Source organism: Adiantum capillus-veneris, chromosome 3, assembly GCF_014529385.1.
Source record: "Adiantum capillus-veneris isolate H3 chromosome 3, ASM1452938v2, whole genome shotgun sequence".
NCBI lineage: Eukaryota > Viridiplantae > Streptophyta > Polypodiopsida > Polypodiales > Pteridaceae > Adiantum > Adiantum capillus-veneris.
The window spans coordinates 37,478,213-37,550,301 of record NC_140933.1 but is presented as its reverse complement, the minus strand read 5'-3'; the positions used below and the strand labels follow the sequence as shown (position 1 = coordinate 37,550,301).

General features: G+C 43.3%; 1 protein-coding gene and 3 pseudogenes across 4 annotated transcripts; 3 read left to right on the top strand and 1 right to left on the bottom strand.

The window, feature by feature from the left end:
* The first annotated feature begins 11,047 nt into the window (after positions 1-11,047).
* Positions 11,048-11,570, top strand: LOC147460769 (dammaradiene synthase-like; annotated as a pseudogene).
* Positions 11,571-11,892: 322 nt separating this feature from the next.
* On the top strand, positions 11,893-12,615 carry LOC147460768 (dammaradiene synthase pseudogene; annotated as a pseudogene).
* A 22,186-nt stretch (positions 12,616-34,801) lies between these two features.
* Positions 34,802-38,380, bottom strand: LOC147460767 (uncharacterized; annotated as a pseudogene).
* A 1,996-nt stretch (positions 38,381-40,376) lies between these two features.
* On the top strand, positions 40,377-63,840 carry LOC147460766 (putative methyltransferase PMT4). 4 transcript variants are annotated; one of them, XM_086508472.1, is made up of 11 exons: positions 40,377-41,051; positions 41,617-41,877; positions 41,959-42,465; positions 42,549-42,675; positions 42,881-43,121; positions 43,271-43,493; positions 59,609-59,745; positions 61,651-61,746; positions 62,137-62,440; positions 62,884-63,016; positions 63,097-63,840. In XM_086508472.1, exons 2-11 carry the CDS (start codon positions 41,630-41,632, stop codon positions 63,244-63,246), a joined length of 2,166 nt encoding a protein of 721 aa, XP_086364598.1. In that variant the 5' UTR covers positions 40,377-41,051; positions 41,617-41,629; the 3' UTR covers positions 63,247-63,840. The 4 variants fall into 4 exon arrangements, with proteins under 4 accessions (XP_086364598.1, XP_086364597.1, XP_086364596.1 ...); XM_086508471.1 differs by having other exon boundaries at positions 40,377-40,955; positions 41,617-42,465; XM_086508470.1 differs by having other exon boundaries at positions 41,617-42,465.
* Positions 63,841-72,089: the final 8,249 nt, after the last annotated feature.

Sequence of the window (72,089 nt, the reverse complement as noted above, 5' to 3'; positions counted from 1 at the left end):
ATCGCACCTTATGTATTGACCTTTCATGTGGAGAAGCAACTAAGCATGATAATCTCAGCCAAAGGAAAGAGAAGTTATCACTATGTATGGATTTCAAACGGGCACCAATGTACATTGAAATGGTTGAGCAAAAATTATGGATGACAAAGATTCTATGTGATGCACCATTGGAAACTAAATGGGAAGCTTTCAAGAAAGCTATTTGTTCTTGTGCGGAAGAATGCTTTGCCATAAAGCATCTCCATGGTATCAACAAAGATAGATCACGCAAAAGGTGGTTTGATAAAGAATGTCAAGATGCTCGAAAGTCCTTGATAAAGCTTGATGCAACTATGGACAAAGACAACTATCAAAGTCATTTGCATACATACAAGGCATTGATTCAAAAGAAGAGAAGAAGATGGGAAGTAAAGCAACAAGAATTTCAAATCCAAGAAACTTGAGAGGCAAGCGGGTTGAGAATTTTGGTAACTTGAGTCTAGTGGATATGTACACACATTCTAGGCAATTATATGAGCAAGAAAATACTGAAAAAATGTCATTTTATGGTTCACTCCCATGTATGCTGTCTTTTTTTACTATTGAGGATGTATGCGGTGGGCTAGAAAAGTTGGCCACTCGCAAAGCGAGAGATCTTCAAGGTATCAAGCCGGAGATGATCAAATGGACGGGATATTTTACCCATGAGTGGATGTGTGATATGTTCAACCTTGCACTTCAACATGGTATGCCTTATGATTGGAGTACTAATTGGGTTAAGCCTTTGCATAAAGGAGGGGATGTAAAGAATGTAAGCAACTACCGGACTATAATGATTGGGTCTCTTATGGCAAAGTTGTTTAGGTGCATAATGGAGATGAAATTGAGTGATTGGGCTGAAGAGAATGACAAGCGTGCAAAGGGACAAGCGGGTTTTCGTCGATGCCATAGCACTATTGATCATCTTGTCACTCTTCGTGTTCTCATGAAGGAAAGTCGGTTGAAAGGCAAGCGATTGTATTGTTGTTTTGTGGACTTTAAGAAAGCCTTTGATATGATTCCACGTAACAATTTGTGGAGAAGGATGGAAGAACTCCAAGTGCCAAGTGAGTTTAAGCTTGCGGTTTCTCAAATCTATGAGAAGGTGATTTGTCAATTGCGCATGGGAAGAGAAATTTCAGAAATTTTTGTAAGCACTATTGGGGTTAAACAAGGATGTCCATTGTCACCAACTCTCTTTGGTCTATGCATCGATCAATTGGAACAAATGGTACTTGACTTTATGCAAGAAGAAGGCATTGAAGAGGTCACTATTTGCAATGCGGTAGTCATGATTTTGTTGTATGCGGATGATGTAGTGCTTCTAGCACACACTTTAGAAGATGCACAAAAGCTTATGATTGTCCTTGAGAAATTTTGCTTGCATAGTGGGCTGATTGTAAATGAATCCAAAACAAAGGTTATGCTTGTGAAAACCAACCATAAGGAGAAGCCATGCATTGTGTACAGCAACGAGACACTTGAAGTTGTTGAGAGCTTTAAGTACCTTGGCCTTGAGGTTCCATCCAATCACAAGTGGCATGAATGTGCTATGTGTCGTTTGGAAGAGGGAAAGAGAGCATATTATGCATTTGAGAACATGTGTAATGCGGGAAACATCAAGTGTTGGGTTCTCAAGAAGTATCTTTTTGATGCATTGGTGACACTGGTTCTTCTTTATGGAGTTGAAGTGTGGGGCGGGAGCATCTCAAAGTCTACTTGGAAAGAGTTTGAGAATGTCCAAAAGCGTTTTCTTACAAACTTTCTCCAAGTTAAGACACAAACACCATATATGCTCCTACTTCTTGAGTCGGGATCTCTTCCAATTGAGGTTATGGGCATGGAAAGGGTTGTGGAGTACATGATAAAGATGCGTCAAAACCCCTCACATCGACTTCCTACAATTGCATGGGAAGCAAGCAAAAAAGTTCAAAAGACGCATAAAAGCAAGATCTTGAGCACGGGATGGATGCAAGACATAAAGAAGTGGTTTGGGAGATGGGATGCATTACACTTGCTACATGATGCTTCAATTGACTCTCAAGTGAATGAAGCTTTTCTACAACGCCAATGTATTACGGCTTGGGAGAAATCCGGTGGGTCACGCTTCATACATTACACCACCTATATTGCCCCCAACTACAAAACCATGTTCTTCGCTGAGAGAGGAAACCGTACTCACACTTACATGCTTGAGCCTATTCCCTTGTCCGCGATACACACTATCGCAGCAATTCGGCTTAGCTCCCATTTCCTTCGATGCGAGATAGGGCGTTGGGGCAATGGAGAAGAGTCAAATCGATTGTGCACATTATGCTCACTGCAAGTTCGAGAGTTTGAGTACCACACACTACTAGAGTGCTCAGCTTTTGATCACATCCGAACTTGCTTCTCTCACATTTTCAGCCATAACTTAGACCTACACGCTTTCCTCTCCCAGCCAAAGTGTGGGCTCTCCATTGCGACTCTCATCACTACAATTTTGGAGCATCGAGAGTCACTCATCAGCCATACACATACTACATCACATGTAACTTTGGTCCCATAGGTCATATTTGACCTCCGAGGACGATAATAAAATCTATCTATCTATCTCTCTCTCTCTCTCTCTCTCTCTCTCTCTCTCTCTCTCTCTCTCTCTCTCTCTCTCTACATCCATAGGAAGGGCCACACACCCGTAAAATCTAATTTGAATGTTAGAACACCCACAACAATTGGAGGAAAAAACTTAGGTTTAGTATAATCCCATCTATTTTTTTGAGAGTTATCTCTAATTACGGATGGCTTTTATTAAGCAAGAGGAAGCGGCTTGCCGAGAAGAAGAACTTGATAGAAATATAATGTACTTGCAAAAATGTTCATGTATGTTTTGGATCATAGTGTGCATATGTTTTATTGGTTGGAGACCCCTGTGCAAAGGATATGCCAATGTTTGCATGTATACTTTTTGAGTTAACTCAAATCGAGTCCTTGAGAGCTTTTTTTTTTAATAACAAAAAAAGTACAAAGGTTAGAGAACATAAATTAAGGTTTAGAGGATCTACAAAGTGCATAGAAGTTTGGTGCAAAAACCTTCAAATATAGTAAATTTGCCTCTAAAACGTTTGAAAAAATGTATGGTATAGCCAAATGCTTGAAAAATCCTCAATTTAGTGTAATCCCACTTGTAGATTTTGAAATTTATCTCTAAATTATAGATTTAAAAGTGAGGAAACCTACAAAGTATAGAGAAATTGAGTGTAAAATCCTTTAAATATAATCAAGTTTCCCCTAAAATTTCTCGTATGCAAGTTTTCTTCGTTTTTAAGAGAAAGCACTATGCCTCAAGTTGATTTAGTGTAAACCCCCCTTACAATTTTTTTGAGATTTGCATCAAAACTTTTAATTTTCCTTTAAACGCTCGAGAAAACCTAGGTTTAATGCAATCCCACTTACAAATTTTGAGATTCATCTTTGAATTCCAATTCAACCCAAAGGCAAAAGCACTAACAAAGCTCAAAGAAATCTAGCATAAAAACCTTCAAAATAGCCAAGAATTGTCGGAGTTTCCTCCCATCATCCACATTTGCCATTTGTTGAGGTCTACTCCTACCTTCGGCTTGCACATCTTCTGCCTTGGATTTTTTGGATTGAACTTTTCAAATTTTGTCAATTCTCAATTTCGTAGATGTCGATGTCGATTTTTTATTTTTGATTCTTGATTGTGGATTTTGTCGATTGTCGCTTTGTCGATTGCTAATTATTAAACCAATGCTTATTCTCTTTCCCCTCTCTCTCTAGTGCTGGTGTGAGAGCTCTCTCTCTCTCTCTCTCTCTCTCTCTCTCTCTCTCTCTCTCTCTCTCGCTCTCTCTCATAGACACACACACACACACACACTGACACAGGCTGTAGTGAATGATGCTCTCCCTCTCACTCAGTTACACATGCTCTCTCTCTCTCTCTCTCTCTCTCTCTCTCTCTCTCTCTCTCTCTCTCACACACACACACACACACACATAATAGTGCGTGCAGGACATCCATAACAAAATGTTGAACTCCATATCGTTGAATTGTCGAGCTCAATGTACTTCATTAATGCAATGCAAATGTGGAAAGCCTTCGTGCAATGTGCCAACACCTCAGGGAATGGCACATCGACTTTGTCTCTTAAATTCACACACACAGAGAATGGGTCTCTCTCTCTCTCTCTCTCTCTCTCTCTCTCTCTCACACACACACACATACACAAGATCGATGTCAAAGGTCATCTACGACATAGAAGGTCCGTGCAAACCTCCGAAGGGAAGTTCATTGAGCAACACATGGAGAAATATTCTTTATGGCCTTCAAAAATGTAAAGCAAAGCCACCCTTCAAATGAGTTTCAAAAATGAAAGTAGTTAGTGGTCAGCTTTAAAGTTGAGGGCTGGAGCCAAATGGCCTCCCCCAAAAACTATAGGCTTAAGTATCATAAATTTAGATCGAGTACTAAGGTCTTTTCATTTTCTACCATCTAGTACTTACCTTTTACTTTTGCATTTTCAATTAAATGTTTTTGTTGCTTTCTAAAAGAAACCTTAGTGTTATGTTGGGATAGGAGACTTTCATTGTTTTAGATACATGATGGAGACTTGCTTTAAATGTTTATTTCACTTTCATTTCATATCCTTACATGTCTTGACTTTTTTTGCATTCTATGATTTTAGAATGTTAAAGTGAAACTTCACTTGCATAATTTTAATAAATTCTATGGACACACACACATACACATATATATTAATGAGTTTTTTTAATTTCACATTTCATTTCATAACCTCACATGGCTTGACTTTTCTTACATTCTATAACTTAATTCTAGTCAATATTGATGAAAGTCTTTTTTATTAAGCAACCATCGACTGAATTTCCTTCCCACAAAGAAGCAAACCGAAAATACTATCATAAATTTAAAATTTGTTGGATTTTTAAACTATTTTCTCACATATTTCACCAGTTTTTCTTTCCTTTACCATGGTTTGCAACCAGGTAGTCTTCATTTTCAATCGGCTCAAGACTAAGCTGAGGCAATCCTTTCCTGAACACTTATTCTACTTAAACTCAACCTAATGATTTTATCACATTCTAATTATTTTAGAAAGCCACCGTGATTCTTTCACTTGTTTTAAAGGTTCTCTTTGAAATGAAACAGAATGTGACACATGGAGGGTCTCTCCTTCCTTGAAAATTTTAAGTTGCTTCATATATAGTATAGAAGGCTCTCAAAAGGAATTTTTTTAAAGACATGGCACTTTATTCATGGCCTTAAAACAAGACATGTAAGTGTCCTATTTTGGTACCAAACTAATGCTTGGCCTTACTATTGTTGGGAGAAATAATTTTGTGAGCTTCTACTTTAAAGATTTTGGAAAAAATTAGAGCTTCCTTTATTTTAGGCTCCTTAATGATACCCTATGTCTACTCACTCATACTCTTATGTATATAGATACCCTATGCCTACTCACTCATACTCTTATATATATAGATAGTTCTACAGTTATTTACCCTATCGAGACCCTATCCAAGTTTTCTCTAGGTTATTGATTTTAATTTCGTTAAAGTGTTGCTAGTTACAAAATTTCAATTCATTATCTCTTTCACAAGAATTACAAGATAAAACATTATGTATATTTTCTTCTCTCATATCTTATAGGAAGGCCTCATGATTTTTTCTCTTGTTTAACTTTGAAGAGAAGGTCACCATGATTTTTCGTGGTATGTGGGTTATCATGGTATTTATTCCTTCCTTTAAGTAAAAGTGATTATTAAATCTCAATTCCAAGCCATCTTAGAATTTCATTTCTTATTTATAAAACTAGAGCTTGTTGGTATGTATTGCTTCACTGATCTTAAATCAATGTTTCTTTCATTAATGTCAAACCTTAACTTGAGAAAACCAAAGCTAATCATTTGACCTTTTCTCATCTCTCTCTCTCTCTCTCTCTCTCTCTATATATATATATATATATATATATATATATATATATATATATATATACACACACACACTCTTACATGGGTGTCCTCTTGTGTAGATACCTTGCACGCCTACATGAAGGTCTACCATTTCACATGAATTTTTCATGATTCAAGAGCTGATTTGGAATGCTCACAGTACAGATATAGTCGATGCAAAGGTGGAAACATTGACTTATTACTCACAGATGCATAAAGGCTCGCTATCTTTAAAAAATCATGGGTTTTTATCTATGGATTGACATTTCTATTTCACGCTCTCTCTTTTCTCTTTTTGCCCGCATGCACCTCTTGGGGCTATTCTTTGCTCGAAGGCCCCTTTGAGTCTCCTCTATGCTCGCTCGCCCTTATAAGGAGTTGTATTCAATAACACGTTACACACACATCTGCATTCTATTCATTGGAGCTTGTCACAACCTTAATATCAAGGGTGTTGGACACTAGGATTGTAGCTATCATCACACAACACGCTAGCTTTGAGTAGTGATGGCTATGGGAAAGTCATCCTTATATTCACTAATGCCAATTGTCTACTCGCTTTTTGCTTGGCTGCAGATACTTGGTGTGGTCGAGCTGTAGATTGTGCACATACAAGGTTCAAAAAATGGCTCATTTGTAGTAATCATGTCTCACTTGATCCCTCTTTACAGCAAGGCATGGAAGGTCTTCTCTCTCTCTCTCTCTCTCTCTCTCTCTCTCTCTCTCTCTCTCTCTCTCTCTCTCTCAGCAATCTTGGCCATCTCGCCTACTCAAAATGTCAAGGCTAGATGGCCTGAATAGCTTGCTCTCTCTCCTCTTAGCTACAACCACATTCCTTGTTCAAGCGTGGCTCTCTCAATCAATTGATGCAAAATCCTATTGGACATGCTCTATCCAATGCTAAAAATTTGCACTGAAGTGCTTGCTTACACAAACCTCTTTGAAACCTGTAGCTTTGGGAAATTTTATGCTTGTTCAAGATTTATGAGGACAATTTGCCTTAAGATTGCTATCAAAAACCTCGTCAATATGAGCATTATACTACATACAACTGCTCATAGGTAGGTGCCCATGCACCTACTTCAAATTTGATCATATTTGATTTTGCACGATAATCAAGATTTCTTGAACTACTTCATAACAATTTTTTTGTCTTGAATGGGATATGGATCTCAGATATGCTTGGAAAGATGTACAACTAGATGGTATTTTATATATTCACCTCAATGTTTTTGACTATCTAGTTTTATTTTTGTCAAGAAAATTGAATGATGTTGCGCATGAAAATTGTACTAGATATGGGTGTCTCATCTATTGGATTGAAAATCTAAAAACATATGCTATCAAGGATGATCCACTTTGGGTGATGAAAGTTTTAAGATACTAGTTTTTAAGCACCTCCCCATGTGGGCCCTCTAGGGTGTCAAAAAGAAAAGATACTAGTTAAAGAGTTGGTCTTTTGATACATACACAAATAAACTACTCTAGGTAAATTATGTGTAGAAAATCCTCTATAAAAACACGTATATAAAGGGTCTTACAGAGGATAGTGAGGATAGTTCTTTTGAAAAACCTCTAATGGTATCGACAAATAGCAGGTCAAATCCTAACATGATTTCATATATTTCACAATTCATAAGTTTAGGTGAATAGACTTTTTTAATCATCAAAGACATTAACACATAGAATTACCTAGTGCCTTGGGGTAAAAAGTCATAACCCTCATAGTGAGGGTCTCATAAGACAAGACATTGACTAGATTTTTGAAAATTTACTCCTCATACATACAAAATGTTATTCAAATTTGGGCAACATTGGTTGTATCCAACCAATGATATTCACATCACAAGATATTCTATTTGAGATGGTAAGCAATCTCTTGCTTACCTACTTTCCCTCTAAGAAATATCTTGCTCAGAGGCAAAATAGGCTCTATTGTGGAAAGCATAAACTGCTTGGTTTACACAATTCATAAGATTCAAAAGATTGGTTTTTTTTTAATCATAGAAAAACTACTAGTGAATCGGTTCAGTTTCAAGCAATGTTGGGTCATTTGCTTTTGGTTTTTTAATATAATTGAAGATAAGGCATAGTACAAAGTTAACATTAAGCCCTCTTGTAAGCATTAACTTTTGTGACATTGCATACATTGCTTTACTTCGATGGATATCATTAGATTCCAGTGTAGGCTATTGTCTGTTATCTAAAAATAATCCTTAGGGTGAGTCAGAAGCTAAATCTACAGGTGTGATATGTATAACAACTAGATCTAATGTCAATACCTGCAAAATACATTAACATAGCCAATTCTAATGGGATTTTTTTGTATGTATGCAAATAATAGCTTGATCTGTCTCCTTGTAAGTGTATTGGAGGCTCTTCCCAAGAGATGGACAAATTTACATACGATAGCAAGAAAAGTGACCCTTATGAAAAAGTACATAGATGCACTAATGAATTTATTAGAGAAGTTTCAAGATGTATTTCTTGATGATTTCTTGGATGGCTTGATGCCATCTCAGGAAGTAGACCATGGCATCATGTTCAAAACCTATAAGCAAACTTGCTTATAGATTAAGCCACTCTGAAGCACAAGAGTTGAAAAAATAGCTAACAAAATACTTGAACAAAGGCTTTATTAGGCCTAGTTTGAGTCTGTGGGCATCACCTATTCTTTTGGTAAAGAAGAAGGGTGGATATATGCATAGATTATAGAGCTCTTAATTAGATAATGATTAAGAACAAATACTCAATGCTGCATATGGATGAGTTGTTTGATTAACTCTTTGGGTCAAAGTATTTTTTCAAAATTGACATGAGATTTTGCTATCATCGGGTATGAATTAGATTGTAAGATGTTGTGAAGAGAGCTTTTCGGACCCGTTGTGGGTAGTGGACAACAAAATACATCTATACTTACGAAAATTCATAGTATTTTTCATAGATGATATATTAATCTATAGTAAATCTAAAACAGAACACTTAAAACATTTGCATCTAGTGCTCCAACTATTGAGAAAACATAAATTATTTATGAAGGAAAGCAAATGTCATTTCTTTGAGACCAAGATTCGTTATTTAGGTCACATTATATCCGCAAAGGGAACAAGATGGAACCTAAGAAAGTGGAAGCTATTTTGAGGTTGCCAACACCAAAGAATCTTGAAGAACTACATATTTTTCTTGGTATATTGCGGTTTTGTCAATAGTACGTAAAAGGCTACGTGAAGATCGCAGTCCTGTTGATAGACCGTTTGACGTCAAAAAGCAAGAATATAAGTTGGGGGGTTGGGGGGGGGAGCTTAAGGTGGCCATAACAGGTGCACCTATTTTGAGTATAATGGATTAGAATGAACCATTTTTCTCTGAGATAGATGCAAGTAATGAGGTCATTGGAGTTGTGCTTATGCAAAGGAGACACCCAATTACATTTAAAAGTAAAAAAGTTAGATCATGCCGAGTGTAACTACTCGACCTATGAGCAAGAGTTACTGGCTATTATACACGTGCTTAAAAAGTGGAGACATTATATATATGGTGCCACTTTTGAGGTCAGGTTGGACCATAAAAGTGTGAAATGGCTTTCAAGTTAAAATTAATTGAAGGGTAGAGAGGCTCAGTGGGAGGAGATCCTATATGAATTTGACATTCAAATACGCTACCAAAGAGTTAATTATAACATAGTGACAAATACACTTAGTTGCATGCCACAAATTAATGAATTAAGATTCACAATCTGAGCACGATCCATCCTCTACACATATCTAGCGTGTTTTATGTGATCACACTACTTCACAGACACAATCACCTCCCTCATCGGCACGTCATGCTAGTATGGAGAGACAAGCGGTAGGTGCGATGAGTAGGGAAGCGAGAGTTAGTATGAAGAGATTAACCGAGACTTTTGGGTATAGTTTGAGGCCAGAGAGCTCTGACATAGACTCTTCATCCCTTTTGAGGGCTACGTCTTCAAAGGGGGGTGAAAAAACTTTGTTGAGGAACGAAGTATGCTAACTACTCCATTGACGACCGGTACTTACTTTACAAGGGTAGAGTGTGTATACCAACTATTGGTGACTTTCAGCCCTGCATTCTTAAAGAAAGTCACGATAGTCCTAGTGCCAATCATCCTGGGATTCAAAAGACCTATGCACTAGTTAAATGACAAAACTATTGGTTAGTTTGTTTAAGGACGCCCAGACTTACGTGTTGAAATGCAATAAGTGTCACGTCAATAAACATGAGTGTCTCGAGGGTTGGGGAATACTCCATCCTTTGGAGATTCCTTGAGGAAATGGGAAAGCATTTCCATGGATTTTATTGATTTACCCAAGACTAGTCGAGGGAATGGCCTAATATGGGTGGTAGTGGACATGTTAACCAAAATGGAAAGCTTATTGCCACGAATAAAACGGTTAAAACACCAAAGTTGGAAAAACTCCTTATTAAGCATCTCTACAAGCTATATGCCCACAGATATAGTGTCAAATAGAGATGGAAAGTTCAATAGTCATTTTGGGAGGGAGGTCTTCAAATATATGGGTACTACTCTTATGTGTACAACAGATCATTCACAATTTGATGGTCAAACCAAAAGGGTTAACCAAATTGTAGAGGACAAGTTGCATTCTTACGTAAGTAAGAAGCAATCAAACGGAGAAGAGTCTTTACTTCATTAGCGTAGAAGGCAAATACAAAACTCTGGCCTCTCAGTAATCCACGTGGCAACGTTTTTGGCCTACCACTAGCGGGCCTTTCTACAGTCTCTTTTTTCTGCGAATGACATGGCCAAAAACCAGCGAAAGTTACGCCCTGAGCAGCGGATGCGCTTTCCTATATTCCAAGCTATTGCTAATTGCGGTGCCGATTCCTTCTGCGCACAGCCTCACAGCGGCCTACTTGTACATTTTCTCAAGCCCGTGCAATCTCAACGAAAGGGCATAAGCCAAGAGCAAGCGCAGATGCTGAACATGAGGAACACCGGAAGCCGAAGAGAGAGCTTTACAGCAACAAGCTACAAGCGGGGCCTGCACCTTGCTTCGATTTATAATGCAGGAATATGTTCTCATTCAGCGCAACAAAACTCTGGTAAGATCTTGTGGCATCAGTGAAAGCAAGATCTTGATAATCTATATGCTTTGCAGGCTAGCTAATTGATCAGAGTGGAGTGCCTTACTGAATCTTGATTAGCTGTGGCCAGGATGGACCCCTACTGTCAAGAGTACTTCAAGGAAAGCAAGATCTTGACAATCTATATGTGTAATTTTCTTGCGGCATCAGTGAAAGCAAGATCTTGATAATCTATATGCTTTGCAGGCTAGCTAATTGATCAGAGTGGAGTGCCTTACTGAATCTTGATTAGCTGTGGCCAGGATGGAGCCCTACTGTCAAGAGTACTTCAAGGAGGAGTATGATATGTGGAACACCGAACCCATCTCACTCTATGATGGCATCCAGCGAAGCCAGGAGTTCTTGCTTTCCTTGCAGTCCCCCAAGGATACTGGTGGGGAGAGCTTGAAGCCAATACAACCATCACCTCACAGACCATCATCCTCTACAAGATGTTTGGCATCGACCACTGAAAGCCCGTGCAGAAAATGGGTCAACTACCTTAAGCTGTGATGGTGTGATCATGGTGGGTGGGAGTTGTACTATGGAGATGAAGGCCATCTCAGTGCCACTATAGAAGCCTACATAACATTGTCTCTTCTCCATGTCCCAGAAACAGATCTTGTTCTTCTGAAAGCTTATACATACATCATCAGTCGAGGAGGTATCTTTCAAGCCCGGATCTTCACCAAGATTTTGCTAGCTCTAATAGGTATCTATGATTGGAAAGGCATTCCTTCTCTGCCTCCATGGGTTGTGCTCTTCCCTGGCTAGTTTCCCTTCAACTTATACAACATGGCGTGCTGGGTGCACGAGTGATTAGTGTCTTTGATGATCATTTGCGACAAAAAGCCTGTGTTTAAGCTGAAGCGAGAGATGTCCTTTGATGAGCTTTATGCTAAGGGGAGGAAGAATGTGCGCTTTGGCTTTACTTTTAGGGGGAGTTGTACTGATAAGCTCTTTGTAGGGATAGAATATACTTTCGAGGTGATGGAGAAGATGGGACTCGTACCATTCCGGTGATGGGGTTTGAAGGAAGCAGAGAGGTGGGTGCCAAAGAGGCAAGAGGATTCTGAAGAGTTTCTTGGTTACTATCCTCCCATGTTTTATGCGATGGTTTGCATGAAGATATGGGGCTATGATGTGACACACCCCGTACTCTACAGAGCTCTCTCTGGTTTGGTGATGTTCTCAATAGAAAGGAAAGAACATTGTGTGGTTCAATCTGTCGTATCACCTGTCTGGGATACAACTCTTTTGGTAAGAGCTCTTGTCGAGTTCGGGCTTCTGCCAGACCATCCAGCCTTTTGCAAGGCTGGAGAGTGGCTCCTAGAAAAGCAAATCACCAAACACATAGACTGGTCCTACAAAAGCAAAGCACGCTATTTGCCGCCGGGTAGGTGGGCATTCCAATTCTTCAAGCTAAATAAGGAAGAGGTTAAAAACGGGGCTATTGCATGTGCTGTGGACTGGATTAACACCATGCAAAGCAAAATTGGTAGGGAGCCTATGACATAGACAATGATAAGAGCTGGTTGAACTCTGTGCCCTTTGCGGATTTGAAAGTCATGAATGATCCACCCACTACAGATGTGACTGCAAGGGTGATGGAATTGGTGGGGAGGCTGATGGAAAGCGAGCAGGCTGAGGCGCTGGCACAGCGGATGCCGCTTGAGGTGCTGGCGAGAGGATTGGCGTATCTACGGAACGAGCAGGAGGAGGATGGGTGTTGGTGGGGGAGGTGGGGGGTGAACTACATATACAGGATATGGGTGGTGCTAATGGCGATGGCATTGACAGTGCCGACGATGCATGGGGAGGAGATAAGGAGGGGGGCAAAGTGACTGGTGAAGATGCAGAACAAGAAGGGGAAGGAAGTAAAGTTGAGTAGTATGGTAAGGGCGGAAGCTTGTAAGGGTCACTGAATTGGACGATGTGCCATGGGCCAATCATTTTATCAATTAAACAAAACACAGACTCATGCTTTCGAGATTGGGCATATCCTGCCACCCATTGATGCCATCCATGAGTCTACATCTTGAACAACAATGACCTCATCTAATGCTTTTGTCAAAATCTCTGACTAAATTTCTTCAGAGGATATGCCACCAGAGTTCTCATGGGATAGCGAAGGCCTCTTTCCAATTGTCCCAATGCAATCACTTACGCTTGCACATTGAAGGTGTGTAGTCTTATGGAAGACGTTGACATGGATGAGAGAATTAATGATGAGATTACTAGTCATAGGCTGTTGCAAAAAATTATCGTGCTTCCTGTGATCTGGAGTGTGGACGTAAGATTTGTCCTACAGGGGCAGGGCCAGAAAGCTCTAATTTGTTTTCAACAAATGCGAAGCGAGGGCCTCTCTCCAAATGCAATCACCTATGCACGCATCTTAAAGGCATGTGGCTCTACGCAAGATGCCCAACGTCATTGATGCAAGGAAGTGCATCAACGAGAGACATTCAATTCCGCGGTAAGCATTATCGTTTTTTTATTTTTGACACTGAGAACGCAGTTAATGAATGCACTGAAAATTGCACGCTGCCGTGGGAATGGCACGTTCCTGCGTATTATAAAAATTGGGGAGGACTGTGCAAACTCCCCCATGTAAGGAGACTTGCATGTTTTCTTTTTTTTTGAAACATGAAAATGGAACAACAAACAATTAATAACATTGACATCTTGTTATTGACATCTTGTATGATCAGGAACAATGAGCTTGACAAAATTCTAACCCTCCTTGTGGTTTTTTGCGAGATACCCCTTTGAAGCACTACGAACGGTATCCCATTTTTGCAAAGAACGCCTCTGAACCACAATGATCGGTATCGCAAACACTCTCAGGTAAAAAAAAGTTAACATGCTTTGATGAAATCTCTCTCCGTGCTTCATTTTCTCTAGGAAAAAAAATAATCAAACACCCTTTGATGAACTCTCTCTCTCTCTCTCTCTCTCTCTCTCTCTCTCTCTCCTTTTCCTTCATTTTGAAGTCTCTCCTCCCATTTAATAAATATCTTAGACATAAATTAATAGCATGAAATTAACAAAAAAAAAATCATTTGAAAAGTGCTAAAATGGCATATACAGTTTCCAATATTTTTGCTTAATCTTAATTCGATATAAACGCAGCTAACGGAGCACTCTAGTTACCCATTTTGGCATTTGCTTATAATAGTTCCAAACATGCAGCGACTAGATTCACACCAATAATGTTGATGTATGGTTTCCAACCAAGATCTCCTATGGCTATAGGCCTAGAAAAGGAGGATTTTCTTGAAGATGTGAATTATATAGGCAAAGCAGCAAAGGAAATACTAATGAAGGACAAAGAAAGTTACTTTTGCAAAAGGTGAATTTGTATTCCTAAAGGTTCCTCCAATGTCAGAAACCATGATAACAAGAAAGTGTGACAAAACTTTCTCCTATATATTGTGGTCCCTTTAAATTTATTGTTAAAAATACTGTGGACATAGCATATAAACTTGAGTTATCAAAGAATTCTCAAGTTCACCCTTTTTTCCACGTTAGTAAACTGAAGAACCTTTGCATTTGCCATCTACCATCGAATGCTACAAAAGACTAACAAACAATATCCCATACAAGAAGCTTCTAGAACTTTTGGATGTCCCCCCTTTGCATTTAATGAAAATGAGCAAAAGCTTCTTGGTCGTCCCCTTGTCGTGGCATTGCATATCTAGAGAGGACTTCGGTATCATTCTTTGCCTAGTGTAATGTTACCAGCAGGTATTCTCCTTTGGCTTGTGTGATGTACCAACATGCATTTGGCCGCCATCCACCAAGTGTGAATGATTGCATTGCATCTTGGTGATGACATTGCCTTTGAATAGATACCCTCTTGGGTCATCCACTAAAAGCATTGGATTTGTATCTGGATGATCACGTTGCCTTTGAACAAACACCCTCTTGGTGCATCCATTGAAAATACACCTTATCTTCCATCATTAAGTATTTTGGCATGTTCTCCTAAAAGTGCAGTTCAAGAATTTACATTTCAAGGGAAGCCCTCGCTTTGCATTCACTAGAAACAGCCAAGAGCTTCCTGGCACTATGCCCTTGTTGGGCATATCCTATAGAATCATGTGATTGCATCCCGAGTAGAATGCAGAACTCGTTGTGCTTTTCAAAAGTGCAAAACCCACAATTGACATAGATGTTGACTAGAACAATAAGTTTTCTTCAATGGTCACCTCTGCTATCGCTCGCATCACGAGTTTGCTTGGCCATGTGAGCATCTTACTTAAATTTAGAATGCAAGCATAGGTAACTACATTTTGAAAGATGTCATTTCTCCACATTTGTTGGAAATGGAACAGAGATTCTTGATTGCGTAGTGCCACATGCCTTCAAAATACAAGTAAAGGTGGTCATCAAGCTCTCACCTAACAACAAAGCCTTTTGGCCCTACTGGTTATGGACATATCTCATGTAAAAATCTATGCATTCCAGAGCTTTCTTAACCAGACCTTACTTATCCTTTTGAAAGTGAAATTTAAAATACTGCTCACTTCACACTCACTATGAATAGTTTAAATCCTTTTGGCACTGCTCTTGGAGACCTTGTTGGGCAAAAATGTTTCCAAAAGCATTGCCAACACGATTCTTTTATTCAATGGTCCCAAACCAACAATCCCTTCTTGAATTGTCTTGTCTAAGTCAATATTTTGGACAATTGAGGCATTCCTTCAAAATGCATGCATAGGTGCTCCCCCACAAATTAAGCTCTTGCTTGGAATTTGTTGAAAACATCCAAACCTCGTCTAGTCAATTTTTTTGTTGCACGTATTCTTGTACAATCAACACATCACGAAGCTTGCTTTACCAGCTTTGTTGGGTATGTTCGATGCAAGAGACAAAGTCTTAAGTGAAATTCTCCCATCACATCCGCTAGAAATAGGGTGGAGTTTTCCCTAGCATTGTTTCTCTCAGGTATATCTTCCAATGATGCAACACAATTGCCCATCTCGTACAAAATGCCCACTCAAAGCTCATTGTGGTTTCAAAAGTTGTTGTATAGTGCATTGTAAATGTTGACCAAAGGCATTGTGGTTTCAAAAGTTGTTGTATAGTGCATGTAAATGTTGACCAAAGGCATTGCCAGTAAGTATTTTGAGAGAGCAAGACACTCCACAAGAACTTAAGCTTGTTGTGCTTTCAAAATCACACGAAAATTGGCAAGCATGTTGAACAAAGCATTGCCCAACAAAACTTTTTTTCAACAGCTACCCTTGCTATCAATCACATCATGAATTTATTTGCCCACGTTACCTCTCACATGCTTTCAAAGTGCAAGAATAGGTAGCCATATCTGTAGAGATTCCCATTTTTGCATTTGCTACAAAAAGAATGCGGCTACTTGACTACATAATGCTACATGTAAGGCAAGCACAGGTGAACGCATCAATATTGAAGCACTGCATTTTCATGTGTGGTGAGGTAGTTTAGAGTTGCATGCCCCTACACACATTGGTTAACAACATTTAGAGCTTACTGGTGAACAAACTGCACAATGCCATATGCCTTAAAAAAGGGGTGCATTTGGTGGTTGCATCTAGATTACATCCCTGACTTTGCATGCATTAGAAACAGTCAGAGTATCTAGATTTCACCAACAAGCAATGTGGGGGTAGCCAACCAACACTCACTCTCTCTCTCTCTCTCTCTCTCTCTCTCTCTCTCTCTCTCTCTCTCCCCCCACATGCAAGATGCACATAACAAACAGGCATACCGGCACATCTCTCTCTCTATGCTAGTACTAATAGTAATCCGTAATAAATGGCCATACTCTTGAAAAAAGAATTGACAAAAAGGATGCATTAGCACCCAAGTAATGATCAATGATAGCAAAGTAAGGTTGGCACTTTCATGCAGAGCCAACAATTATGACACACAACTCTCTACATATTAATTGTCGGATACAAATGGCTCCACTTTTGGAGCTTTGTAGAAATGAAAGTTGGGCACCACTTATGTTCAACTACATAATCCTTATCCTCAATTTCTAAAATAAATATATCAAAAAAAATTATGCCTGCAATTTTGCTTATGGGTGATAAGCTCAATTACCAAGATGTGTTCCAAGTATTTACAATTGTTCACTTTCCAAATGAAGACCTGAAATGGCCATCTACCGCTCTAGTGGAAAGCTTGGTGTAAGAAAAATTGGTAAAAGCATTCCTTGTCTATAATTAGAAAGACAAAAAAACTTTCAACACTTTAGTGGAACTAGGCAAACTTAGACTTTGAATCAACTAGAATTGCACTAGCAACTTGTTCATCATCCTCATCATCCCCAAGGCACCTAGGGTCCATTAATGCTCCATGAACAAATCCAACAAGCCAAATTTTCTTTAGCCAAACACATCATTTGGCAAATTAGGGGTAAAATTTTCCATGAATGTAAGGTATGCCTCCAAACCCCACAAAAAAAAAGAGAAGAAACTACTATACAGGGGACGGTTATGGAGCGAGCTTTGGAACGAGTTTTTTTTTTTTTTCATCCCACCACCACTACCTCCCATTGCTGCCCCTTAGCACCCATTGCCACCACCAACTTAGCCCACCACTTGTGGTTAGTGGTGCTAGCTTACTACCACCATGTGCCACCCCTAATCCTACGACCATAGCCCATTGCCGTCCTCCCTCCAATGGAGTAGCCACGAACCTCCTCCTCCTTGTGTGTGTGTGTGTGTGTGCGCGCGCGTATGTGTGTGTCAGCCCCTACCCCCTCTCTCTTTTTCCCCTCACCCTGCCTCTCTCCCTCTCTCTCTCTCTCTCTCTCTCTCTCTCTCACACACACACACACACAGTTGGCCCCTTCCCTTCTCTCTCTCCCCCCTCCCCCTCTCTCCCTCTCACGATCCCTCTAACCCCATCCCCTCTATTGCCTCTCTCTCTCTCTCTCTCTCAGGTGTGTGTGTGTGTGTGCGCATGCGCGAACATGCTAATAAAAAGAGGAAAATGGTATAACCTTTCTATCACCCAAGTGTGGTAGATTGGTTATGTCGTTTCCCTCTTGAATAACAGATCTTGAGTTCAACTCCCGTATCTTTGAGGTCTCTTGGGATAGTTTCCTATGATGTTAAAATCCTCTTCTTCTCACGTGTGTGTGTGGGTGTGTGTTAATAAAAAGAGGAAAATGGTATAACCTTTCTATCACCCAAGTGCGGTAGATTGGTTATGCCATTTCCCTCTTGAATAACAAGTCTTGAGTTCAACTCCCGTCGTTGAGGTCTCTTGGGATAGTTTCCTACAACGTTAAAATCCTCTTCTTCTTCTTTCCCTCCCTCCATGTCTTCTGTGTGTGTGTGTGTGTGTGTGTGTGTGTGTGTGTGTGTGTGTGACATGGATAGATTACCCCCTTTCCATGTGTTCACTAGACATACCCTCCTTGTCTCTCACACGAACCGAGATCACTTAGCTCATTAGAGAGGACTTGATTCAATTAGACACTAGGAGGACATGGATACAGCCTATGGTTGTGCTTGGCACAGAGAGGGATTTATACAGAGAGCATCTCCTTGAGCTTACAGAGGATGGTTTTGTGACCAGACTCGCCTAATTGAACACTCATCTATCCCATGGATTACGATGTATTATTGAACAAATGCGCACATCATCACATCAGTTAGAGATTTGAGGTTGATAAATTCAAAGGAGTACCAATAGAGGCTGGGGGGGGGGGGGGGGGGGGGGGGGGAGAGAGAGAGAGAGAGAGAGAGAGAGAGAGAGAGAGAGTTTGGGGGGGAGGGGGGGGGGGGCTTCTTTTTGTTTTTTTAAAGAGGGAAAAGGTGGGGGGGAAGGGGGTGCTTTAGGAAAAAAACAAAAAAAAAAACAAGCCCAAGCACTAGCGATATCTCTAGTGCTTGGGCTTGTGTTTTTTTTTTCCTAAAGCACTTCCTTCCCCCACACTGTTTCCCTTTTTTAAAGAAAAAAAAAGAAGGCATCCCCCTCTCCCTCTCACAGTTTCTCCCCCCCCCCCAACTCTCTCTCTCTCTCTCTCTCTCTCTCTCTCTCTCTCCCTTGCCACATCTTGCTCTCTCTCAACCCTAGCCTCTGTTGATAGTCCTCTAAATCTGCCAGCCTCAATCTCTAATTCATGTGATGATGTGCACATCTGTCCAATAACACATCGTAATCCATGGGATAGATGAGTGTTCATGTAGCCCTCCCCCCCCCCCCCTCTCCCCCTCTCTCTCTCTCTCTCTCTCTCTCTCTCTCTCTCTCTCTCTCCCTGCCACATCTCGATCTCTCTCAACCCTAACCTCTCATGGTACTCCTCTAAATATTCTAGCCACAATCTCTAGCCGATGTGATGATGTGCGCATCTGTTGAATAGCACATCATAATTCATGGGATAGATGAGTGTTCATGTAAGCAGGTCTGGTCACAAAACCATCCTTTGTAAGCTCAAGAAGATGCTCTCTGTAGAAAGCCATCTTCGTGCCAAGCACACACATAGGCTGTATCCATGTCCTCCTAGTGTCTAAATGAATCAAGTCCTGTCTGATGATTTGAGTGATCTCGGTCTGTGTGAGAGACAAGGAGGGTGTGTCCAATGAATACTTGGAAAGGGGGTAATCTATCCATGTCAAAGGGGGAGAGAGAGAGAGAGAGAGAGAGAGAGAGAGAGAGAGAGAGAGAGAGAGAGAGAGAGAGAGAGAGAGAGAGAAGAGGTGGGGGCAAGGAGAGAAGGGGGGAAGAGAGAGAGGGAAGAGGTGGTTGCAAGGAGAGAAGGGGGAGGGGGATACATGGGGAGAGAGGGATGACAGGGGGTGGACACACACACACACAAAGGGTGAGGGGAGGTGGGGGCGGGGAGAGAGAGAGAGAGAGAGAGAGAGAGAGAGGGGCAAGGAAGGGGGGGGGGGGGGGGGGACAAGAGTATAGAGTGATATTAAAAGGGAGTGGAAGAACTTGAGGAAGGGAGGGGGGTTGCTGGAGGACAAGACGGAGGAAGGGAAGGTAGTTATAGGAGTAGATGGAGAGAGGAGATGGAGGAGAGGGAGGATGTTGGAGCAGGAGCAAGGGAAGAGGAGGAAGCACATGGGCGGTGAGAGGAGGAAGGGATGGCGGTCCTCAAAAAAAAAAAAAAAGGCTCGTTCCAAAGCTCACTCCATTGAGCTCACTCAAAGACCTAACTCTACTACACATACAAACTTACTTCTGGTACAGAGAGCCGTATACGAAAGTTGGGTCCATCATAACGAAACAAAACTAGCCTAAATGCATCTTCATCAAGTGCTTTGTAGATCTTTCGAACCGAAATCCAAACTTGACACCAAAAAAGTAATCACACACTTGTAAATGTGCAAAGTCACAATCGTAAAGAACACAATATCAAGGAAATGGATCATTCGTCTCTTAAATGGATCATTCGTCTCTTACTTGAGCTGGAAACTTATATTTCTTTTGTTTTTCTTATCCTCCCAGGTAAAGGGATCAATGTTTGAGCCTCTAAAGCTTTCTACCTATTGCATCATTCCAATTAGTCATGTACATACTCAAGATGGCATTGAAACCAAGACAAACCACAGTTAAGCATATAACCCTAAAGACTCCATGTAACTAATGAGATGTGTGCTTGTACAAGAAAAATGGAAGCTCAGGTTGAATTGCTCAAACAAAATCCCTATATCTTTGGGGGTAAGCCTGTCAAAAAGAAGAAGAAGGAGCTACTTAAGAAGAAGTAAAGAAAGGACTGTGTGTGTGTGTGTGTGTGTGTGTGTGTGTGTGTGTGTGTGTGTGTGCGCGCGCGCGCGCATAGCTAGGAACTTTTGGAATGCACTAAAGACTTCATCTTTCCTCTTCAAGAGGTAGACCCACACCTTTTGAGTAGAGTCATCTATGAAAGTCAAAAAATATAATGATCCCCCTAGAGACTTATGCTGCATAGGCCCACATAAATTACTATGGACCAAGTCTAGAGGATTCCCTAACTTTCTATCCAATGGTGATGAGGTAAGCCTAGTTTGTTTCCCGTATATGCAATGCTCACATAAACTAAAATCATAATAGTTTAGCATAGGAATATAGCCAAAATGTTGTAGCTACTTCATTCCCTTTTGATTCATATGACCAAGCCGGCTAAGCCACAACTCAGTAGAAGGCAGCTCTGTGACGTAGATAGAATTATCTTTCACACGAGACACACACAAGAGTACAATGAGCCATACGTTTAGCCTTTGAGCATGACCAGGTTACCTTTTTTAAATAACTAGGAACCATTGCTAAACATTGTAGTGTACCCAAGATCATCAAGTTGTCTTACTAAAAACAAGCTCTTAGTTAGCTTTGGCACATGTCTAACACCTCCTAGTATAAGCTTAGTACCATTACGCATACACAACTTCACATCTCCAATGCCACATATCTCAAGTTGATGAGAATCACCCAGCTTAACTAACCATGTGTAGATGCATAATTAGAGAACCACTCCTTCTAAGGAGTAGCATGAAAACTGGAACCTGACTCAATAATCCAATTATGTGCATAGCATTCATCAACAACTAATAACGCCTCTGGACTTAATTGGAAGTAAAGACTTATACATTTGATGATTGCATCACATCAAGAACAACATCAACATGTGGAGACTCAAGGACATTGAGCTCCTCTATCTTCACATTGCTTTTAAAAGGTGCGGGACTTACGACAATGGATTTATCCTTCTCTTTTTGCAACAAACGATAATCTTTCTTCATGCGTCCTTTCTTGTGACAATGGTAGCATTCAATGCTCCTCATGTCATGTCCACGACTCTTGCTACACACATTCTTGTGATCTTGAGAACAATTGTGACTACGACCTCTTTGCCATTAATGGTTTGTCTCTCTACTTTCAGAAGCCATATATGCATCACCATGCCCACTTGTATCAAGAGATTGATATCGAATCTCTTCCGTGAGCAAATCACTATTAACATCACTGAAAACAAGCTTGTCTTGAGGGGTAGAGTTACTAATGGCAATGTTAAACAAATTCCGTGATGCGGGCAAAGAGCATAGCAAGAAAATGGCTTTCATATCATCATCAAAATTTACCTTTTTAGAAGTCAATTGTATAAAAACATTATTGAACTTGTTCAAATGCAAACTAACATTACTGCCTCTTTCATATTCAAGTGCATAAACTTCTTCATAAAAAACAATTTGTTTAATACATTCTTACCATCCCAAGCTAAGCATAATGACTCCCATAACTCCTTTGCAATAGTCTTGTCCATAATCGTGAAGTTTGTGCCATCAAACTTCTTGATATAATACTCTTCTTTCTCAAAAATTTCGTGACTGACAAGAGCAAATGCAAGAGAGTGAGACTAGGAATTTATGGTAAAATTTTTGCAAAAAAATTGGCAGTCTCCTATGTTCAGAGATCAAAATCTCAATCAAAAGGTCAGCAAAATCATTGCAATGTCAATGCAAACGAGTGCTATAGGCAAAGTACAGTGTGGGAGAAATCCGACAAAGTCTTCTTTGTACAAAGATCAAAATTTCAAGCAAAACTGAGCCAACAATAGTGCATAAATCAACAGAGTGTTGACTGGCCATAAACTGCCATATACAACTCAAAAGAACTGCCGAACGACTGTCAACTTGGCATCAAAGCACCTATACCTGTTTATACATATCCTATGGTGACGCCACAAATAAGGATGTCCAGCAACCTAGTCCACCTCACACGGTAACCATAACCCGGCCACGTGTGCTTGGCTTTTAAAAAACGCATGCAATGACCCTCACAAATGGTTATGCAGACACGACTAGCCATAGTCTCAGAAAGGGCTCTTTCAAATCGAGTATAAAAAATGGTCGCGACTGCCAAAACAAACCAAAATCGAATGCACAATGACATACAATGGCAGTATCCGCAACATAATGTACTCCAAAATTTAAAACTATCAAGCCAAACCATAGGACACGCACTCAAAGAGGCCCATTCAATATGCCAGCAAAAGCATACAACCAACTCCTTGCGGGGAGTGAAACGCTCTCAGCAGAGCACGAGCACTCTCAAGTGTTAGTCATACATAAACCATAAGCATCCAAATTCCCACTGGAACTGTAATGGTTGCGATGCGGGGTGGAGAACTTGTGACTATTTCTATGAAAGCCTGTAAAAGAAGCTCCACTTGTAGTGTCAAATCCGACAACCAACATCTTTGTCTCAATCAAAAATGAGTATTTGTCGGCCAAATCTACCCGCTTCTTCTTTACCCAAATCTACCTCAGGCTTAGCGCAAGTAGAAAGCACACACTCAAATTCGAGCACCTATCGTGCTTCCAAAAGTGCATCAAACTCGCACATTGCGCTAAAACAAAAAATCTGAAATTTGTTGCATATAGACAGTCTGAGCTAAATATCAACAAACGGTGAGGAATTTGCAAACATTTTCTATTATATATCACATCAAAACAAAGGGGATCAGCGGCTAGAATTTTAAAATCTAATTTCTACAAGAAGAAACACAAATTTGAAATAGTGTTGTTACACACACAGTTTTTAGGGTAGCACCTTCACCTACACATAATCTTCCAGACTCACTTTTGAGCTTCCACAAGAGCATACATCACTCTCAGTTGAGCTCACAAGCTCCCATTGTGTTCTCACAAAGCTTCAAGCTTTCTAATCTCCCACCGTCAAGAGCGACCATGATATTGCCTTAAAGCTCTCGGACACCGCCATGCTCTTTGCGATTGTCATGCACTCTGATACCACTTGAAGTGTGCACGAATGCGGTGCATGTGCGCGCGTGCGCGCGCACACACACACACACACACACACACACACACAGAGAGAGAGAGAGAGAGAGAGAGAGAGAGAGAGAGAGAGAGAGAGAGAGAGAGAGAGAGAGAGAGAGAGAGAGAGAGAGAGAGATTGAGAATGGGATTCAGCCTATAATCCCAACATTCTTTATGAACCTTTCCTTGGAACTATGATGATTTGTATGCATCAGACTTCCCTCTTGTCTATTGGGCATGCTAGGTGGCCTATGGTATGTGTAGCATGGCCAAAAGTATCCCAAGAGTGTCTCTATACACATAGTAAAAGCATTTTGGAGGAGTTATAAGCCTAGAAAATCCCCCAAAAAGAGAGGCCACAAGTTCCTGAGCTGATCTTAAGCTCATTATGATGTCATCCATGATGTCAAATGAGACGCCCTCTCAAATCTTATATAAAGAGCTCATTTGTACTCGTTTTCATGAAATTTGAATCAATCCCTTTGTGCCTAAACTCTACTCTATTACTATTTTGCAATCATTGTGTGTTTAAGTGTTAATTATCACCATGCCTTAGCCATGAATGGCTTTCAACACTCACCCTCCATAGCCACCAACATCTGAGAGAGAGAGAGAGAGAGAGAGAGAGAGAGAGAGAGAGAGAGAGAGAGAGAGAGAGAGAGAGAGAGAACGAGCACAATGTGGGTGGAGCTCTTGGTGAGGATTAAAAATTACTTGACTACTCCTTAACATTCTATAGGATTCAAAGAATAGATAAGGTTAGTACAGTCAGTGTGATGGGTGTCAGGCCAGTTGACCTAAACCCTAACACATACTAGTTTAGGTAGTACTAGTCTTGCCTAGTACTCACCTAGGGTAGAGGCTAAATCCCTACCATGTTTTACAGTGACTATCCAACCTTTTTCAAAATTTGATTTGGCTCCTACAACTAGTTTTGAAGCTATATCACCCCCTACTTGGGAGCTAGTAAACATCGTCGTTGTCCTCATAAAGCACTCTAAAGCCTCCCCTTCTAGAATTATCTCTAAGTGATATACTCTCCCAGTAGAGCCATTGAGCCGAAGGGAACGTAACAAGGATCATCGTAGTGGAAAAATGTCCCCTGCTCAATATTCTCAGAAGCTATGGTAAATTATTACATAGATTCTTTACTTTTTAATAAAAAGCATCCGACCATGGAAGCTAGTTGGTTATCAAAGAATAATTTTAAGATAGAGGAAGAAATGCCCATCGTTTGTCATGTATTGTTGAGCACTTTAGCTTCATTTCAAAACAAAACTTGATTGCTTCCCCGGTGACCTTCAACCCCGAACACATTACCTTGTATATGCATCGCCATCTCAATTTCAAGACCAAGCTAACCTATACCTACTCAAAAGAATATAGCCTTCCCACATCAAAGTGGACCAAAATGTGTTGGATAAATTACACCGTCACTAATCATAAGGCAAATGAATCTCCACACAATGTGTTGGGGTATAAAGCCCAATGTGGTCGCCCAGGTAAGTGGGCGGGCCGCCAGGTATGTACACATATTCTTTTGTAAAAACCTAATAAGAACTCACTATGCTCTACACATTACAGTAGAGCGAGTTCACCATATTGTCGTGCTCTTCTTCTCGCACTGTCTCTCGCGTCGCACTTCCGCTCGTACTCCTTCAACTGGTATCAGAGCTTAGATCGAGGCTCGGGGCAGCATTTGCAAGTAGCCAGCGTCACCTACTCAGATTGGAGTGAGATTCGACAGGCGAAGACACGGCCCCAATTCCCCTGGGACATCCCGAAGAGCTTGGTGTTCTCATAATTTCATTCTGAGGTCATCTCGGCCACCGTTCGGCTTTGACAAAGTTCTGTGCAAGCCATTTTCGACTACGTGGTCTCGGCGGGTGCAGATCCGACTCTGCAAATTGGGGTTTCGGCCTACGACTGCAGGTGCTAAGGATATCGGCACTCCCAGAGTGCTGATTTGTGGCTGTCTACACATCGAAGGACGGCTCACAGTTCTTGGAGGCGTGTCACATATGACACGGGCGCATCTACACACAGATTGTAGGCGACATCCACTAGTTCATCAAGTAGCTTGTGTTTGCTGCTTGATATTCCAGATTTCATCCTGACTTTGCAGGTACTTCCACATGGGATGTATTGTCACAGATGATGTATGTCTGTTGAGGGTTGCTGGCTGTGAGTCACGCAGCAAACAACCGCCACAGCGGTTACAGCATATAGTGGGAAATTTGTGGATGTATGACTTTGTGGGAAGTCTATGTACTGTCACATTTACTGCAGCCTTTGTTGAGGGTCGAATGAGGTTTTATTGAGCTGGGGGATTCTCGAATGTTGAGATCCTTTCGGTGATACAGGTCTTGGAGCGATCCCTCGAGCACCCTTAGATAGGCAGCTAGGATGTATTGACTGTGAGTTAGACAGTTGGGATTGCATCTTTGCTTTATTGCCGTTGAGGCATTGTCGCAGTCTATGCTTACACGACAGTGACAGGACAGTACAGGTTTACCCACAACTTACAGTGTTAGAGAGACAATGGTTTTTTGAGTTGTTTTTGGTCTGTTTTTTGAATACACCAGAGCCATTTTACAAAGGAGAATCTGTCGAAATTTATGCAGAATCTGAAGCTTTCTTGGTTCATTTGACAGGTTGATATTGGTTCAGAGGTCAGTTTACAGGGGAAACACTGTTGAATTTTTCCCAAGAAAGTAAACTACTGTGAAGCGTAGCTAGGATCACACGACACTGCTCTTTACAATATCAAGAAGCTGGATGGAACCAATTTCCCATTGTGGAAGAAGCAGATTTGGCACGTGTTGGTACAAAAGAAGCTAATAAAACCTATAAAGCTCAAGGGGATAAAACCAGAAGATATGGACGAAGATGAATGGAGCGAAATGGATGAATTGACACTTTCTACCATTATGCTGACTTTGGCAAAAAGCGTTTACTTCAATGTAGCAGACGAGATGTCGGCTTATCAAGCATGGACAAAGCTGAGTGATCTTTATGAGAAGCAGAGTGCAGCTTCACAGGTATACTGGCTTAAGAAGCTTGTTGACTTGAAGATGAAAGAAGGGACCCCTATGTCCAATCATCTGAATGAATTCAACACCATCTACAGTCAGTTGTCAGCTCAAGGTGTCAAGTTTGATGAACCTGTTAGAGCTATGTTCCTGTTGATCACATTGTCGGAAAGTTGGGACACTTTTCGCACAGCTTTGAGTAATTCTGCACCTCCAGATGGTTTGACCATAGTAGGTGTAGAAGGCAGTCTGCTTACTGAAGAAACCAACAGAAAGACAATGGACAAAGGCAAAGGAATAGCCTTAGTTGTCAGGGGAAGGACCAAAGAAAAGTACAAAGGTGGAAAGAGGGATCAGTCTCGTAGCAAGTCCCGCAGTGCTAAAGGCAAGAGTGACATAGAATGCTACCATTGTGGCAAGAAGGGTCACATGAAAAGAGACTGCAGAGAATGGAAAGCAGAAAAGGGCAAAGAGAAAGCTGAAGACCATGGTGAGAAGAACAAGTCCTCAGTGAAGATTCAAGAAATAAATGTGACAAACACTGTTGCAGAGGATGACTGTCTAGTGTCAAGAGACATCTACTTCTTGAAGAATACAATGGACTTAGCTCTTCTTACAGCATCTGATGGAAATGCACTGACTGACTGGATTATAGACTCAGGGGCATCACTTCATGTGTCTCCAAACTAGGAGTGGTTTACCTCTTATGTGACCACTAAAGATCATGTTCGGCTAGGCAATGGGCAGACATGTGAGATCTTAGGTGTTGGAGATGTTCAATTTAAGTTTCAGAATGGCTCTTCTTTCACGCTGAAGAATGTGAGACATGTTCCCGCAATTACAAAGAGCTTGATCAGCACAGGTTTACTTGATGATGTTGGCTACGTCACCACTTTTGGACAGAACATGTGGAAGATATCCAAGGGTTCTATGACAGTAGCACATGGAGTAAAGTCTGGAGGACTTTACATGATTTATGTATCAAATGTCTCTAAAAATGTAATCAATGTAACTAAGCAGCTGAACGTTTCTTTGTGGCATAGCCGGTTAGGACATATGTCCAAGAAGGGAATGGAAATCTTGTCTCTTCTGGTTACTTGCCTGGCTTGTCATTTAATGATTTTGAATTCTGTGAACATTGTTTGTATGGTAAGCAAACACAGCAGCCACATAAGCATAGAAGCAGTAGAAGAGATACACAGTTGGCACTTGTTCATAGTGATTTGTGTGGACCTATGCCTAACCTATCTCTAGGGGGAGCTTCTTACTTTATGACATTTATAGATGATTACTCGAGGAAAGTATGGGTTTACTTTCTCAAGCACAAGGATGAAGCGTTTAGTGTTTTCAAAACGTTTGTGACGCTTGTGGAGAATCAGAGTGGCAAGAATCTTAAATGCTTACGCACTGACAAATGGTGGAGAGTATGTTTCAAAGGCCTTTCAGGACTTTTGTCAGTCAAAAGGTATAAAACATGAACTTATTGCTCCTTACAATCCTCCTCAAAATGGTGTTGCTGAGAGGATGAATAGGACCATCCAAGAGAAGGTTAGAAGTATGTTGTCTAATGCACAACTGCCAAATGGGTTTTGGGCTGAGGCTGTATCAACAGCTGTTTGTCTCATAAATAGATCTCCTAGCGAGGTTTTGTAGAAGGATTCAATGGCAGAGATGGTATGGTCAGGCAAAATGCCCTCATACAAGCATCTCAGAGTCTTTGGCTGTGAGGCATATACTCATGTTCCAAGGGAATTTAGGAACAAACTTGAGCCAAAGAGTAGAAAGTGCATCTTTCTAGGCTATGGTAATTCTAGTGAGATGGGGTACAGACTTTGGGATCCCGAATCCAAAAAGGTTATCCGCAACAATGATGTTCACTTTAATGAAGCCAAATATCATTCTAAACGAGAGAGGGTTGAGGAGATTAGAAGAGTTGTCTTCCAAGAAGATGGACTTGCACGTGCAAGACAAAATGTCAGGGCTCAAGAGGAGCAAGGACAGGATAGAGTGGAACCACAGGTTGTGGCTGAGCCTGAGCCACCTATTGTGCGTAGATCTGGACGTATCACGCGACCTCCTGATAGATTTGTTCCATCTATGAACTATGTTATGTTGACTGATTGCAATGAGCCTTCATGTTACAAGGAAGTAGTGCAAATGAAGGACTCCGGGAATTGGCAATTGGCCATGCAGTCAGAGATGACAGCTCTGCATAAAAACCAGGCATGGAAGCTAGTTAAATTACCACAGGGCAAAAAGGCTCTACCTTGTAAATGTGTTTACAGGTATAAGATCACCGCTCATGATAGTCAGCCAAAGTACAAAGCAAGGCTTGTTGCCAAGGGCTTTAAGCAAGAACAAGGCATTGACTTTGATGAAGTCTTCTCTCCGGTGGTCAAGATGACTACATTGAGATGCTTTCTTGCATTGGTTGCCATATTAGATTTGGTGTTGCACCAAATGGATGTCAAGACAGCGTTCTTGCATGGTGATTTAGATGTGGAAATTTACATGCAACAGCCAGAAGGGTTTGTTGAGAAAGGCAAGGAAGATTTGGTATGCCAGTTGTTAAAGAGTCTTTATGGCTTAAAACAATCACCGAGGGCATGGTACCATAAGTTCCACAAGTTTATGCTTTCTCAAGGCTACAAACGTAGTGAGTTCAATCACTGTCTATATACAAAGAAGGCTAAGGATGGCAGTTGGCTGATCCTTATTTTGTATGTGGATGACATGTTGATTGCTGGCAAGCACTTGGAAGAAATTTCAGCTTTGAAGTCAAAGATGGCAAAATCGTTTGACATGAAAGACATGGGGGAGGCAAGTCATATACTTGGTATGCGCATTGAGAGAGACAAATCAAAGAAGTTGATTTGGTTATCTCAAACAGAGTATATTGAAAAGGTTTTGCAACGTTTCAATATGGAGAAGGGAAAGGCATTGAGTGTTCCATTGCCACCATATGTGAAACTTAGCAAACAAGATTTTCCTGTGTCTGAGGAAGAACAGGTTGAAATGGATAAGATTCCATATGCGTCTGCAGTGGGTAGTTTGATGTATGCAATGATTGCTAACTTGCCCAGACATTGCATTTGCAGTGGGAGTAGTAAGTCGATACATGTCAAACCCAAGCAAGAAACATTGGGAGGCAGTGAAAGGAATATTGAGATACCTAAAAGCTATGAAGAGTATGCGTATATGCTATGGGAGTCAGGAGCTAAGTGTAAAGGGTTTTATAGACTCAGATTATGCAAGTGACTTAGACAACCGAAGGTCTACGTCAGGGTATGTCTTTACATTGGCTGGGGGAGCAGTATCATGGCGTTCTAGATTACAAGATTGTGTTACTCAATCTACTACACAGGCTGAATATGTTGCAGCATCAGAGGCATGCAAAGAATCAATTTGGCTTAATCGACTAGTAACAGATTTGGGAATCAAAGAAGAGATGCCTGTGTTATATTGTGATAATCAAAGTGCTATACAATTGGCTCGCAATCCAGTTTATCACTCAAAGACAAAGCATGTGGATGTGAAGTATCATTTCATTTGGGAAATGCTTGAGGATAAGCAACTTCAGCTTGTCAAAGTTCACACCACAGAAAATCCTGATGATCTACTTACAAAAGGACTTCCCTCAGAGAGCTTTGCGCATTTTCGCAAGCAGTTAGGTGTAGGGTAGTACATCACTTCTCTACATCTCTTGTATATTAGCTTGTATAGTAGCTTCTCTCACACTTAAAGTACCACATTGGACTTTAAGTGGGAGGTTGTTGGGGTATAAAGCTCAATGTGGTCGCCCAGGTAAGTGGGTGGACCGCCAGGTATGTACACATATTCTTTTGTAAAAACCTAATAAGAAATCGCTATGCTCTACACATTACAGTAGAGCGAGTTCACCATATCGTCGTGCTCTTCTTCTCGCACTGTCTCTCGCGTCGCACTTCCACTCGTACTCCTTCACAACGTTCATTAGAAGCTTTCTCAAACACGCATATCATCATTCAATTATTGAACATTGTATCATGCAATTAGCACATAAGAAAGATAGTAGCAAATTCTACATTGATGGCATCACATGTGGTATGCTTGCAAGAGACAAGACTAACAATGAACTTGCCACGTGTTGTGGCAGGATTCTTGCCTCACCAATTCAATGCAAATATGGGCGTCTTGATTCTACACAAAAAAAAACTCACACACTTGAGTTCTAGGCATGTGGCTCGTCTAGGGGTGGAGTTGTTTCTTGCAACCATCAAAATCACTACCAAAAAATTAGTGTGGTCTCCCTTTACAGTTTCCCTTCAACCCCCCTACCAAACTTAATCGATGGAGTAACATCCTTCTTGGGCCACCACAACATGGAAATTCTAATACTAATCTTGGGTGACTTCAACATTGATAGTAACATTTTAAACTATTCCTATAATTAACTTTCTTATTCCCTGGCCAAATTTGGTATCATGTAGTTTATTAACAAATATTACAACCATCCATGGATCTTCCTTGGACCACATATGGGCTTGCTCCACATTGTGCAAGTGCAAAACAAACACAAATTTCATGTACTGGTCAGACTATTCTGCAACATACATCATGTTACCTTTTGACCACTTGTAATGCTTCCTTCCTCACTCTAGCTTCCTTGCACAAGCCATCGTGAATCTTCACCTTGTTTAAACATAAATAGTCTCCTTAAAGAGACTTATACGCTCCATAATTATCTTTTGCCCATATGCTAAAGGAAATCTATCTTAGATGATGTAACATTTGTTATGCTTGTTAGCTTTTAAATACTTTGAATCACATTTTAGTTTGGGCTCTTAGGGACTTTTGCATCCAGAATAAGGGTCTCCCTAGAGTTGTCCCAAACTTAAGAAAAACATTATGAAGATCGATTTTTATGTATAATGGAATGAAACAACATTAATGTGTGATCAATAAATAAAAAATGAGGGTTTTTCAATAGATTGTGTGCAAAATGATACACAAAAAAAGAATCTGCATTTGATAAGCTAAAAATCTAGTTTTATGATAGTGATGTTTACTCGCAAGATCAAATATCTCACATATCTAGGTCACCAAAAGCTACAATTGAGTCCATTTTCTTAACAAAACGATGTTTTGACATGGACATACTTGACTAACACAAATTGATGTTTTGACATGGACATACTTGACTAACACAAATTGATGTTTTGACATGGACATACTTGACTAACATAGATTAAAAGAATACATGCATATAAATACAAAATAGACTGGAAATGATTGGTGATTCATCGATCCGCACATTCAAAGGTTGATTCATTTTGCACTAATTGTGGCAGCTTTTATTAGAATGGATGGTTTATTAACGAGGCTTTATGTGCGACATACCTTAAATTAAACTAAAAAACCAAGTAGTTCAAGGTAGACAAATGGGCCAAATTTGATGCTTCTCGACATAAAATGAAATATCCTTTTTGCATAAGAGCACATTGCATTCCCAACACACTCACAAACTTCATTTTTAAAAATGAAGTGGCAAAACTAGGGTTTTGTGCAATTGTATATCTCAAGTTGAAATCCTTGGCCACCTTTCCACAAGTGTGTCATTGTATAACATTCTTGATGTGTCCCTTCTATGCTAGAACTCACTTGTGTAAGAATGGTTGGTAGTTGTGGTTAGTGGATTGCATTTGCTATCCATGCTAGCTATGTTTCATTGGGAAAAAGTGCAACAACTGATTTTCAAACCCACCAAAATCTAAGTGACACCCCCCCCTTTCCACACATGTGTCATTGTATAACCTTCTTGATGTGTCCACTCTATGCTAGAACTCACTTTTGTAACAGTCCATTGGCTTGGTAGTTGTGGTTAGTCGATGACATTTGCTATCCATGCTAGCTATGTTTCATTGGAAAAAATTGCAACAACGGCTTTTCGAACCCACCAAAACGTAAGCAACACCCCCCTTCATAATAATCTGGGATTGCCCCCTACTTTTCAGCTGAAAATACAGACAACGAGGGTAGAAAATAGAGCACATGATTGAGAATCAATTACACAACCAAGAAGCCCTCGCTAACATACTAGACCTCATGAGGTAATGACGCACTCACATGCATACCTTTGAATGAGAGGAGAAAACATACGTGCTCAATGGTAAATATGAACAACTGGCTCGATCAAGTTTACAGTCATGGTCAAGTTTACTTCGATGCGATCCCATATCTTCCTCGGTCTTGAGTTTGGTGGGCCTAGAGTTCAGTGATGTAAGTCCCACTAAGGGTGTTCGTTTAGGACCCTGTCATACATAATGACGAAACGATGGTTTACAAACGGTGGCCAACCACTTGCAAACATCTCTTGTTCATGTGAAGGCTTTCTAGAAACCATTTGGCAATCTGCTTCTCCCCTAGGAGGTAGAGCGAGTTGGGAACTACATACAAAGATCAAGGAATCTTTGTTTGATTTGAGCGAGAGGGTTACTTTCTACCAAACGCAAATAACTTAAATCCAAAACCAGCTCCACTTTTTCAATTTTGGTTCTTCCTCATGTGAACTGAATTGCCTCGGTTACTTGTGCGCAACCAATACCCATGTGAACTTGCTCTTAGTTGTTTCTATAGTCGCAACTTACTCCATGGCATAGGCCCTCTAAACAATTCCTTGCGTGTGCCTATACACGGTCTTAACTGGCAAAAATTAAGAGCGGTTTAGTTTGTGCGACCAAAGAAACTTGAGAGGGGCATGCTACTCCTAAGGCATCGATAGACTAGTTGAAGGACAAAAGCAACGAGTTTGGACCACCACCAAGAGGAGTGGTAGCCCCCTTGAAGATGTGGGTATTCCGCTCGTCTTTTCATAGGAAAACGTAGGTAGCTAACGACTTCCTCAATAGCCTTGTCATGATTGGCTGGATATTGCTTCATCAGCTTTCATAGTTCATGAAACATGTGTAATTTCATAGATCGTAAAACGTTGCGCACCAGTCTGAATGAGACCTAAGGGTGTTTTCATAAATGGGTGGAGTCCAAGTCTCATGTGGATCTCCCTTGGGTGCCCTCAAAAATTGAGGAGATAGTATTACAAGCTCTTCCCAATTCACAAACAAGGACACTGTTAGTTTTTTTGCCTTAATATACAACGAAGTGATTGGGTCAAGTGAATTAGAGCATTTGCTTCCCACTCCACATGTCAAGTGATCAACCCTCATTAGCGTACTTTTTCTGAATAGTGAACTGTTGGTCAATGGACCCATTGTTTGGGTGTGGGGGAGGGCGCCCATGATCTGCACCCTCACGTCCATGATTAGATTGCCTCGCAAGCGCCGACTCACACCCGTGCGTTTTTGTGTGAAACACTTCTGCACATCCAATCTGAAGTGGCAAAATCTTAGTGGTTTCTCTCTTTTGTTCGCCAAGAAAGGGCGGACATTTTTGAATAGGCGTGATTTTGTTTCGCTGCATGCTCTACGTTCTACCCAAATTGGGCAGATGGTGTGTGAACTTTCTATGGCCCAGGCCTCAAGTGGAAGCATGCATATTACATCAGCAGTGGGGTAGTTGACCTCGTGTGACTCGGGCCTCAAAGTCTGTCTAGCCTGTTAGGACCCCTCGTCTCACAAGACGGGGAAACCACTAAGCTCCAGCAGAGATCGATACACTAGGGCTTCTCAAGCCCGAGAGCAAACCAAGACCGGGTCTATAGTGGCCGACGTCACTAGCGGAGCCAACTCGGCTCAATCCAAAAAGGAAGTACAATCGGGTTTGGAGCCTCAGGCTCACCCGTATAGCATTCAACGATAATGGGCTCGAGTCTCTGTCGAGAGACCAGCCGACACTTCAAAAACCTGCTCGACACTCTGGCTCAGCTGAGACCAGGTGGATATGCAAAGCTGCCACACGAGGCCTCGACGCTCTGGCTCAGTGGAGACCAGGCGGAGAGCAATAACCCACAACCCACTGCGGGTGTATTCGACCTCTACGCTCTGGCTCGGTGGAGTCCAGGCGGGGAGCAATGATCCACAACCCACTACGGGTGTATTCCAGCCCACAGCCCACTGCGGGCATCAGCAATAAACCAACATAATGTAGGGGCCTTGCGCCCAGTAGCCTGTCAAGCTGTCCCGACCGTCTCGCATGCGATACGCAGCCCCAAGAGACGTCTTCGAACCCAATATCCGTTGTAAAACAGTCACTCACGCAGCCTGTCCCAACTGTGATGGCCTGCGGATCCAATCTGGGATGGTAAGGGAGCAACCCCTCAGCCGGTTGCCCCGCGTTCTGTACCTGCTTTTGCTGACAACAGCCCTCGCGCTGCCTGTGGTCACCAAGGGCAGTACCCTCCGGGTGAGGGGCCTGCCGGTCCGCTCTCGAAGCCTATTTTCCGAAAGCAGCCCCCGATAGAGCAAGAGGCTTGCTGGCTGCGCTCAATACCTGAGCTGTGGATGGAGCGGCTCTGAGGCCTGCTGCCCCGAATCTGCTCCGCAGAGGGTGCCCTCGGCTACCCCGCGTGCTGTACCTGTGCTGTGATGCAAGGGCCCGTGGCTCCCGCTCTCGGGTGAGCTCACGGCCAAGGCAACCCCGCAGGGTGCTGACACTGCCCGCCTCTGAGCAGGCGCGATAGAAGGCTGCCAGGCGCGCGCTCTCGCGGCCCGGGCGATGGAGCCTGTCTGCTTCACTGTGTAGCGACCTCGGAACCCGAAGGTCCGATCCTAATCGCTTATGCATGCCTTTTCGCCTTAATCCCCCAGGCGCCCGTAAGTTGCCTTCACATCCGACCCTATTACCTAACCAACTTAACACCACCAAGAGGCGTTCTCGCGCATCCGCCCCAGTCGAGCACTCGATGCTTCGCTCCACTAACGGGTTTTCCCACACCGGGGGCCTCTCGTCGGCTCGAAGCCCTCGAGGCCTCGGAACATCAAGTTGAGCTAGTCTCGAGGAGCCTAGGAGGGGTGGAGGGTCCAGAAATGCTCTCAAAAAGAGGGACCCGTAACACTCTCCCCTCCCCCAAAAAAGTTCGATGTCCTCATCGAGCACATATACCTTACCCAGAAAGCAACGTGTTTCAGCCTCAAGACTTGGCTTACATCGTCCAGCATCACGCGCACGTATGAATCCCAACTCCTTCCCTGACGTATTCGTCGTCCAAGCAACCAGCCAAGGGAGACCATTTGCCCCCTGTTTGCGTCGAGCAACCATATCTCCTGTTTTTGAGCCGTCCCCAGCATTATTCCTCATCAAACTATCCAAACATCTCCTGACCTTAGGGGGCTTCCTCTTGTCCCTCCCCGAACCTTCACAGTTAGTGCGACGTGGAGGAATCCACCGTGCATCTATGGCTGCTGGCAGCGTCACACATCGAGCATCCATCCACTCTTCTGGTGTTCCCTGCGTAATTCTCAGCCGCATTCTCTCCCTGCTGAACTTCATTCCTTTGCATCGAATTTCCTCGTGACACTCATCGAGTGCCCACCATGCGAGCAGCATGACCATGATCAATGTGACCCCACTCTTCACTAGGGAGCCCCACGCTCTTAGCCCTGTTAGCAATCCAGTCCCAAAACGCCTGGCGTACCGTCCGCTGCTCAGTGTCCCGTGAGCCCACTCGGACCAGCACCGGCTGAAGAGTAAACACCTGCGCGTAATTATTTGGTTAGCCCAGCTACCCGAATGAAAGGCGGGCTGGTGCTCACCGGAGCCCGCCTTCTTGCGCTGCGTATTTATGTTGCCTTCGCTCTCTGTGGCCAACCCACCTCGTCGAGGGGGCATACCTCGGCCATACCTCTCTGGCCTCAACATATCGTTTTTCTTGCACCTACCAGTCTCACCACGCATCTCATTTATTTGCTGATCCTTCGCCTCAGCTCGACCCATCCCGATTGTGATACATCCACGGCTTCTCGCTGTAGTCCCTGGTTTTCGTGGGGGGGCCCATCGGCCATCCGTGGACTGCATTTGTGCCAGCCCTTGTTTTGCTACCTCCTGCATATCAGCACCAGAAAACGGCTTCAACTCTTCTGACTTAGCTTCTCCTCGGCTCCATATGTTCCAGCATGCTGTCAGCTCAGCTCTTCTGCTCATTCCACAAGCGGAAACATCCCTACATGGGTACTCCTCTCCCGGATCCCATACGCATATTTTCACCCCCGGAAGGTCTTTGTCGGGTACATTAACTAACCCGTAAGCCACAATCCCATGCATCCCAGGTCGCCATGCCCGACCCGGGCAGCCGTGCGTCTTCACAATCATCCTCGAGTCTCCATTCAAGACCCGCTCGACCAACGGGGCGCATGGATGAGGAGTCATAGACCCCCGTCCTCCCATATCATTTAGTCGGCTGTCCCATTCGATGCTGCTCCCAGCGAGCATACTGTCCATGTACCCGCATCTAATCACAAAAAAAATTATGGGTCCTCTATCCCAAGGTCCCCACGCCATGTCCTGCTTGGGCACACACTCGGCCCTTCCTTGGTTACCTACCTGTGTCTTGCCCGGCTCCCTAGCGCCGGCTGCCTTGGCTTGAAACCTCTCGGCCCTTGAGGAGATCGCCCGCCGCATCACAAGGCGTCTCGAATAAAGGGGCACCCTGCCCTCTAAGTGCGTTATCTCTGGCCCGTCAGGCCAGTCCATGAGGTTCACGTTCCACACGGTTATGCTTCGCGCGCTTTTCACCAACTGTCCCCTCATCGAAGGCGACATATACGAGAGCTGGTTGGCTCTGCCATCCTCAGCCCCATGCCTGTATGTCCTTACTGGGACTTGCTCTTTGACGCCAAAAGGCCGTCCCGCGTTGACTGATGCTGCAGGCTTTACTTCAGCCCGCTCCTCACTCGCATCCTGTGTAATCATTTCACACCCAAGCGTCAAGACCAAACTGCCACACCCCAGATTCACCACATTTTCTCTCACTTCTTCGCATACGATTGGCTTATTGCCACCTATTTCCACAATCCTTTCCTCGGGTAATTCGAATGCAGCCGTCTGTAGGTCGCTACACGCTGCGTGTTCCAACTCTCCCCTCTCATGCGGGGGATAGGAGTCAGCAGGGACCACCTGGTGCTCCTCTTCAATTCCTTCACGGGTACCGTACCCATCAGTTGAGTATGGCTCGCAAGCCAACCACTCCCCTTCTAGCAGGGTATGACCAGCATCGCCTTCGGCAACCTGCAGCTTTTCCTCATAACGGGCCTCGACATAGCCGGGAAACATAGCATCCAATTTCCTTGTCCACTCCTCTTCACTCATGCATTCTTCTCCTTCGTCCACATACGGAAGGTCAGATACAATAGGGGCTACCACTTGCCCTTCACGATCGCTCACACTCTGCTGAGCGTTAGGAGCCATACAAAGCTCAGGCACAAGTATACCATCATCACACTCTTCATTCACACGATCATGCATCGCATTATACATCCAATCCCCTCCGGGAAAAATCTCCTCGGCGGGAGCTAACGCATCGATTCTTTGTGTCACCTCACGGTCCAGCATACGAAGCATTCTTATCTCCTCATCGCGGTTTATTTGTCCCAATACCGTTGCCATCCCGTTATGGAACGCCTTCCACCCCTGTTCTTGCCTCTTCAACTCCTCTTGCATACCTTTTCTCTTCCTTTTCAACTCCTTTCGCATTCGTTTTCCTTTTCGAAGCATCTCTTCGCAATCCCAATCGAAACGCCTTTTATTCCTGTCATAGGTGTGATCCAGTTGGCGTAATGCCTCCTTTACCTCCTTTCCGCGGCTCAAGCGCTCTTCCATTTCACTTTCACCCCAGGACAACGTTAAGCACTTGCCCCAACTGTCCAATCCTTCGCATAATCGGCTCGCCGCCATATTGAAGCAAAAAACTGCTACTTCCACATCGAACCCAGCATGTAAAGAGGCCATTGGTCTGGCTCTGATACCAATTGTTAGGACCCCTCGTCTCACAAGACGGGGAAACCACTAAGCTCCAGCAGAGATCGATACACTAGGGCTTCTCAAGCCCGAGAGCAAACCAAGACCGGGTCTATAGTGGCCGGCGTCACTAGCGGAGCCAACTCGGCTCAATCCAAAAAGGAAGTACAATCGGGTTTGGAGCCTCAGGCTCACCCGTATAGCATTCAACGATAATGGGCTCGAGTCTCTGTCGAGAGACCAGCCGACACTTCAAAAACCTGCTCGACACTCTGGCTCAGCTGAGACCAGGTGGATATGCAAAGCTGCCACACGAGGCCTCGACGCTCTGGCTCAGTGGAGACCAGGCGGAGAGCAATAACCCACAACCCACTGCGGGTGTATTCGACCTCTACGCTCTGGCTCGGTGGAGTCCAGGCGGGGAGCAATGATCCACAACCCACTACGGGTGTATTCCAGCCCACAGCCCACTGCGGGCATCAGCAATAAACCAACATAATGTAGGGGCCTTGCGCCCAGTAGCCTGTCAAGCTGTCCCGACTGTCTCGCATGCGATACGCAGCCCCAAGAGACGTCTTCGAACCCAATATCCGTTGTAAAACAGTCACTCACGCAGCCTGTCCCAACTGTGATGGCCTGCGGATCCAATCTGGGATGGTAAGGGAGCAACCCCTCAGCCGGTTGCCCCGCGTTCTGTACCTGCTTTTGCTGACAACAGCCCTCGCGCTGCCTGTGGTCACCAAGGGCAGTACCCTCCGGGTGAGGGGCCTGCCGGTCCGCTCTCGAAGCCTGTTTTCCGAAAGCAGCCCCCGATAGAGCAAGAGGCTTGCTGGCTGCGCTCAATACCTGAGCTGTGGATGGAGCGGCTCTGAGGCCTGCTGCCCCGAATCTGCTCCGCAGAGGGTGCCCTCGGCTACCCCGCGTGCTGTACCTGTGCTGTGATGCAAGGGCCCGTGGCTCCCGCTCTCGGGTGAGCTCACGGCCAAGGCAACCCCGCAGGGTGCTGACACTGCCCGCCTCTGAGCAGGCGCGATAGAAGGCTGCCAGGCGCGCGCTCTCGCGGCCCGGGCGATGGAGCCTGTCTGCTTCACTGTGTAGCGACCTCGGAACCCGAAGGTCCGATCCTAATCGCTTATGCATGCCTTTTCGCCTTAATCCCCCAGGCGCCCGTAAGTTGCCTTCACATCCGACCCTATTACCTAACCAACTTAACACCACCAAGAGGCGTTCTCGCGCATCCGCCCCAGTCGAGCACTCGATGCTTCGCTCCACTAACGGGTTTTCCCACACCGGGGGCCTCTCGTCGGCTCGAAGCCCTCGAGGCCTCGGAACATCAAGTTGAGCTAGTCTCGAGGAGCCTAGGAGGGGTGGAGGGTCCAGAAATGCTCTCAAAAAGAGGGACCCGTAACATAGCCGGCCACAACTGCAGACTCCAGAGATGGTCACGGGAACGCCGATGAACTTTTGAAGGTCTGGCTAATCACGGGCTGAGCCCCACCCCTCCCTCGGTAAATTTGACGACAAGCTGACGGTCACGCCACAATGAAATGCTGCTTATGCGCTACACACATTATAATACACCAAACGAAGAGCTGGCCCAGCCACTGCGCAGTTATTGTCCTCTCTCCCTCTCACAAACAACAACACTTCTCTACTCGTCAGTGGACACTCGCAGCTTTCCTTCTGTAAAAGTCCCGCCCAGAAGCAAGCTTGTGTCTCTTCTGTGGCTCAATCCGCCATAGCCTTTGAGCTTCCCCAAGCAACCTGCTCGTCCCATCGCTTTTCTCCCTTCGTTTTCTGTGCCTCCTCCCCCCCGCGCTCTCACGGTCTTACCTGCTGCAGATCTGCTGATTCAGCCTCCTTTATCGTACATTCTGCAGCACTCACACCTTAACGGGCACCCCATTCATCAGGTGCATGCTGGGGTTGTTCTCATTGCTCAACTACTGCCACTGATTCGCCTAACTCTATATCTGCTGCTGCTTCCTTTATCCAAGTGCCTAAGTTAAGTTGTTTTGAAGCCGTGTTTCGACTCTCGAGACGCATTTCTCGTCGTTCGTGAAGCTTTCTGTCAGCTGAGAACTTGCGACTACGAGATGAAATCTGGATTCCCGTGAGTTTCGCAGGATCATTGGAGAGCTACAGCTGTAGCATGTAGGGCGTCAGCTCGAAGAATCGGGTTTGTTGCTGCTCTTTTTGCCATCTCTCTCGCTGGATCAATTTGTTTTTCTTCGGTCGCATCTACATGATGGATCGAGCTCACGCAAGCAAACAGGTGTGCATTTCTTGATTTAGCCATCTGAGATTTGCGTCGTAGCTCAGAAGTCGTTCGATTAATAGGTGGGCTCTGCTTACGCAAGTCTAGTTATAGGTGGGAGCTTTCTGCGTGAGGACAAGGCTTCGGCCGGCACTTCCACAGTTCCACTATTCTGCGCGGCTTGCTAGCCTCCTAGCCTCTAGGCTGTCCTATCTTCTTCATTGTTGCTCCGACATTTTGCTCGCTGTTTATTCCTTTCAAGAAACACTTTCCATTTGCCTTCTTCTTGCCGTTTCCTTGTTCTGCGACCGTTTTTATGCTACTACTTTACTTGCGTGCAATGTATACAATGCACACAATTGTATCCCCTTTAGGCTTTATGCTTCCTCGGTGGCTTTCGTGTTTAATATATTGATCGGCTCGATAGTCTCAACTGTATCCGACCCTTTGAAGTGAAACCACTTTAGCGTTAGGTGCACTGCATTGCCTTCCAATCCTCTCTTCTCGCCATCAGTTGAGATAAGAGTGTCTTCAATGCGCTTCGCTGCAGATAACTTACCTAAATACCTGTCTATTCTCACAGGGTGAAACAAAGAATGACACGGCTCCTTCAACGGGGATCGTCGACAACTCGCTTGGTAGAGGATGGATGGTCTCACAATGAGGCTCATGTAAAACTGGATGCAGACGAGGAGGAAGGAGAGAATCATGGAAAACTTTCGTTATTGATTTTACTGTCTGGAGTTCTGAGGAGGGGTCTTACCTCGCCTTTGAAGCTTCAGCAAAAGGAAGCTGAATTTGGATTTAGGAGCGCTGACATGCCAGACGGCAACTCATCTCTCAGGTCTTTACTTAATGGACCTCACAATTATAAGGGCTTCTTCACACAACTGCCAGATGCTTCATCTTTTTCCTTTTACTCCAGTCAGTCGAACTCTACGACTCTTGGCCACCCTGCTTCAGCTCAAAGCAAGAAAGTTCTGGCAGCACCACTTGCAAGAATAGTTATGCTTTCCTTTATCAGTATTTTTGTTTTGGTTGCCGTGCTTGGCTCAACGAGTACAGGCTACTCTTCAAATCCTGCATCCAGGCTTATCTACAGCTCTTACAGAAAGCTTCAGGAGGATTTCTCCTCCCTTGATCTCACAAGTGGTGGTGTTTTTGGCCTTGGTGCAGTTCATCCGAAAGAACTCACCATCTGTCCAAAGGATATGGAGCACCACGTGCCCTGCTACAATGCATCGGCAGCTGCACGGGCCAGGTCTAGTGGTGACTTGGATAGGCATTGTGAGCTCTCAGACAGCAGAACACTTTGCTTGATTCGGCCTCCAAAGAATTACACACTGCCTCTTCAGTGGCCTCACTCAAGGACGAATGTGTGGCTTCAAAATTCAAAGGGGGCACATGAATTTAAGGAGTTTAGGACAGAGAGGTAGTGAGCAGCTAACGGTGAACTTCATGACAGTTTTCCCTTACAGAATGTACTTTTAACCTGGGATCTTGCGTGAGTTGTAGGATAATGTCGAGTGAGGAGCATCTCTTGACCTTTGAAAGTGGAGGAAATGGTAGTGCAGAAATGCATTTTCGAAAGATTGCAGACATATTGGGAATCCAAGATGACAGTTCTTTCAGTAAAATTGGGGTAAGTATTTTTACTCTAAAGCTTGAGCACGTGTTATTCTATTTCAGTAAATGGAAGATAGAGATGTAAGCATTCGGTTATGAAGTATGATTATTTAAGGCCTCATGCTGGCTGTTTTAGTATCTAAATGAGGCAAATATGTTTTGTGGATCTAAGCTTTATATTTGTTAGTGCACTTGTTGAGCATTCATGGAAGTTTTTGTAGGTCCGAACAGTTCTGGACATTGGTTGCAGTTATGGTGCTTTTGTGGCTCATCTGCTTTCTAGGGATGTAAAGGCAGTTTGCATAGCACATTATGAGACTCAAAACAGCCATGTTCAAATAGCTCTTGACAGAGGCCTGCCAGCTATGATAGGATCCCTTGTGACAAGGGAGTTGCCATATCCAGCATCATCATTCGACATGATTCAGTGTGCTAATTGTGGAATCGATTGGAGCCAAAAAGGCAGGTTTTGGGTTCTTCTTATTGCAATTTTCCTATTTTATTCAAAGGGCATTGTGCATAGAAGTTCTGTAATTGTGTGCATAGGTCACTGGTTGTATTGCTATCTAAGTTCTGGTAGTCTGAATGATGGACATGTTTGTTAATTGCAGATGGCTTGCTTCTTTTGGAGGTAGACAGGTTACTGAAAGGGGATGGATATTTTGTCTGGACAATGCCAACAATAAGCCATTCTGATGCCCCTGCAGAACTTACTTCTGAGAGGGTACTAGGAAGCATAACTGAAGCAGCTAAAAGCATGTGCTGGGCTTCGCTCCCAACTAAAGACCAAGTCTTTATCTGGAGGAAGAGTGCTGATCGCAAGTGCTTTGCTTGGTAAGTGTAACAATCCCGACTCTTTCTTTTGGAGAACAGTGAACTTGTCAATGGTTGAGAACAATACTTTCAACATAGTGCTTGCAGCATACTATGAATGTCTGTTTTGCTTGACGCATCAACTTACTTCGTCTCGGATGTCCTGGGTAGCTTGGCGAGGTGCTTTCATCATGACCGGTCAGGGTTCGTTTATGTCTCATTTGAGAAGTAGTGCACAAAGGCCTCTCTATTAAGGGTGTTCAGGCTTCAGGTTTATGTTGTAATTGTTTTGCTAGCATAAAGGCCTTATATATCATTAGGGTGTCAAGGGTTCTAAACCGGTTCAACGTTTTGTTGGACTCTTCACATGTCCCTGTTGCGATGCGTAGTGCGCTACTTTTCTGGGGGTGGTTCTAATGGCTCTAAACATACGCGGCCAAGAGCTCACTGGCGCACTATCATTTCACCCCAAGAGAGGGTGGACTAGCATTATCGACCCAGAGATGTAGAGCAAGGCATTGCTTTCCAAGATCTCATAGTTTGAGGCTTGTTTCCTGAGGCGGAGCCTCAGAAGAAATCTTTGTGTCATGCATTATGTTGTGTAGCTTCTCGGTTTGGCTCTTTGGACAGTGGAGGCTCTTTGCATCCAATGATATGGTTCATTTCGTCCATTTCATCTGATGCACCATTGGACATACCTCGTATGTCTCTTTCTTGCGTTGCCTGTTGTGGATATAGTTGACTATGCGTCTTGCATTGATACGATAGAGACCTTGTTGTGTGGAGGAGATTGAGAGGCAACTCAGAAAGGCGACTCACATTGATTGTGCTAGGTTGGATAATGTGCGCTGCAGCCATGTAAGGGACTCACGTTGATTGTTCCAAGTTGGATAATGGGCCAGCCTCTTCTCTATGTGGATGGTTAGAGGCCTTATTGCTAGATGCGGCTCTCATTGGTAGTGAATATGGGATCCGGCGAGGGATTGCTACTTGCATGCTAGAGATGGAGCATGCTATTCTTGCTGATTGGCATTTTGTACTTTGAGGAGAGATGTAATCACTTTCGGCGAGGGATTAGAGTCTAGACGGAAACACAAAGATAACTGAGAGAGCACAACATAGAGATTCTAGCTGACAAAGATTGGCATGGACCTATCAGCTATACTGCACAATTGAAATGGTGACAAGATCTAGACTTTACACTTCCACAAATATTTACTTCTTTCCTTGCTTGAATGTGTGCTACTTAGCACGAATGATTATTCCGAGAGAGAGAGAGAGAGAGAGAGAGAGAGAGAGAGAGGAACAACGGAATTGAAATGGTGACAAGATCTAGACTTCACACTTCCCGCAAATCTTCACTTCTTTCCTTGCATTAATGATTGCTACTTAGCATGGAGATGGTTTCTTTGATTTCCTGAGAGAGAGAGAGAGAGAGAGAGAGAGAGAGAGAGAGAGAGAGAGAGAGAGAGAGAGAGAGAGAGAGTTATTTCCAGAGAGAGAGACAGAGAAATGAAATGAAATGAAATGTTATATTAACGTCTTCAAAAGGCCAAAATGACCTATGAAACCAAAAAGCTACAATTGGTTAATCTGATACCACGTCTGAGTACGGAAATTACAAAGTTACAAAGAACTAACACTAAGACGCTAAGGAGAAAGGAAATTGGGGAGGGGGGGGGGGGGGGGGGGATTTGTGGGTTCAGATGAAATTTCTCATTGGTCGCTGTCAGATCTCATCGACCTCCTCCATGGTTAGTACTCTGGTTGGGCTTCTTGCATGTCGAGCTAGAGTGATTTGTATCTTCTGTTGCAGCCTTCGTCGGTAGTGGGAGACCCCCCGAGGTCGTGGACGTTTGGATCTGCCAAGTTTCGTGGCTCGATCAAGTAGTGTACCTCTAGTATGAATAGGCTCTGAGATTTTCTGTAATGACTGCTCCGTTGGCTCTCCTCTGGCTGGTGTAAAGAATTCTGTGATTCGTCTCTGAGATTGTCTTTCCTCTGATGTTCTCAGCAAGCTCTCCCTAAGTTTGCACAGCTCTAGCAGGAATAATCCGAGACACCTCTGATCCTTGTATCTCATGACTCTAGAAAAAGGTCCGAACCCTTCTTTGAACAAGCAGTGGAAGTGGCCGCGTATCTCATAGTATGCCGGGCAGTGACATGTGTAGTGCAGCTCTGTCTTTGGCTCTAAGTTGCATAGGTGACATATCCTAGCTCCTGCCGGCACCCCTCGAAATCGCTAGTCTCGATTTGGAGCTAATGTGAGGATGTGTGTATCTGTCCAATAGCGCATCTTATCCCATGAGATAAGTGTGTGTCCATGTATGCAGGCCTAGTCACAAAGCCGTCCTCCGTGAGTTGGAGAAGATGCTCTCTGTTGAAGGCCATCTTCGTGCCCAACTCCTGTGTCGGCTGTATCCATGTGCTGGCTGAATCATATCGTGACGTATGAGTTTGGTGATCTCTGTCCGTCTGAGAGACAGGGAGGGTGCATCTAGGGAGTATTGAAGCGGAAGTAATCTATCCATCTTGAGACCATGCGACTGAAACCATGCTGTCATCTGTCCATACCAACATGCTGTATCGCCTTGTAGAGCTAGTTGTCGAGATGACTCCAAGGCAAGCCGAGCATATTTGTCCATGTGGAGATCCCATAGACCGTGCATAAAAGAAACTGATCTCATCAACACCTCCACCACGAGGGGGAGGGGGGGGGGGGGCGCTAGCTCGGCTCAGATAATCTCATGTGGTACTGAGGCCTTAGCCCGAATCTTCCGAGCGATTATAGAGACCAGAGGCCTCTCCATACATCTCCATCCATCTATGTTGCCAGATCTCCCATGGTGGTCTACTGAGGGTCCCCATACTTGAACTCCATAGAGCATAGCTGGAGTCACTAGAGTGTCAAAAAGCCAAAGCTTTGTTCGCGGTTCTTGAAACTGAACCTGCGAACACATCCTCTCTAGTCCTCCCAAAGTTGCATATCCTCTCGTCAGTTTAGTCTCTGATGCTCTCCTTAGTGAAAACATCGGTCCACCGAAGACTACCCCAAGATAAGTATATGCATCTGTGTACTCCATCGTCTCCTGGCTATACATAAATGTGGGTGCCGACCTCTTGACCCACTGTGATGTGGTGTTGAACACCATAACCTTGGTTTTCCCCAGATTGACAGACAATCCACTGTCACGAGCAAATGTATGCAGAGCATCCAAGTGACGCTGCATTCGCTCTGGTGAGTCAGAAATCAACACAATATCATCAGCATATAGTAACAGCGGAATCCATGTCCCTGCTAGCTGAGCCCCCCTGTCCCCGTGACGCTCTACATGGTCCGAAAACTCATCCACATACATCCCAAAAAGAGTCGGGGATAGGGGGCATCCCTGCTTTACTCCAATATTGGAGAGGACCATGTCCGACATTCCCTCAGTGGTGCGTACCCGCCCCATCACTGTCCTGTATAGAGCCAGAATCCCCCAAATCAGCTCTGTAGGCACACCCATGTCTTGTAATCTGCGTATGAGTTTGGCTCTCGGCATTGTGTCGAAAGCTTTGCGGAAATCCACAAAGCTACAATAGATCCTCTTGCCATGGTGTCTACCCTCCTCAATAATAGCTCTGAGTGTCAAAATCTGGTCAAGATTGGAGAAACCTCTCCCGAAACCTGCTTGCCCTGGTGTCTAATGCCTCTCGCTCTGCCCATCTACTCAGCTCTTGTTCAAGAATGGATGCATATAGCCTAGCTAATGTGTGACCAACCATGATGGTGCGAAATTCTCGGGAATCATGGGATCTCCTAACTTGAAAATAAGGCACAATCGTGGACATACTCCAAGTCTCAGGGAAGCCTTCATACATGGCTCGATTAAACATCATAGCCAGGAGCTCTGCGAGCATATTCCTGGCATGGATGAAGTGCTCTGCTACCAGACCATCATGATCATGTGCTCTCCTTGTCTTCATCCTGTCAATAGCTTTCCTTACCCTCTCGGCAGTAAAAAGAGAACATGTCTCCGGGCATGTCTCAAGTGGGTCCGGTAGAGGTGGTTGTCCTGATGCTGTGTAGAGAGATGTGGCATATTCCCCCCATGTCTCAGTGGAGGTGACCGTTGGTGGTGGTGAATGTTCGTGGAATAGCCTCCATGCTTCGCCTGAGTCCCGACTTATAAATAACTGATACAGATCTTACTCTAACCGGGATAAATACTAGGCGGCGAAAGATAATCTGTGACTGTCTATGTGTGGTAATACCCATTATTACTTTTCTCTGTAACTTGATCCTCATCTCTCTACACTCCTCATCATATCAATTGTTCTGGGGCATTTTTCCAAATCGTCTTCGTGTAGGCTGGTTGTGGGGGTATGCTTATGATGCTGCATCATGGAGCGTCTCTGTCAGTATCTGAGTGAGTTCATCTAGTGCCGTCCTGGCTCCTGGGTGCATAGCTTCCTGTATATCTCATCCATACACAGAGTCCATCTCCCTCATGAAGGTATACCGGATGTGTGTAGGGACCTCTCCTAATGGAGCTGTGGTGAACTGAAACGTCAGGGTGAAGGACAAGATAGCATGATCAATTGCTGCTCCAACTGGCCTAGTGCCCACCATGAAATCTTGAAAGAATGGAATGAGACCTGGTTCGGACATAACATAATCCACTGTGCTGGCACCATGTCGGTGTGGAAAGCAAGTAAAACCTCCAGCTGTCGAAAATCTTTGTAGGCCATTCAAAATGGCCAATCTATGTGCGGTTCCCATATCTATCAAGTATCTGCATATTCCGTGTATTCCTCATCTTGTGATAATCTGGATAGACCCATCTCTGTATCGTCCAGCTCCCTAAGCATTTCCTCAGAAGTATCATAAAATATTGTCTGGTGGTGGGCAGTCCTAGCATTGAAATCCCCTAGTATGATAATGTCACCATCCTTAGAAAACTCCCATATGTCATTATCCAAAATAGCAAAGGGGGATTGTCCCCTAGGTGATGCATATACTGACGCACTAGGAGGAAAGTAACAAATAGCAATGTAGAGGTATCTGCCCGTCTCTGCCCTGAGCCTCACCCACATGTACCTAGCATGCTCATCCTTGCGCGCTATATATATATCAATGGCTGCAACTCCTCCCTAAATAGAACTGCCACTCCCCCTAAGCCTCGTCCTCGATGCTCCGATCTGGTCTCTTGTCTGCTGGCTGTCTCCCATCTATATCCGCTCACCTGTGGAATGGATTGCCCAGGGGCTTGATGCGTCTCAGAGTAGAAGATGATGTCTCCCCCTGTGAAGCTATCCTCAAAGGCCCCTACATCAAGACGAAGTGAACTGTTACAATTCCAGGTTGCCATCTTTAGTGTGGTCCCATAGGTCTCGCACCGTCATGCGGGACGTCGCTCCAATATCACCACTTTTCCATCTCTGTAAAAAGCAATCTTCCCATTTTGCCTTGCTGCTCTAATTTTTGGCATTACTTCTTGCATATGAGCAATCTGCGAGAGGGTGAAATCATCTCCAAGAAAGATGCCAATCTTCTTTAGAGTCGGTCTCTTCTTCAAGAAATCCTTCGTCGCTTCCATGGAGGGGAAGCGGAGAATGAGTGCCCTTTCCTTCGAGGTTTCCCTGTTGCTTCCGCTTTTCTTTGTGCCCACTCTCCAGGCCCTCGTATGTGTCTGCTCGTTGACCCCCACCAGAGTCATGAGTTCTTTCACCTCTTCCTCCACATTATCTTGGTCTCTGAGGCCACATATCCTTACGTGTAAGGCCCGCACACGTCTTCTTTGCTCCTCTTCTAGTGTCAAGTTGATGATGGTTGGTGTGGGGGTGGGGGTTATTTCCTTGCTTTCCCTTTCTTGACAATCTCGATCCATTTTTCGGCCTTTTTTGCTTTTTGTTGGGTCTTTGTGATGACATCTACCCACGAGGTCGTCATTTCTTTTTGTTGCTCCCCACCTTCTTTGATGGCCCGCACTTGTTCCTTAATCGTGTTAAGCTCTTCAATTATTGAGTGTTGAAGCTCTCCCTCTTCGAGGACATTTTGTGATCGCACCTCTGCAAGCTCTTTCTTGAGTAGTGCGATTTCCTCATCTTGAGCCTTCACGCGATCCTCGAGTGTATGTATTGCGCTTTCCTATGCTGCCATGCGCGTGTCGAGTATGTTGATAGTACCTAGGAGGTGGCGGTTGATCATGCTGATGGACTCGCTCAGTTCTTCTTTGCATTTTTGGATGGCATCCTCCACCGGGTCATCTTTGCCATTTTGCTTCCTCATGGTCGGAAGGCCCCCACAAGAGCGGTAGAGGGATTTTTTTTTCTCTCTCTCTCTCTCTCTCTCTCTCTCTCTCTCTACGCGGCTAAGTCTCTCTTTCTCTCTCTACGCTCGCAAACCTTCTCTCTCTACGCTTCTCACCTCTCTCTCTCTCTCTCTCTCTCTCTCTCTCTCTACGCTTGAAAAATCCTCTCTTTCTCTCTCTATGCTTTTCTACTTCTCTCTCTACGGAAGTCCCCCCCCCCCCCCCTTTCTCTCTCTACGCAAACTTTCGCTAGGTTGGGGAGTTGCGGGGAGAGCGCCAGGGAGCGGGGGCAGGGGCAGGGCACAGCAGCACGAGCGGGAGGGAGCAGCAGGGAGTGGGGAAGTGCGTGCGGGCAGAGCAGTGCATGCAGGGCGAGCGGGAGCAGGAGGGAGCGCGAGAGCAGGAGCGGGGGCAGCACAGAGAGAGAGAGAGAGAGAGAGAGAGAGAGAGAGAGAGAGAGAGAGAGAGAGAGAGAGAGAGAGAGAGAGAGAGAGACTCGATGGGGTCTCAACCAACCCTTTCAAGGGCCCCCCACATCGTTGCCAATGTTGTATTTGCTTTTGCTTGCGTAATTGGAATGTACACACATGCAATACCTCTGTAGATTCTACCGACTAGATAGGGAAAGTCATCGCGGTAACTCTTTGAGATGAACTAGCTCCAAGGCTGATTTGATGCACCTTTGGATCTGTTTCGATGAGGGGTTTCTGATGGCCACCAAGGGGTGTATTTCCACTCCCCATGTGAGAGGAATCAATGGCTGAAAGCTGGCTGCAAAAACGCAGATCTAGCTGCAAAAACGTAGCTGATCCATTGCGTAAAGCAGTGCTGAAAACACAGATGAGATGATAGACAACAATGGGAGCACTCGATGTAGCAAGGGAATGGCCGAGAAGAGGTGGGCTGCGGAAGTACCGGACAGCATTAGGGAATACAGTGCTTTGTAAATCCACACGATCTCTGGCGACGGAGAAATGCCACTGATCTTGGACACAAGTGGTGTCTCCATGTCTCCCCACCAATCTGTACCTCCATGCTGACGACTATGATGATCTATTGAGGGTCCCCATATCTTCACACCATATAGCATAGCTGAGGCAACCATAGTGTAAAAAAGCCATACTTTGGTGCAAGGCTCCTTGAATTGAATCTGTGAACACATCCTCTCCAAACCTCCCAAAGCTGCGTATGCTCTAGTTAGTCTAGTCTTTGCCGCTCTCCTCATGGAGAAAATCACCCCAAGGTAAGTGTACGTATTCGTATACGTCACTCTGTCTTGTCCATATGTACTGGGTGCTGATTGCCTAACCCATTGCGTTGTAGATTGAATACCATAGCCTTGGTCTTTCCAAAGTTAACAAGCATACCGGTATCTTGCGTAAATGTGTGTAAAGCATCAAGATGGCGTTGCATCCCCTCAGGTAAATTTGAAATAAGCACAATATCATTTGCATACAAGCTTACAACAATAAGAGTATCCATGTCCTTGCCAACTGTGCTCCTCTTCCCCCCCCTCTCTCTATGTAGTCTGAAGCCTTATCCTCATACATGCCAAAAAGAGTGGGGGATAATGGGCAGCCTTGTTTTCCCCAATGGCGGAGTAAATAATCTCTGACATCCCCTGGAGTGTACGCACTTGTCCTATACAAGGCCATGATCCCCCATATGAGCTGTATTGGGCACTTCTAGCTCCTGTATTCTAGGCATCAATCCACCCCTAGGACTGTATCAAAAGCTTTGTGGAAATCCACAAAGCTACTATAAATTCTCCTCCCATGAAATCTACCCTCCTTAATAATAGCTCATAGTGTGAGAATGTAATCTAGGGTAGTGAAACCCCTCTTGAAACCAGCTTGGCTTGGTGCTCGGATGGCCTCTCTTTCTGCTCTTATGCTCAGCTCATGCTCAACGATGGATGCATATAATATGTTTAGTGTGTGTCCAATCATGATAGTGCGGGTAATTCCCAGGAAAATTAGGGTGCCCGAATTTGAAATAGGTACAATCTTGGACATGCTCCAAGTCTCGGGGAAATCCTCACACATAGCTCTATTAAACATCAATACAAGAATATCAGCCAAAGATCCTTCGCATGAAATGCTCAGCTACCAAGCCATCATGGTCATTTGCTCTCCGAGTCTTAATCCTATCAATAGCCTTCTTTACCATCTCCACAATAAAGAAAGCACAAGTGCGTAAGCATGCTTTTGGTGAATATGGTAATAACTGCTGGTCCGGGGCCATGTAGAGAGAAGTAGCTTACTCAACCCATATGTGTGTAGATATAATAGTTGGTGCTGGGGAGTTGTCACGAATCAATCTTCAAGCCTCACTTGAGTCTTGGCTCAAGAATAGTTGATATATGTTTGTCAAAACCTGTGTGAGCTCATGAAGAGGGCCCCCTGAATCCTCCATGCAGAGATGCATGTATATCTTATCAATATAGACATAGTCTGTCTCCCTCCTAAATGTATTGCGAGTGAGTGTGGGTGCTTACGACAGTGCAACTATACTGTAAGAGAACATAAGCGAAAAAGGCAGGACAACACGATCTAGTACCACCCCAATTGGCCTAGGGCTCACCACAAAATCATCAATACATGGAATGAAAGTGGGTGTAGTCATGACATAATCCACTATACTAACTCCATGACAATGGAAGAAACAAGTGAATCTACTCAACTCAGGAAATCTCCCGATTCCATTCAGGATCGCTTAACCATGTGCACTATTTATCTCCACGGGGAGACTTGTAAGGTGCAACGGAAGTGAATGTTGTTCTTTCTCAAGATGAGTGATCCGATCGTGCTCAAGGTTCCTTTTTACTTACGGAAGGGAGAGCCTTCCGTTCCCTTAATGAGAGAGTGCAAGTGATCACAAAACAAAGTGAATAGACACTGTACGTGAAGGTGCTGAAACTGAGAGAGAGAGAGAGAAGAATACGACACCAACAGGTTGTCAAACCCTCCTCCAAGTGCCCCTCTCTCGATGGTGAGAGAGGTCCACGCTATTGATTGCACAATCTGGTACAAGATGCTGATGCAATTTGTGGACTAGGATGCAATGAGGATCTAGGCTTGGTGATGACGGCGACGACGAGAACGGCGAGGACGGCTGGCTGTAGCTGCTATCTACAGGCTGTTCCTTATCTGCTGAACCTATTGCTGCACTGCTGCGATAAAAACGCTGATTTGCAGGTCTTCAAATTGCTGAATTTGCTTGCATAAAAACGCTGTCTTGCTGCTGTTTTATTTGCTGAATTTACTTGCTGAAAACGCTGGCCTGATGGGGCTGAAACACTGGTTTGGCTTGCTTGTAAAAACGCTGATTCTGCTGCTTGGAAACGCTGCCTGTTGGTTGTGGAAAACGCTGCATGCTGTCTATGAAAATGCTGATGCGAGGGGCTGCTGGCTGTTGAAAATGCTGGAATTTGGGGCCTTCAAACGCGGGGACTTCTGCTGAACAATGCCAGGCTGTCAAGGCTGAAAACGCCAGGGTCTCCAATGTCTTGCTTGAGAGAGAGAGGGAGGAACCTGCTGCAACTTGTGCCTGTGTTCTCCTTGCTCTTCTGCCAGAAATGCTAGCACTAGGGTTTGCTTATATATTAACTTATGCAAATTGCCCTACCTAGTTCCCAACAAAAGTCACTTAAAAATAATAAGTGAAAAATGTCAAAAATAGGGAAAATAGGTTTTGTGCACTGGAAAATGATCCTGATGGAATCTGATGGGAATGCTGATGATCCTGTTGTGTGCAACCAGAGGATATGCATCTAATCTAGGTGTCTGGACATGCACGGTCTGCGAACAGACTCACAAAAGTGCCATATCACTTCCTATTCTAGACTGACTTGATTGAATTGAACCCTGGTCATGCTGTAGCTTGTCCACGGACACGTATGGTTGGATGTGTCACCTGACAAGACTCTAGATGTTGGTATGCACTGATGTCACCCTGGACTCTGGATAGATTGCCACCCTTTTAGTACTGCATGGACACACCATCGCTCACATTTACACGTCTAGAGATTAACAAGATTATGAGACATGATCTCACATAGATTGATATAGTGAGGACATGGATGACTCCTTATCCGAGGTTGGGGGATGGATTTATTTTACGACCAAGATACTACATGGATTCACACCTTCGCATGGTGTCATAGGACAACTTCCCATTAGCTGCAGATAGAGTCTAGAGACGGTAGATACACTTTGAGATAACACTTTGATATCTTGAGATACATTGCATTAACTCGAGTGCAGTGAAAATGCCAACTATGTGTCTGAGAGTGAGAGGCAGAGGAGCATTACATATGTGGATGCCCAATATATTATGGGATATGGGGACGATTTCATCGTCTCTTCAGAGAGGGATTGGGGTCTTTATCTAGGTAATAGACTACACTGACTAGAGATGTGTTGCGTTGTTCTTGTTGGATCTTTGCAACACAGACATGCTTTACTACGGAGCTCTACATGCCCTAGTAGAGGACCCACTCAAAGGCAGGTGACCAATTTCTTCCAGAGCAATAGCTATGAGCAAGACCCTAGGACACACTAGTTTTCAGCTAGAGAGACTAGTAGATCTTGAGCCCCTTGCACCTTTTCGCACGCCATTGGCATATCTATCATCGCCACATCCAAGCCATTATTGAGAAGCACAGAGCAACTCCTATGACGTTGTGCTAGATTCTTCATCTCCAGATGCTTCGCACCCTGCCTACAAGCTTCACATACATCACGTGCACTGGCCCTTGGTTGTGGGTTGGCCACCCGTACACCTGCTACAGGGATCTTCAAACACATTTAGGGTTTTGCTCAGCACTTTGCCTGGCCGGACCTATTATGGTCCTTTTCTATTTTTTTTCATATTCATGGGTTTTTGTGCATGGTCGTTGGGTTCCTTGGTTTGCCCTACCTCCTCGTATTCTCCTATATATGGGGGGGGGGGGGGGGGGGGGGGGGGGGGGGGGGGGGGGGCTGCACTCTCCCATTCATCGCCATCTGGGGTTGTTTGGGCTTGCCAACCTTTTCCATTTGTCTCTTGTGTGTTGATCGCCATTGTCTCTCTCTTTCTCCCTCCATCTTCCATTGCTCACTTTGCCATGGTATCAGAGCTCTAGGCTTGAGGATCTACCATTGCCTACCCTTGGGAGGATTTCATCGCAAAGAATCACCTCAACTCCACCAACGTTTTTTGGGACCTGTGTTTTTCACAACTAGCCTAGCGTTTTTGGTGGCGAGCACCCTCTTCTGCATACCTCTGCTCTCGCCCTTCCTCCCTCTACCTCATCGCCACTTGCTGCCCTCTCCTTTGCATCAACGTTTTTTTTCAACCAACACTTGGCCTAGCGTTTTTGTTGCAGGAGGGGAGCCCTTTGGCATTGCGTTTTTGGCAGCCAGGCAGCCTTTGGTTTAGTGTTTTTTTTCGTTTGCTTCAGCCCTTCCTTATTGCTGCCTTGGACAGCCGGAGCCTCGTTCTTTGCCCCTTGGTCTTCCCACTTGGAAGTTGATCAGCCCCGTGACCTTTCCGGCATCTTCCCGATCACTTACTTGCTGTTTTGCAGCCTGTTTTGGTGCATTTACAGCCCTCACCTTACCTTCTCGGCATCCGGTGTTCATCACTTGGCGTTTTGCTCAAACCCCAACGTTTCTCGCGAAGTTTCCAGTTCCCTTTTGCTGCGATTTCAGGTTTGGACAACACCTCGACTTTGCTTCATCGGCATCCCTTCGGGTTTCCCTTGCCTCTCCCGTCACTCACCCTCTACTTCGCGGTCTTTTGGCGTTCTATCCATCGTGGTTTTTTGATCCTATCCTCACCTTTACTTCTGATTTTACACACGAGACTTCTTTGCTGATTTTTTGTCTGTACCTATGGCAACACTCCCAGCCATGCCCATCTTTCCTCCCGACAAAAAGCTTGACGGCTCCAACTTTGTTGTCTGGAGATGAAGATCATGGTGATGCTTATGCAGTTTGACCTTTGGGACTGGCTCGACCATCCTTCCAATGCCGTGTGCCCCTGGCCTTGCTCCTGCATCTGGTGCTCCTACATCGACCTCATCAGCTACCACTTATTCTGTTGTTACACGTCTTGGCTCCTCATCTACTTCTTCTCATGGTACTGCTTCTGGCGGATCAAGTGCTGTGGTCACACAGGCTATGGTGGATAAGTGGAATTTGAACCATTGCAGAGTTTACTCTTACTCATCAACTATGCAGATAGCGTGTTGACGTCTTTACGCTCTCACTACACATGAAGTATGGGGTTTCCTCTGCAACATGTACGAGGCGAAGCTGCCCGGAAAGATCCTCGCTTTGGAAAAGACTTTGATGGACTTACAGGTCTCGTCATTTCCGACTATCGAGGACTTCATATCCCGCATGCTTCTGCTCTGTGATGAGCTCGCAACTTGCGGTCACCAGATCTCTTTTGAGGGCATAGCAACTCGATTACTGCTCAAGCTTCCTGACGCCTATGATTCCTTGTTCCAGTCACTTACTACCTCTACGCGCCCTACTCCTATCACTTGGGAGGAGCTCTTACCCGTTGTGCAGCAGATAGCTTCGCGCATTCAAGACTGAGCCACCTAAGACGCCTTTGCGGGTGCTACTGCATTGGTTTCTATATCCAGTGGGGGTGGTAGTGCTCTCGGACAATCCGGATCTGGTTGTACATCTTCTCGCCCTGACTTTACTTCTACCTATTGTGGAAAGAAAGGTCATTATGCAACAGAATTTTATAAACGATGGCGGGCCCGCAAGAAGGGTTCATATCCTGGGGATGGGATGCCTTCTTGGCAGACGTCTGCCACCGCCATCTCTGGCCCTTCACAAGTCAATGGCATCCCCCTCTAATTTCCTCCACCTCCTTCTTCTCTCTTATGATAGAGATCATTTTTGACTTGGAGTTTGTCGGTTTACCACCTTGGCCTTCTATCCTTTTGTGTTAGAGTGCTCTGCTTCAGGGGGGGTTCTCTCTCTTCCGTCTCTCTCTCTTTTGTTGACTTCCACTGATGAGCTCCTTGCCCGTCTTCCATCTTTCCCTCATGTATATCCTCTTCAACGACTTGTTCTGTTGTTAGCCTCTCCATCTGCTTCCTTGTGCGACATGATCAGCCTGACCTCGCTTTGGTCATCATCACATTGGTCCTAGATGGTTCGTCGTTTTGTTGGCTGGCGCTTCTTCTTTTCACACTCCAGATTTGCTAGGCGTGTTGCATCTTCTTCCTCAACGACTCCGCATTTGTTATTGAGGGGGGTGTTAGATTCTTCATCTCCAGATGCTTCGCACCCTACCTACAGGCTTCATACACATCACGTGCATTGGCCCTTGGTTGTGGTTTGGCCACCCGTACACGTGCTGGACAGGGATCTTCAGGCACATTTAGTGTTTTTGCTCAGCACTTTGCCCGGCCGGACCTATTCTGGTCCTTTTCCATATTTTCCATATCCATGGGTTTTTGTGCATGGTCGTTGGGTTCCTTGGTTTGTCCTACCTCCCCCTATTCCATAGATAAGGGGGGGGGGGGGGATGTGTACTCTCCCATTCATCTTGTCTTGTACACAATAGTTTTGCCATCTGGAGTTATTGGGGCTTGCCAGCCTTTTCCATCTGTCTCTTGTGTGTTGATCACCATTGTCTCTCTCTTTCTCTCTCCATCTTCCGTTGCTCACTTTTGGGATAGTTTCCTACGACGTTAAAACAATCTTCTTCTTCTTCTACTTCTTCTGACAAACGCTCTTTACAGTGGAAGTGATTGACGCTATGATGTAGCTGTGCATGAGAGAGTCTTTGCTCACATCATTACCTTAGTCTTTTGTATTTTCTATAGTGGACATGTGGATCATAAGATGATGATGTAATTTTCTGGTCTCATAGATCTTTTGGCCTTTTCTGGTCTTCAAAGGTCTTTCCTTGCAAGGTGGTGTTCCTCTCTCTGTGCCGCTCATCGGCTTGTCTCGTTGCTTTGAGGATTTTCATGCCAGTTGGTGTTGGCCTCTTTTCTCTGTATCTTCATCTCCTTGTCTTGTAGTTTGAAGATTTAGATGCAAGTTTTGGTTTTGAGTTTCTGATATCCAAGATCTTCAGTATGGGTAGTTTTTGTTGATGTGGATGGTGATCCACTTTTGTGCTGTCCTTGTGGTCTGCGCCACTGGTTCGTCAAGGAATTTTTCAGAGCATGAGGTCTCAGCAATGTCCTGCCTCCAACAGTCGTGTACAACAAGCAGCAGCCTAGCCTGTAGTGGGAAACATGCTTGCAAACCTACCAGGATAGATAAACTTGTGTCAACGCCAGCCAGGCTTTTAGAAGCCTGTTAGGCGAACCCCATGCATGTGATCAGATTATGTAAGTAATTACGTACGTGGGAGGCTGGCCGTGCCTTGTCTGGGATAAGTGGAGAGAGCTTGCTCTTATATCCTGATCTCAATGCCAGAAGCCAATCTCCCGCACCGTAGTCAAGGATCATGAAGATGGTAACCTTTGCCTAGTCCATCTTGCACATCCAAGGAAGTTGGTGCAACTCCCTAAGCTTTTTGTTGAGAAAAGAAGGCCTACCCCTTGCAAGCCTTTGATTGGACCATTTCAAATAGAACTGTTTGCTTTTACTTGAGGCACCTCTTGGCCTGTTGAAGAGTACAAATCAGCTCTCTTGATTTAAGATCTGAGGAACCAACACTTCCTAGCCAATACCAGTGATCTAGGTACTTAGACCATTGAAGTGGTTGAATCACCACATTCCAAGGGTAAACATGGGGTCCAATGTCAGTAATACCGGAAAAACCACCTTGTGCATAAAGACTGACATTCATGGGCAAGGTGGTCTCCATGGTTGAAAACCATAGAACCAGAGACCTCTCTTGGTAATAGATCTGCAATCCAGTGCAACACTTCTCTGCTTGCTTGGCAAAATGCAACAAGAATGAAAATTTCAAGGCTTGATCCATAGCACAGAAGCCCGTTTCACAGGGAACACCTCCTCCTCTTTACCCAAGATGTAGGTATGGGGGCGTCTTTTGCCACAAAAAATATAACAGCTGATTCAGCCTGATTTGCCCTACTGTTGGCTGAAATTGCAGCTGCAAACGGACGGTCTCCTGCTCACACTGAAAGAATGCAGCAGCACTCCTTTTACTCTGGCGGGCTGTAAAACCGCAGATTGAACTGGTTGTTTATGATGAAAACACAGCCATTGTTGGCTGTTCTGCTCCAACTAGCCTGTGAGGTTGACCACCTTCGATTTTATCATTCAAATTGTGTGGAAGTTGGAACTTCTTGTATATGACTGTCTCAGTGGCAAATGCTTATTTGTCCTCTCATTCTTTTTCTTCAAGCTTTTGTGAGGGAAGGGGTCCCGCTTCCCTGCATTCAAGCATTTTAGTTAGGAGTTCCCATTTCTTTCGGAGGTGGAATTTGGTGTCTCCATCATGCCTGTACTTGAATGATGCGGCAGTGGGCTTGTCTTTCTTTTTCTCCTTTGATGGTGGTTTGGTGTTCTTGTGTTTAAGTCTCCTCTCTCACCTTCTCATAGGATGTATTTCCTAACCTTTTCCACCCATCCTGCTTGTTTGGCTTCTGGAGTTCCCTCCATGTCCTTTGTTATATCCTCCTTGACAACCGCCATCTTCACCCAGATATCGTCCCTGATGTGGGGGTAGGGTAAACCTTAATATCAAAAAATAAAACCACCTTGCGTGCTGACATCCCCGTGAGGTGACCGACACAACCCACACTTTGGAGTCTTGGTTTATGTTTTGATCTTTCTTTGAGTTATCAAGGACAGTTTTCCATGTTTGTAATGAACGTTGGCCTTATAGAATTGCTTTAACCTACAGGCCAAATAGAACCTGGAGTCTCTGTGACAAGGAGAGGGACGGTGATATCATTTTATATAGAAGCCTTCGCCCTTGTCTCGATGCAACCAAGGATGGATCTTCATCGCCAACACAGCAGCTAAATTCTCTCGTCTCAGGTCTTCCCTTTTTCTGCTCTCCCTCTTAAAATGAAACTGTTCAATCTGTTGAAAGCAATTATTTGGTAATCAGGCTTTGGTAATAATTCTGTCCTGAAAAAACTTGACGAGCCTTGAAAAGATCAGTGGCATGGTTAATGATCGTTGATTGATAACCAGTGCTTTTCTACCTTGCTTTTGAAGAAAATTTCTTTTTTTTTAATGCATTGAGCCTTCTCTGATATGTTCAAGTAATGTTTTGCAATGTCTGTGATGAAGCACCACATACTATCTCATGTCATTTTGCTCATGGGCTAGTTATATCTGATCTTTCATTTTGAGTTGGCCAAGTCTGATTGTAAAGAATTAAGATGTGAAAATTATTCTCTACACAGCTGCATCATTGAAAATATAATGGCTAATGCCTGCCTATACCAAGATCCTTGGGCTGTATACACACTTTCTTAGTGTTGCATGAATGGGATTGGCACACTCAACAACCAGCTTACCTATTACAACGCCTCGAATTTGTCATTGTCAGCAGTATGCATGATTGAGCTGATAGCTATGTTGTATTGTGAGTAATTACTTTCATGAGCGTATACCTCTGACTCTACTTCGCTGGCGTTCTCTGGCTTTTCCTCGATTCGTCTACGTTATCCATATTCTAATAACAAGTCTCAGGTATTCCTTTGTTTAGAAAGCGAGTTTGTCGTTTTTATAGAGTAGGGGTCTAATCATAAACTAACTCTTTACAAACCTGCACCTACTCTCGAGCATTGATGATGCGAGTATGGATGTCATAGCTGTTGTCCAGCTATGCATGATAAAGGTGATGATCGTATTTATTCTTCCTATTTGGAAAAACAATATTATGGTTCCAAGTTTTCTAGCTACCAAGATTGCATTTAATCTTTGTTCCAAGTCTTTACATTGTAGAATCTTTAGTGTTTACCTTGTATTAGGATTTAAGAATTTGCTCTTCTGTCTTCTGTTTGCATTGTTGTCTTGAGTTTGACATGTAGAAATTAAGTCTTTGCACTATTTTGCCCTTGTTATCAATGTCTTTAAAGGTGAGGTCAGGTCTTGTATGAAGTTCATTCAAGAAAGCTTCTCTGATATAATATACCCAGCTCAAGTCATCTTTACTTAACTGTTTAATCAACTGCTATTTTGTTTTTGTTTTCCTCATTTTCAAACAACTGAGTTGATTTCGAAGGAGTCTTGCTCTCAAGATTCTTTTTACTAAATGAGATAGTTCCTTTTACTTCATGAGAGTTGTGCAAAGACTAGAGAGAAAAGAGAGAATGATACTGTGTGTGAAGGTTATGAGAGAGAGAGAGAGAGAGAGAGAGAGAGAGAGAGAGAGAGAGAGAGAGAGAGAGAGAGAAGACTAGCACCAGATGGGGTCCCAAACCCCCCTCCAAGGGCCCCCCTCTCTATCCTAGAGAGGTATTTGCTTTAGATTGCACAAATGCTGATACAATGGTCCCAGGTGTTAAGATGTTGATGGGATCTTGCGGTAGATGCTTGGATCTGCGAGGCTAAGGGTTGGAAATGCAAAACGCTAAGGATGTTGAATGGGATCTGGAAGTGGGAGGAGGCTATGGGCTGATCTCCTATCGCCGATGTTGATGATGGGAAATGTGGAAACACTGGCTGATTTGGTACGATGGGCTGAATTCTGAAAATGTTGGCTGATTTGGTGCAAAAACGCTAGAGAGGTGCTGAGGTACTGCGGGTACTTGGTACTTGTACCGTGGGAACTGACTTATGGTTGAAAAGTTAACCCTAGGGTCATTTATATATGGGATAAAAGTTGTGTCGGACAATGCAACTTAAAAATCCCACGATTTCTAAAATGATGCAAAAATGTCACTTATTAATTAGTTGATGAACTACTAATAAGAGGTGATTCACATGCAGATAAACATCTAGGTTGGATACCAATGCAACTGTATGGGAACTCTCCCCAATGTCTACACCTAGTAAACATTGGTTGTGCTCATGTTCAATCAGAGGGTATGCAACTAATCTAAAGTGCCTGGACATGCATGTCTTGTGTACAGGCTCACAAGGGTGCCAGAACACTTCCTAGGGTGTCCTAAACCCTAGAAATAGGGGTTAGCTTGTCCACAATGCACATGCACATAGGGTTAGATGTGCACGTGTCTTGATTGTGTGTTTTGTGTTAAAGTGTTACAGCTTCTCTTTTAGTTTGACCTAATGAAAGTATATAGATGGATTAACAACAGCATTGGTGTTCATTCAGATCCAAATGTTGCTATGCTCAGAAACCCTTGCTTGCCACAGTTTTCAGTTCTCCAACCATGCAATTGCTTATGGTCGTCTCTAATTTTGAGCTACTGCATGGCCCAGAAATAATAGATTCTCAGGTGAATGTGGTTGCAGGTTTTTTTCCAGAGGAGATATCAGATGATTCAACTTCATGGTTTTTGACGGTGAAGAACTACTGGTCTATTATCACTCCCCTTCTCTTTTCTGATCACCCAAAGAGGCCAGCTGAAGATGATCCTTTGCCACCCTCCAATTTCGTGCGGAATGTCATGGATATGAATGCACTGTATGGTGGGTTCAATACTGCTCTTCTTCAAGCGGGTAAATCTGTGTGGGTGATGAACGTGGTGCCAACAAGCGGTCCCAACACCTTACCAATGATTTTTCAACGTGGACTTACTGGGACATTACATGACTGGTACATGTCTATCTTGGTGGCTGTTTATGCTGTTTCATGTATTCACAATGCCATTTTGGGCCTACATAAGGGCTTAGTAAAGCATTGAACTCTTGGGAGCAATTGTGTACTGTTGGATAAAACTTGTAGTTAAGTGCCACATGACAAGTTAATGATGGCAAACTTTCTTATAAGAGAGAAGAGAGGCATTAACTAAGCATTGTCTTTTGTATTTGTAGGCCATTGTGAGAATTATGTTTTCTTGTTTCTATAAAGAGAGGCTTTGAGTAGTGGGCCATACACACTCTTATTCATCCTCTCATGTAGGCCATTGTGACTTTTCACCTTGTTTGTCTTGTGATGATCTGTTAGGTTGCTCTATTCAGATTGAGCTTTCTTTAGTATTGGCAGTCCCGTCTTCTGCCAATTGCATGCTATAACAGCGAGTTTTCGTTTTCCTACAGGTGTGAAGCATTTCCAACCTATCCAAGGACGTACGATCTTCTGCATGCTATCGGGCTTCTATCACAAGTGATGAAAGCTGGATGCAATTTGCCTAGCTTGTTGCTAGAGATGGATCGAATTTTGCGTCCTGAGGTACAATTTCCTGTACAAAATTTTAATTGATCTGCATGCTTGGTTTGTTTGAAGTATGAGCTTCTGATCCAAATGAGCAGGGCTGGGTCCTACTGCGAGATAGTGCCGAGCTCATCGAAGAGGCAAGAATTGCAGCAGCTCAAATGAGGTGGGAGGCCCGGACCATAGAAGTGGAGGGTAATGATGACCTTCGCCTACTGGTATGCCAGAAGGTCTTTTGGAAGGCTTGACACTAACCCTTGTCCGACTCCTCTGTAAAGTCCATCTCAACTGCACCATTCATTCTTTACCATTCTTTTGATGATATGCTAGTGAGGCATCGGCAAAGCTAGTATGGCATGAAGCAATAAAAGGGACATATTTATCAGAAAGGGAGAATGTGTTCAGGTGCTTTTGGAGTAGCTATTTTCATGCATTGATGAATAGAAGAGAGTCTTTGAAAGGGAAATTTATCCCTCTTGATTATCTTTGAAGGGATATCTCAGCCGTTTTTTTGCTGCTGACCGTCGTTTGGTATATAGAGATAGAGAAGAGAAGAGGAGAGATATCACAAATTATGTATGATCAAAGTTCCCATCAAACAGCAAAGTACAAAGGTTTCAGATACCTATGCCTAGTTGTTCGCAAGTGTCCGGGCGGACGAGAATTTTTAATCTATTTTTCGAACTAGATATCTATGGGGCAATGGGCTTGCTCGATTGTAATCTCCTCAGATGTGTTATGCCCTCTCTATTGGAATGAGTTCCTTGTGAAAATGTAATTTTGTCTCCTTTCCAATATATTCAGGAATAATTAACAAAATAAAAGAGGGACAAATTACACGACTTGAGATCAGAGTGCATGTGTTGGTTTCCAATGCATGAGCGGGTGTGCTAAAAGGCCAATGAGACAAATATGTTTAGACAATATACTATCCCAAGCTTTGAATATTAAGTCAGTTTTAATTAAGAGGCTCGTTTTAATTAAGTCAAAGTTGGAAACTCTAGAAAGAAATTGCTTTTTGCCTTGAGGTCTATCTTACGTGCCCTTAAATCTAAAGAGCTACAACCACGAGCTTTATCTTGATAACATGCCATGGAGTTTTGAGGAAAGAAATCTATGAAGCTTAATATTCACGAGTTTGTGTCTACCTCGAGTGAACCATTGGCTGAATTGGGCTCAACAAGAGAGTGCAGCGTGCTCTCAAAGAGGGCTATGAACCAAGCAAGCTAATCGTACCAAAAGAAAATTTAATTGGGCTACTGATTTTCTGAAAAAATACAAATTTATGAATCTAATTATGAGATAATTGAGATCTTGATTAATTTTAATCACCTACTAGCCCATCGACATATTCACACAGATAAATATGAACTAATTAGAGATTTATTACAAGAATGAAAAACAGGTCGGAAAGTGCCAATCATTGGTAAGCTCTAATACCACTTGTTGGACTATGGTGGGTAATCCACAATAGCAATCTTGCTAAATGCATATTTAAGGGACCAAGAATACTAATCACACACTTAGATAATCAATACATAGAAGAGCATATCATAGGCATACAATGATTATTAGATTATTGGAATGAGTAGATTATAGTTTAGAGCTAGGCATCTTTGCATACATAAGTGCTTATGTCACTTGGATTGCCAAGTAAGCTGCGCACTAGGACTCCACATAGGATATATTACATGTCACGAAGTTGACTAGACATGGACTTGTAAGAGGGTCTTCACACAAGTAAGCATGTATCGAGCACGAAGTAGAAGAGGATCACTTTCTTCCCTCAAACACCACACACATTTCACCCGAGTGACTTTATCCATGCATTCTTCTCGTTGCATCTTTTGAAAGGCTTTACGTAGTGGTGGTGGCGAGCTCTCTTGTCATGAAGAGTTATTGAGCAAGGAGCACAATAAAGGAGTGCTTCAAAGTAGTCATAAGTAGCGAAAGTACTCTCGCACTGTGCACAACACAAAACATTGGCTCCACTTGCACCCATAACTCTTCAGAATAACATCTGAAAAAAATGTGTGAAGGTGGATGTGAGAAAGGGAGAAATTATAACTGCCGTTATTGCCTATAGAATTATCGCACAATGATTTGGAGCCAAAATATGCAAATTTGAGTACTTATTTTTATTTTCTTAAAAAATTACAAAGCATTTGTTATTTTTCACAAATAATTGTACCAAAAAACGATAGATATTTTCTCATTATATTAATCAAACCCACTTGATTAACATAAATTATCATACTTGACAAAATTAGAGAGAGAGAGAGAGAGAGAGAGAGAGAGAGAGCGATGAATGGGCGATACGACAAAAACTTTTCATAGAATAAACTATACAAAATATTTATGAATCATCTTCCAGAAAATCTCTACGAGTAGCTTGATCTAAATCTAAACCCATGGCTCCTAAATCAATAAAGAGAAACTGAATTGTCGTTTGTGGACGTGTTGGATTCATCATTGTTTATCTCATCATCATCATCATCATCATCATGGCAATCATCCTCGCTAAGATTGGCAGTGTTGGGACTTGAATCATTGATCTCTCTCTCTCTCTCCTCTCTCTTCCCCCCATCCACCAAAGTAGGAGGTGGGAGAGGGTCCAAGATGGTCTCCACTTCATTAATGGAAATAACGGTTCTCCCTCGAGGTGTTATGGGAACTACGAACCCAAATTTTAATGGATTGATGGGATATAAATGACCTATAGAAGTGAAGTTCAAAGTGAGTGACATTGTTATTATGTTACAAGCAAATAAGGGTAAAGAAAGTAATCACTCATGTGCTCATAATTACGTGGCAAAACTAAGCTGTCATACCTCCTCGTGTGATGTACACTAGAGTCCACCATGTAGAGCCCATTCTCATGTCGTATAGACACATTTGCAAATCACTTGCACTCGAAGATGAAGGTATGAAAGGTTCTAAAATTGTCCCCCTTTAGTATCCTTTTAATAGTACCACAATACTTGGCTTCATCATCATTTGTGTCAAAGTTTCCCTCGACGCCACAATCCATGGTGGTATGCTCGTCAATGTGGCATGTACAAAAGTACCAACACTTTGACCACATAGAGTTAAAGGAAAGGAATTATAAAATAGAAAAATATACAATCACTTACAAAGATAAAATCAAGAAAAAACTATACAATATGGTTTAAGAGTATGAGCACTCTACCTCTGGAATGCAACCTCATGCATACTCCCATTCTTTGTCGGTGATGTCCTCTTCGTGTGCCTTTGCTTCGGTCATTCTGTCACGATCCATCCACTCAACACTAATGAGATATGAGAACCATGTAAAGTGTCGAGGAACTGGGGGTGCCCTCTTGCCTTCATGAGCTTGCTTCCATGCTTCCTCTCTTGCAAACACCTTGCTTTTGCCATTGTCCACAAGTCCATCCACTTGTTTATAACTGTTGGAATTAGGGTTGCAGAGAAATGCACACATCTTGGAGAAGACGAAGGAAGCTCAAGGCACACAAATGAGAGTGTGTTACTTAGTGTGCAATAGAAAGATAGATAGCCCTAGAGCGATGGGCGTGTATACAATGCACGGGGAAAAAAACCTCCTAAAGAGGGAAAAAATGCCCCGACAGTCCGAGTGTCTTCACACATCTCACTACAACATGTATATGGTAACAATAACCTTTGCATTGAGGATGCAAAAGTTGTTAACCACTTCGTGTATATCCATATCCATGTTAAATAATTTTTCCTTGGCAAGTGCAAGTCATCCTTGCATCCTCCTCATTTGACCACATGCGAGGCATTGAGGGATCAATTTGTGCCAAATACTCTAAAATGTAAACAAATGCCTCTTACATAATCCATCCTTCGGCCATGGATGCCTCTGGCTGGGCCCGTAGTCACACAAAATCTTTGAGAGTTTTTTAAAATTTATCTAGAAAGAACATCCATCGTGCATGCACTATTCCACATATAGCAATCTCCTCAATTACATGAATCAAGAGGTGGACTTGACTAGTTCCTTTTTCTTGTAATGCGGTCCCATAGGGTGTGAGCAACATTATTGAATATGTGCATGGGATCCAAGAGGTGTTGTATTTTTAAATCCTTCCAATATGGAAGCCTTAACACTAGTTTGGTACCAAAACAGGACACTTTAAGTGTCCTTTTTTGACAAATTTAAATTAAATGCTACTTGCAGTAGACGGTTTATTTAAAAAAACCCTCTTGATATACTTAAATATGTTAGTTAGAGGGTCTTTTAAAAATATAACTTGCATTTTAGAGTCTATCATGATCAAGAACTATACTCATCAAGTTGACCCTCGTAAGACAACAATTGACGTTTTGAAAAAATCACCTGTATAAGCTCAAGAAAAAAATGAAGCGATGTTGTACAAAATTTTACGTGACTCTTTCACAATTTTGCTACAGATAATTGAAAGTTTCATGTGCAAAAAAATTGACTGTGGAGTATATAAAAGAATTGGAAAGTTCCATATGTTTGATATGGTTATTTCAAGCATATCCTCGTATACATAGAAAAATATGTTTCTGATGTATTTGTGAGTTTTAGAAAGTGATACATTGCTTTCCCTTTCCATTGAGCACTCAAGGTGGCAAGTAGAAGGGTTTTGGTATGCAACAATTATTGGATCATTTCAAATATTCAAAACTGCATAAGAGAAAACTTTCATATTTTCATTCTTGAGACATAAGCATTCAAAACCTCAAATAGTATCAAACTTTCCATGTAGATCAACTAAATGTATCAAAGTACGTGGTACATACAAAATTGGGGTGCCTAAAACCTTGGTTTCAATGTTATTATGGAGAACTCAAGATTTTCAAGAGTTTCTGCACGATAAAAAATTCAAGATAGAGTTCAAGCAACGAGATTTAATTGAGTTAGGGAGCCCAAAAAATATGTAGTTTCTTGGTTTAAACATATAAAGATATTTGTAGTCGTCAAATTGCACTAGAATAGTACCAATTTCATGAGGGCGCCTTTGGAAGACCAAAACTATGCTCTTATTCAGCACGTGCTCAAGTATGAAATTATGTCTATAGCTTGCATGTGACTTGAAAACTTATCTTTGAAGTGCATTCCATTGTTTTGTAACACTAAGTGCTAATACTTGGTTTTTATAAACATAAAAAAAGCCATCTCTACAAAAAGATATAATAATTTTATGATTTTTTTGGCAAAACAACTTGAAATTTTACTAAAATTTATGTCTTAGAACTTACCAAAATTCTCTCCATACAGATTTTATTTTGATATGGAGAAAAATCCAGTGTTTTCTTTCCCTCATAACCAATCTATGGTAGAAGCAAGGTGTAAAAAACTTCTTTCTAGCTTGATAAATAAATTGCCAAAACTTGGTAGAAAAACAAGACACTTTAGTGTCTCAGGACACTAAAGTGTCCAATTACAAAACTAGTGTTAAAAATATGGAGTAATTTGACGTACCTTTTGGCGGAGTAGATGGGGGTGGATCGCTATTGTAGTGCTCTTTCCCATATTCCTGCCCAATCAGCCATTGTAAGCTTTAGAGGTGTCTTCCCATTTGTTGGAGCCTTGTATTTGCTATGACTTTGGGGCAGAAAATGATGGTTGTTTGGATAGATTATCTTGTGCAAGACATTTGGTTGCTCTGCCAGTATTGATGGTCTGTGAAAAACCCTGCATTCAAATCATATTGTTAGAGAAACGCTTCAAACTTTAAATGGCAAAGAGAGAGAAGAATGAACATAACATACTAGAAATCTCTCCAAGGCCAGGATAGTCGTGCATAGTCCACATAAAAATACCCCTCACAATGGCATTTTTCCTCTCCTTTGGAAGTGAAACATCGACAACGGGGATGCCCTTCCCTAACTCCTCGATGAGGGGATGGAGGTAGACATCAATATTCGCCACTTTGTACTTCCCTAGGACAAGCAACCAAAGAAGTATATCGTCCTTTTTGGTAGTCTCCCATGGTGGAATATTGTAGTTGATGATCACCACAGGCTAAGTGCTCCATGATGTAGACTTGGTGATAAAGGGATCGACACCATCACTTGCCAGTCCAAGCCTCAAGTGTGTCGAGTCTCTAACCGAAACTGGAGTCAATGAGTCTTGATGTGTCTTTACACATGTGAATTGGTAGGGACACACATCATCCCATAATTTGAGTGGTGGTTGGCATGTCATGTGAAAAGCTCCACTGTAGACTTGCTTTTAAACGTGTGTTCAATCCAAGGGACAAATGGAAAATTCCTCAATACCTTGTGGGGCAGGTGAGCCCCGCTCACACCGATCTTGTAGTGTGCTTTTCTGCACACGGGACAAGAGGTAGCATGTGCATGTTCATTACATTATAGTATGCAATGGTTGATGCATACATAGATGCACTCTTACTCCATGCCAAGTGGAGTGACATACGACCTCGCCTGTCGATGATCCGAAGGCATGTGGTGATCTTTAGGAAGCATTTTTCCCATCAAACTACAACAAAATAGAGAATTAATAAAATGCAAGGAGAAACGAAGAAGAGAGTGCAATTTAAAAAAATCCATAAATAGAACATACCCAAGGAGTGCAACTACAGTTACATTGCTCCAACCAAATTTTTCTTGCAGGTTGACTTCCAACAATGCTTGTAGCACCGAGTATTGTGCACCATCGTAAAAGGTATCTGGGTACTTGATAGAAACCTATTCTATGTTGCTTGTGCCCATGGAGTGCATAGTCTCCTCGTACATGTTGGCTTCATATGCCAACAAATCATCCATCGTGTCAAACATGTTCTCATCCTCAGATTCAAAGTGTCCCTAAGATGTGTGGGAGGAGATGTTGAAGTAGAACTATTGCTACAATCACAATGCACCATGCCTTCTCTCAGTAGCTCTTGCCGTTGTCTTGCAGCCTTGCATACCAAAGCACCACCAACACAAACCAATGGGGGGCATCCTTAAGCAAGGGAGGCACGTCGCTCTCATCTACTCGAGCACTTTTGCAAGGGATCCAAAGCCCCTCATTCTCCACATGCTCCAAGGAAACGCTCCTCAAGTGAGGAATTGCCCTTTGGCACAAGGACAAGGAAGTTTGTTCTTCAACCATCACTCGCATTCAGGACCCTTTCGGAGGGCCACGATCATCCCAATCGTCCTACATACGCGTGAAAGAGAGTTAGCTTAATTTAAGAAACTTTGAAAACTCACATGTGCTCCAAAAGAATGAATAATTAGTAATTAGGTGTAAGCTAAATTTTCAATTGTGAAAATGAGAGAAAAGACTATAAAAATAATTATAAAAAAAACAATGAGTAGGAAAAGAGGGAAAAACTTAAAAAAATTAAAAGTAGTACTAAAAAGAAAAAAGTTAAAAATACAATGAGTAGAAAAAAAAGAGAATCTTAAAAAAATCAAAAATAGTACTAAAAGTGTTGGAAAATTAGAGAGGGGGTTGCAAAGGGGATAGCAAGCAACATTGAAACGTTTAAAAATTCATGCACGCGGTAATACTCATGAGTAATTTCCTTGATAATAGCTACAATAATACTTGGCATCCATAAAAAGAAACAAAGCAAGGTTCGTTGCATTTTTTGGGTATATCTTCCTCTTTAAAATTTGCCGCCATCGCACCTGCTGTAGCATTCATCTCCATCGCTCCCTTTCAAGCTCTATCTCCTCCCTCCCTTCCTCTCTCTTCTCTCTTCTCTCTCTCTCTCTGTCTCTCTGTCTCTCTCTCTCTCTCTCTCTCTCTCTCACACACACACACACACACACACACACACACACACACACACACACACACACACACACATCACTTTCATATGTAACTTACTATTCTAAGAATGGATACTTGTTGATATTTAATATTACATGGATGGTAGGTATAAGTTGAAAAGGTTTCAAGTAGGACATGGATAGCAATTGATAGGTTTCTTGACACCTGTAATACGCATTCAAGGCTAATGAATCTGTTGTCTTATTTATATGGATGCAGGTGAGGAATGAGGACTCTATCTTTACTTACAATCTTTTGGGCTTATCTACTGTCCATCACTATTGAACCTGGCCTCTTCCACTTTAGAATAAGTTGTTCTTGACTATCTTACATACAAAACACTAGAATGATACATCATTCTCACTATGATGTACAAAAATGAATCAAAAACTGATCTGTTTTTGTAATAATCATTTTCCTTTGCCTAAGTTCAGCTATCTTTTGAACTGTTATGTTCTTTTGTGTATAAGTTTAAAAACAACAACACACATGTCTTAAACACAAGGTTCTCCCAAAAAGCTAGGAAGCCTCGACGCTGACTTTGGAGATTTTGATCTATAGGCTTTGATAGACTCACTATCTATAATTCCTTGTTCGGTTGAAAGGTGTTAGGCGACTTTCCTTGTCTATTATCGGATTTCTTTTCACAACTATTGTAGTCTTTGACTTGGTTGGATTTAGGTTGCATGTTAATCCAAAATTACTTACCCTTGTGTAATTATTTTGATACTTATGATTTCAAGAGCATTTTACTTATAAATAAACTACTCTTGGATGGATGGTTCCTTTGAGGGTTATCCATAGAAACTGATTAAAGCATGAAAAACTTCTACAATTGGATATGAACGGATCTATACTATTTTCTATAGGTTAACAAAAAGAATTAAAACTCCGAGTGGACTATAATCCTCTCTATTAACATTGTTACTTATAGCTTTGATGAGAATCATGGGTTTTTTGATATGATATAGCTCTTTGGCTTCAAACTTGACTGTTCTAACTTAATGAGGCAGTAGGCCTATACTCAATGGACCTACTACCGACTCATTGAGCATGGTGCCTGGGTTAGGACGAACACACACACACACACACACACACACACACACACACACACACACACACACACACACACACACACACACACACGTCAATTCATTTGTGGCTTATTGTTTAGAGAATGGATACTTGTTGATATTTAACACTACATGGATGGAATATATAAGCTCAAAGGGTTTTAAGTAGGACATGGATAACAACTTATAGGTTTATTGACACCTGTAATATGTATTCCATACTAACGAATCTCTTGTCTTGTTCTATGGATGTAGGCGA

Excerpts from the sequence above, each read along its gene's own strand:
- LOC147460766 (XM_086508471.1), top strand. The coding sequence starts at position 41,630 with ATGACACGGCTCCTTCAACGGGGATCGTCGACAACTCGCTTGGTAGAG. Across the intron at positions 42,676-42,880 it reads GTTCTTTCAGTAAAATTGGG|GTCCGAACAGTTCTGGACAT; the intron begins GTAAGTATTTTT and ends AAGTTTTTGTAG. Across the intron at positions 43,122-43,270 it reads AATCGATTGGAGCCAAAAAG|ATGGCTTGCTTCTTTTGGAG; the intron begins GCAGGTTTTGGG and ends TGTTAATTGCAG.